Genomic DNA, 60,948 nt, shown 5'->3' on the forward strand with positions numbered 1-60,948 from the left:
TTTTACTTACAACATCACTAATGTGAAAACATATTTAATAGGAATGTAAATGTATAGTCTATATCAGATTGTGTGCCATCTTGGGGAGGGTGGTGGGGAGGAAGGGGGAGAAAAATTCTAAACTCAAAAGCATATGGAAGTGATTATTGGTAAATCAAAATAAATTAATAAAAAAAGAAAAAATGCATCATTGATGGGAGTGTAGACCTGCACAAACATTTTGGACAGCAGTAGAGCAAAAACACTAAGGACTTCACAAAACGAACAGGTCATACTTTTGGGCCCAGCGATTCCATTGCTACTAATAATTAAAAAGGGAAAAGATGAATAATCTATGTAAAAAATTTATATCTGTCCCATACATAATGGCAAAAAAATTGCAAATAACTTGTATGTCCACCAATCAGAGCATGGCTAACCAAATGAAAGAGGGATGCTGAAGTCTTTCATATATTTCTATTTGTAGATGGCATTGTCTTGATTGCATCAAACCCCAGAATGTTTCAGAGCCAATCCATAATCATTCAAAAGAATTTGACCTAAACATCCACACAGGAAAAACCAAATGGATGAAGAATGCTTGGTCCAGACTATGAAATACTGCTGGATGGATAACCAGATGAGCTGGTCTATTAGTGCATATTATTTTGAACTAACACTGCAAATGAATAGTGAGTTGGGCCCAGAATTGAACAGAAAAGGAAAGCAGGGTGGATTGCTTTTGGGAAATTGCATGATGTTTTTTAAGATCCCAGGCTTCTTCCTGAAATGAAAGCCTATCTTTTAAACAATGTTATTTGGTGGATGCTATGATTCGTGGAATTCCACAAACTCCAAAATATAAAAATTTCAGCTCACCTATAGTGCAATGGTGGAAGTGAGCATATTGCAACACCGTTCCAGTGATAAATTAGAGAAGAAAAGTGGTATGTTCTCAGAGAGATGTGTATATTATATAATTACAAAAGATGGTGGCTCATGTAGGGAAAGTGGGAGATAAGCAATGGACAAGATGTGTACTCTGTATTCAAGCAATGGAAAGAGATTTAGAGGCATCCCCCTGCATGTTGGGGAGTTTATGTGAGGATAGAGACAAGAAGATCCCAGGAAGAGCAAGGGTGGATGGGTTATGAACTGTTCTGGTGGGGGTGGGGTGAGGTGTCAATATAAGTGAGAGTACAGACCCATCAAAATGGAGGAGTAGTGTGATCAAACATAATGGGGTAACACCAACAAAGAGGTAAATATGAAGGAAATTTGGAAAGATTTTTGAGAAGTAATACAAAGTGAGACCAATAGAACTAGAATTGCAAATACTTTGACTGCTACTACATAAATAGTTTTAAAATAAAACAGATCATGGGACTTCAGACAGAGCCAGAAAGGGACACAGGATTCCAGAGGGGAGGTAATAAGAAGAACAATAACTAGCATTCATATAGCACCTACTATATGCCAAGCACTGTGCTAAGAGCTTTCTATCTAATAATAATAATAATAATAATAATAATAATAATAATAATAATTTAAATAAAACTTACTATGTGCCAGGCACTGTGCTAAGCAGTTTACAATTATTATCTCCTTTGATTCTCACAACAACCTTGGGAAAAAGGTGCTATTATTATCCCCATTTTACAGATAAAGAAATTGAGACAAATAGAGGTTAAGTGCCTTGCCCAAGGTCACACAGCTACAACGTGTCTGAGGCTGTATTTGAACTCAGGATTTCCTGACTCTAGTCCCTATGCTCTATCCACTGCATCACCTAGCTGCCCAAATGTTTTTAATGAGCTGAGTGTGTGAAAAAGGGAGCCCCCTCTCTTTAGAGGCCAGACTCCCAGAATTAAATCAAACTTCTTGCCTGGGTACAGAACAGGGAATGGGGCAATGTCACAGGTCCTACAGACCCAGCCAAATGATTCCTCAAGAAGATTAATATAAGTACTCCCTCCACCATTACAGATAGCAGCATGTCTGTAATATTGTATAGGTATGTCCTAGGTTCATTGAGTTTAAGTGGCTTACCCGAGGTCTCATTGCTAATAAGCAACAGGATTTGTACCCACGTTTTCCTGATTCCAAGCTCACTGATCTATCTACTATGTACTTTTTTGTGTCCATTTCTTAAGTTAAATCAAGGTAACATGCATTTATTCAGCATTACAATCCTTGACCTCAGAGAATTCACAGTCTAATGGGAAAGACAACATGGAAACGACTATGTACCAACAAGAGATATACATAAATTAGTCTGTCCATATATGTGGATACACATGTTATGTATGTATGTATGTATGTATGTCAGAAGCCATCAAGGCCAGATGAGGAAAGACGATGATGTGAGAGGATGCATTTCCACAAAGGATGAAGGGTGACCAGAGCCAGCCCAGGCTAGAGGACGTGGCGGGAGTCCAAACCTGCACTGCTCAGCTCTCATCACAACAGACCTCAGGGAGCCTGGGTACCAGATGCCCTGCCCCTGCCCAGCCTCCACTTACTTGACCAGGCCAGCTGTCTTGCCCTGAGACACAGCTTTGTCATACTGCTTTTTGGCGACTTCTTTTTCCTTCACGTTTCCAGGATAAGTGACGCCATCGATTGTCCTGTTGGGAAGAAGATGTAGCAGTCAAGTCACTCTTGCCTTCTAGTGTACAGATCCTCAAGCCTCTGATGCTTTCTGCCATCACTTATTCTTCTTAGAAGAGAATACTATCATTCTTTTGTTACAGCGACAGAAGGACAGGGGAGACGACATATATGGGACTAATCAACACATTTTCACCTCTTTTGATGGTTCACAAAAGTGTCCATCAATCGTCAACTCTGCTTTATTTTTTTGAACTTGATTGGCTTCATCTCTCCTACCCTGAAGAAACCCTGGGCCATCATTTAGTTGTACTGAAGAAAAAAAGTCTTTCCATGGTCTGTCGTGCCCCCTGAAAAGCTAGGAAGGATCAATGAGATGATTGATGTGAGGAGGGTTCAGAATAGTTTTGTGCTATCCAAATGGCTGGTAGTATTTCTCTCTTTCTTTTCTTCCTTGTTTTGGGAGGCAATCAGTGTTATGTGACTTGCCCAGAGTCACAAGTGACAGAATTTCTACAGTTTCCCAATTTCCCACCTTGGGGGTGTGCTTCTTTAGGAAGAATCTAAGAAGGACCAAAGTCAAGTACCCAAAGGCCTTGGCTAGATGCTCAGAGTTAACTACAAAATGGGTCCCCATGTGGATGTGCGTCAGCATCCAAATATACCAATAGTCCCACAAAACAATAGAAGTTCAAGGAGAATTATTCTGCTGCATTTAGTGTCTTTATCCATTCTTTCCTCCTTCCTTCCAGGCTCAAAGTGTGGGTGTCCCCAGGCTTCTGTCCAAAAGATTCCATTTCCCTGAGGGCCCCAATTTTAGTCTTTATTACTCTTTGTTGCAACCACCTCTATGTGTGTATGCACCATGCATTAGGTATCTACTGAGCTCACTGCTATAGATTGGGGATAAGGAGAGTGAGGAGAGTCAAGGAAACAGAAACTGACTCATCCCGCCCCAAGGAACCCCCAAACTGAGGTGGAGACATGGGGTATGGCCTCTTGGTCTAAGGAAGAAGCCATGATCTTGTCTTAAAGGTTCTTTCTTACTTCTGGAGGTCCCTTATCTCCTGTCTAAGGGCTAGGCACATAAGATATGCTGAATAAGGACCGTTTAATTTGACATGCAAGCAAATGGGAAAGACAGTAAAAAAAAAAACAAAACAGCCTTTAGAAATGATGTAAACTGATGTAAGTGTCCTAAGCTCCAGTGATACTGAGGGGTTCAGAACCAGGACAGGTATGGCAGGGCCAGGTGGGGTTAGTCTGATCAGTCAAAGAGAGCATGGAGAAAGCTCCTGTAACAGGAAGCAGTAATCAACAGATACCCACATGGTGAAGTTGGTGATGAAAGCTGTCTTGGGCAGCTCCACATCGAAGAAAACTTCCTTGGCTGTGTCTGCACGGTTGACAGCCCTCGTTGTGACCACATTGTGGGCAAAGCGGGAGGTCACTTTGCAGTTGATCTTGGTGCTATATATTTCAATGCCATTCACAACCTGCCCAGGGAGAGATGAAGAAAGTGTAGCAGGACTGAGCCATTGCATCACATAGGAAGTGCCCGTTCAGGAGCCAGGATGGGAGCTGGGATTCAGTAACACTTAACAAATCCTGATTAAGAACCTACTGTGTGCAGATGTCTGCATTAAGTAACCAACTACTACTTAATAATACAGAAGTACAACAGTGCCATATTGGGCCCAAAGGGGAAAGTTATAACTGGCCAGAGAATCAGGGAAAGCTTCCTGGAGGAGGTGGCATTTGAACTGGACTTTAAAGGATGGGCAGTAATTCAACAGGTGAAGAAGGGGAGGGTAGGCATTCCAGGAATAAGGAACATCATGAGCTCATGATAGCATGGAGGCAGGTGACCTTAGGGTGTGTTTGGAGGGCAGAGAGCTGTCTAGTTTGGTTGAAGCCTAGAGTATATGAGGAAGAGGGGGAATACTATGAGATGAGGCTAGAAGAGAGGGCCCTGAAGGCCAAGCTAAGAAATCTGAACTTCACTTAGGAAACAGAGCAGGGAGTTATTAAAGAGTTTGTTCCTTTGGGCAGACCTGAATTGAAGCTCTTTTAGGGGCGCTAGAGAACAACCAGGAAGGGTATAGTGCCATCTTTCAGGATGGCAGCCTCCAAGGGTTGGCACCAAGCCCTACATATCTCGTTTCTCTCTACCCAGTATGGGTCTGACATCCAGCAATCTGCCCATACTCTTCTTGGACCCTTTCATGGTTTCACCTAGACTTCCCTCCCACAGACCCAGCCCCCAGGAGATGAAGTCCAGTTGAGAACTTAAGGGCCCAATAAAAACAATACTTCCTCCCTAAATCATTCTAAGAATCCCATTCTTCAGAGCCCAATTCCCTTTCTCTAGAAAGTCTTAACAGAATGCCCCAAGCAAGTATAGCTTATATCCCTCCTCTGATGCTGGGATAATAATGATGATGATGATGATGATGGTGATGATGATAATGACAATAATGCTTTAGGGTTTACAAAATATTTCATAAATATTATCTCATTTTATCTCATATCCTACTTTGTGCCTTGAGTTAACCCTTCCTGGGTAAGATTTATCTTTCCAAGTAGACTAGGAGTTCCCTGAGCTTAGGGATTTTGTCTTATTATAATTTGTATCCTCAGGACACTTACTAGATAAAGAATGAATGAATGGATGGATGGATGGGTGGATGGATGGATGAATGAATGATGAGAATCAGTCATAGCCTAATAGAATTTAAAGCTGAAAGGGGTCTTAGAGATCAACTAATCCAAGCCCTTCATTTTACAGATGAAGGGGAGTCCTAGCAAGGGAAGGGACTTTCTAAAAGTCCTGTTTGGAGACAGTAGCTAGTTATTGGATATTGTACGGGGCAAGGCCTGGCTGTGTTTGTATAGTACATACGATCCAGGCGAGAATCCTATGTAGGGCCCTACTATGCAATGTGTGGCCCTGATGTTTCACACGTGCTACCCTAGGGTAGTATTCTGAATACTATACCTTGGGCGATTGAGCAACGTTCCTGAACGTGATGAAAGTACTTACCATATCTGGGAGGCTCCGCTTCTGTGAAAACAGAAAATGGCAAAAATTTGGTTAAGGAGAGACCAAAGGTGACTTTCCTCAGACCCATCGCAGAGCTGGGACCCTGGGGGTGGCTTGAGAAGCAAGCACTGTCCTTAGCCCAGACCCAGAGCCTCTCATAAAGTCGTAAATAGCCATTTGGGGCCTTAGGCAGGATGGGGAGGCTCACCTTGGGTTCAGCTTCATGCAGGAGGAGGAAGCATGCCTTGGGACAACTCAAAGTCTCTCTGCTACTAGCACAGAAAGACTGGCAGCTGCTGAGGAGGGCGGGGGAGGGGGCCTGGGGATGTGACCACCAGAGGAAGAAAAGGATCTTAGGGCAAAATCACTGATCCCTGGGTGGGGAGTGGGAGTAAGGGAGGCAGAGGGTTAGATGGGGGAAAAGCTGAATGTGAAGAATCCCCGCAGGACCACACTGCCTGGGCCTTCTACATTGCCAAGATGCAGGGGAAAGGAGGTATGCTCAAGCTGCCTTTGAGAACGGGAATGAATGAGGAGCAAAGGTTTGGGACAGCAAAGGGAGTAGAAAATGGAGGAGATAAGGCACCCTTGGGGTTCTGCCCTTAGAGGCCAGAGCTCTAACTAGGGCAGGGCTGTCAGTACCCTCTAAAGCTCCCACCCTGGCCTTTTGGCCCCAGCTTAGATATAACTCTGGCCTTCAAGGACAGATCCCCAAGGCTGCTCTTTCCTGATTTTCTCACTCCTGCTTCTATTCTCCCCAGTAGCCCCATCATTCTCTAGTGCTCCTAAGACTTTCTCCTCTATGAGAGAGCATCTGGAAAGAGATGACTCAGGTGTCACAATTGATCCCAATTTATGACCTTGTCAAACCTAGAGGCTTCCCCCCAACCCGATCTTCCCAACACCCCCTAATCTCTTACGCTTGTGGAGTTCCTTCTTTCAAAATTTCACTTTCAGGAGGCAGCTAGGTGGCGCAGTGGATAGAGTACCAGCCCTGAATTCAGGAGGACCTGAGTTCAAATCCAGCCTCAGACACATAACACTCACTAGCTGTGTGACTCTAGGCAAGTCACTTAACCCCCATTGCCCAACCAAAAAAAACCAAAACAAGAACAAAAAAATAACAACAACAAAATTTCACTTTTATTTCAAAGGGCTCCTCTTTGTGAGGATGCCAGGTGTTATTCTTCCCATCTTGCAGATGGGGAAACCAAGGGCCAGGGAAAAGAAGTTATCTTGCTCCAAGCTCAGTAGGAAGGTCAGTAGTGGAGTCAAGACTCAAATCCAGGCCTGTTGCTTTCTAGTTCACTAGAGCCTGCTAACTATCTCAGAGGCCTGAAAACCCAGAATGAAAGTCTGACCCAGAGACACCCTTCATGCCTGGATCAAGGAAAGTTAGTAAGATTTATTCCCTTGGGAGTTTGGTTTGTGGAAGCAGCAATTACAGTCTGGGGAGCATGGAATAAATACCTTAGGGATTTCCCACCTGCCTGCCTGCCTAGCCAAAAGCCTACCAGCACTGGGATGCACACTTATTTGTTACCAAAACCCTAAGTATGACCCAGATCTCAGAAAGCAGAGGGTCTAGACTCACCCTGATGTTCCTGAGAGGGTTTATCAAAAAGTGAGAGGTCCCCAGGCTAGCGAGCAGGACCAGAGAGATGTACAGTCTGACTGTGACAGCCATGATGAAGGATTGAGCTGCCCCCCGGGGCAGTCACCTCCTGATATGGGAATCTGCTATTTGCCCATGGTCAATCAGTAACATGTTAGGCGACCAGACCAGTGAACCCTCTGCAGGGCAGGAAATGGAAAAAGTGGCCACCCCCACATCCTGGGAATGGAGCTTTTGGGATGTGATATGGGCTACTGCCAGGTAGGAAGTATTGCAACTTGACTTTGTAGTAAAATATTCGTCCCCCCAAAAAAGTGGATTATGAGTCAATAATGGAGCTGTAATTAGGAGGAAGAATTTAGAGGACACTAAAAGTATTTGCAGCCCACAGTGTAAAAAACAGTGCTCAGCATCCAGTAAGACAGAATTAGTTAAAATTAGGAAGCTGCCAGACTGCACTTCCAAGCTCCACTTATCACAGCATCCCAATGGATGGTCCCACCCTCCCTGGCCCCACCCATTTTCTCCTCATCCCCTTTTTGAGGTCTTATCCTGATGATGTGTGCTAGAAGCTCTGGCTTGAGTCTTTGGGTTGCGCAGTTTGTCCCAAGTACACTTTGTACAACCCCAGGTACAAAAATAGCTAGTTTACATCTCTACTGAAAAATGATATGTAGGGCATATAGGCAACTAGCAGACATATAGAAGACCAAAAGCCATCCTCCAGTAGATAAATGATCAAAGGATATGACCAAATAGTTCTCAAAAGAAGAATTGTGAACTATTAATAACTATAGGAAAAAATGTTCTAAACCTTTTACAATATGAGAAATGCACATCAGAATAACCCTGAGGTTTTACCTCACAACCTGAAAATGGACAAAGATAATGAAAGATGGGAATAGTCGGTGTTGAAGGGATTGTGGAAAGAGGATCACACTCATGCATTGTTGGTGGAACTGTGAATCAGCACCACCATTTTGGAAAGCAATTTGGAATTATGCAAATAAGGGGACTAAAATGTCCACACCTTCTGACCAGAGATTCCATTACTAGGCTCATCCTCCAAGGAGGCCATTGATAAGAAGAATGTCCTCATAGAAACCAAAATATTTATAGCAGCCCTTTTTATGATAGTGAAGAATTGGAAACACAATAGATATCTATTGATTGAGGAATGGCTAAACAGATTGTGGTACATGAATGTAATCAAATATTACTGTGTTGTAAGAAATGATGAATTTGATGAATAAAGAAATGCATGGAAAGATCTGAGCTGCTAGAGAGTAGAGAAAGAAGAACCAAGAAAACTATACATACAATGACTAAGCAATGTAAATAGAAAGAACTGCCACACACAAAAAATCAGAAGTGAATGTTGCAAAATTAAGAAGAACAAACATGACCTGAAAGAAGAGCTATGAGAAAACACTCCAGCCCACCCTTTTGCAAAGGTAAAAGGTCCCTAACTGTGGCACACTGTATAGAATCTCAAACTTTTTCAATGTATCAATCACATACGATGACTTTTTTTTCCTCTTTTTTTGCCTTTAAAAATATCTGTTATAGGGGATGGCTCTCTGGGAAGAGGAGGAAGAAGGATAGAAGGGAAAATATGGTGATACAATCAATAAAAACTCATTTTGTCATGAATAGTAAGAGAGATTCAAACGAAAACTCTGAGGTTTCACTTAACACCAAGCATATTAACAAAGATGACAAGATTGTAACAGTCAATGCTGTAGGGGTTGTGGAAAGAGGACCACATTAATGCATTGTGAGTGGAGGCATGAATTGGAAAGTAATTTGAAATTATGCAAATAAAGAAACTAAAACATGCATAGCCTTTAACCCAAAGATTTTACTGTTGGGTATATACCTCCAAGGAGGTAAATAACAAAAAGAAAGATCCTATACACACTAACATATTCATAGCAGCCCTTTTTGTGACAGCAAAAGAACTGGAAACAAAGTAGATGCTTATTAATTAGGGAAAGGCTAAATAACTTGAAGTAAATAAATGTAATGGGATATTTCTGTGCTATAAGAAACATCGAGTGTGATGAATTCAGACAATCAAGGGGAGATTTATATGAACCAAAGCAGAATGAAATCAATCAAAATTAGGAAAACTATATACAAAACACAATGACCACAATGACACAAATGGAAACAACAACCACAAAACAATCAAAACAGAATGCTGCAAAATTATAATGATCAATTATGGCCTCAAGAAAGAGTGGGGTGGGGCAGCTAGTTGGTGCAGCAGATAGAGCACTAGCCCTGGAGTCAGGAGGACCTGGGTTCAAATTTGATCTCAGACTTGACACTAGCTGTGTGGCCCTAGGCAAGTCACTTAACCCCAATTGCCTCCAAAAAAGAAAGAAAGAAAAAGTAGGAAAAGGCATTTTCCCTCCTCTACTTCTGTGCAAAGGTTGGAGGGGTGGGTATATGTGAGAAACATTGCAAATAACATCAGACTTTTTCTTAGTCTGGCTGAACTGTTTTTCTTTTCCTCTCTTTTGTTCTTTGTTACAAGAGATTGTTGAGGAGGGAGAGTAATTGGAAACTCTATTTTTTTTTAAATGACCCTATACAAAGGTTATATCAATTAAAATGGAAATGGAACATGGCATCTGAAATGTTGGGAAAATAAGGAAGAACAACAGGACTTCTATAGGAAAGACGGTGAGATTTTTAATATGCAAATATGTTTTGTGAATTCCTGAATTAGGGATATGGTCACAGTAACAAGGTTAATTAATAATGTTTATTGTTACTATTACTATCATGGCTGACATCTAGTACATTGAAGTTTGCAAAATGCTTTATCAACTCATGTGTGCCTCACAACAATCTAATGAGGTAGATAATACAGATACTATTATTTCCATTTTCTAGATGAGGAAAAAAAGGCACAGGTAGAATAAGTGACTTGTCTGAGGTAGCGCAGCTAATAAGGATCAGCAAAGTGTTCCCCCACTCCCAACAAGCCTGAGAGGCAGGTAATATAAATATCATTACTGAGAAAACTGAATCTCAGAGCAGGGGTGTGACTTGGTGACACCTCAGTGACTTGCCCAAGGTCACACGTATTTAGTATAAGAGCTCAGGTTGAACTCCAAGTGTCCTGACTATAGGGTCAATGTATACTGTGCTGGATCCCCACTACACAGTATAGGTAGAACTCATGGAATGATTTTTCCAGGGAGCTGAAATGGGTTGAGTTGAGGCCTTTTTTAGAAAAAGTCAAACAAAAAGATCAAAATTCAGAATCGGATGGCACCAAACGGAAGCACTTGGGGGGAAAGGCTGAGAATAGGTCAATGGAGAGAATATAAGGTTGCCAGAAGAGACCTTAGTTTTGACCAGAAACCAAGGAGGGTGGACCCAGAGCCCAAAGAGGAATGGACGCCCAAATCAAAAGGAGACTTAAGGCATGGTGCAGGAGAAAGATTTGGGGGCTGGGAGCTAGAAGAGCTGGATCTGAATTAAGTCTTTGCTACTAATTGTATAACCCTGGGCAAGTCCCTTGCCCAACCTGGGCTTCAGTTCCCCCCCCTGTAAAATGAGGGAGGTAAACTAGGTAATCTTTAAGGTACTCTTAGCTCTGTCATTCTATGATTCTAAGGCCAGAAAACAGGATGCTCCCCGTTGGGCATCTTTGCTCCAGGTTTTTTTTGGGAAGACAGGAAACAGGGTGGAACAGGGATGCCAGGAGCTGTGTTGTTGCTCAGGAAGGAAGGGCAGTTGTTTTCCTGGAGTACGAGGGAGCAAAAGGCCAAATCTAATTTCTGGATAGGATTCAAGGCCACTTTCCTGTTTTCAGTGTAGCACAGAAGCATAGCTATGCCAAAGCAACGTCAAAGAGGACAAGGATAGCCCTCAGCAAATCTGGGAGGTTGGAGGTCAGTGTATCCAGGCTCCCAGTTCTAAGTTCTTTTCTCTCCTAATGGGGCCCCAAGCTCCTAAGTCTCTAACACTTACTAGCTATATGCCCCTGGGAAAGTCATAACTTCTTTGAGGTTCAGTTTTCTCACCTGTAAAATGGGAATGATAACTCCAGTACTGTCTACCTCACAAGATTATCGTGAAGAAAGCGCTCTGGACTCCAGTGATAACGACAAAAATGATGAGTCAGAAAGGGCACATCCTGCTCTGAGTCCCCCGGCACTGGCATGTTTTGTGTCACTATACTTGGGGGCCTTTGCAAACGTATCTTGTCTTTGGTTGATATAGAGGCATTTGTCTGAGAAGGGGTTGAAGAGCTTTTCTGCACTAGAATAGTATTCCATTCTGTCAGATCTTTGTCTCAGGCTATATAAATGAAGCCGCTTCGTATTTAACCTTGGTGACATTCAGATGTATTGGGAATCAAAGTCAAAATCATGTTGCCCTGGGACCCACGTGGCAAGATTGGTCCTAAGAAGCACCTGCCCAATCACATGCGCATCATAGAGCCCAAGGATGAGATTCTTCCTACCACCTCCATCTCAGAGAAGAAGAGTGGGAAGGTAGAGTAACCAGATACGACCCAGCCAGTGCCCACTGCATAACAGGACTCTACGACACCTGGAATGGTATGCCCAAAGCTCTTCTGTAAAGATCTTTAATAAAATCTTTTTTAAAACAAAAAAAGTGCTTTGGAAACTTTTAAATGTTATAGAAATATAAGTTATCATCAACGTCATCGTCACCATCATCATCACAGGACCTCCAATGTTGGTCCTCTCTCCACCATCACAAAAAATAGAAAGGAAGTCATGCTACTAATCACTTTCCTGGCCCTTACAAAGGATCTGAAACTCTTTCAGGAATGGGAGTGAATGGCAGGACTTTAAAATTCATATTTATTCTTGAAGCAATATGGAACCATTATAGCTTATTGAGTAGTGAGGGACATGGTCAGAAAATCACTTTGGCAACTATATGAAGAATGAGTTGGTGATGAGAGAGACCTGGGGCAGAAACTTCTTTGTGTACCCCAAAAGGAATTACAGTCATAAGATCTTGGGCCACGTCTGGTCCAATCTCCCACCACATGTAGAAATCCCCTTCACAGATCACCAAATATGGGGCTGTTCATTCTCTGCTTGAACACTTCTAGCAATAGGGAGCTTATTCCCCAGCTAATCCGTTCGGTTGCTAGATAGCTCCAATGAGTAGATAGTTTTTTCCCCATACTGAACTGAAATCTTCCTCTCTGTAACTTCTTACTTCTCATAGTATTGCTCTGTGGAAGCACACAAAACAATTTTGCTCCCATTTCCCCATGATGGCTCGGCAGCCATTTTAAGGAAATGCAATCATGTCTTTTCTAAGAGCTCTTCCGATGGTAAACATCTCTAATTCCTTAAGTTGGTCTTCCTAAGAGATAGTTTCTAGACTTCTCCCAATTCTGAAAGGAAGAAAGAAAGTAGAATTAAGAGGAAAAAAATTGCCAGCGACCATTGCTGGTGAGGCAGTATCAAGGGTGAGAAAGTCCTGTCTTCAGTCACTATCCACTGGAGTATTGAGATGTGACCCCACAGTGTCCTGATTACCAACCTGTCAATAATGTGGGTCTACCACTTCTTGGCTTCCTGCTTCTGCTTTTTGGGTCACTATGTCCTATGTATGTGTCTGTACATATCAACCTCCTCCCCTCTACCATCTAACCTTCCCCTCTTGCTGGTTCATTCTGTGCTATCTTCAAACTTGCTCAATCCTCCTACAGCTTTAAAATAATTTTTTTTACCAGATCCTGCCATCCCCTTAAGCTTTCATCCTATATGTCTTCTCCCTTTCTTAGCCCATCTCTGGGGAGCAGGAGAACTATACTTGCCTCCACTTTCTTCTCATTCTCTTCTAAACTCTTTACACTATAACCTTTTCATTCAATGGAAAATGTTCTCTCCAAAGCTACTCGAGCCATCTTAATTACCAAATTTGATGGGTTTTTCTTAGTCTTCCATCTTCTCTCTGAAGCTTTTGAGCAGTGGTTGACCATGCTCTCTTCTTGGATACTCTTTATTCTCTGGGTTTTCTTGACCCTGACCTCTCCTAGTTTTCCTCTTGCCCATCTGCTCCTTTTCAATCTTTTCTAATCATTGTCAATATGTAAGAAAGGGGATCCCTGCCCACCTCAGCTGACATATTCACTGGATGTGGTCACACGTGATGAGATTTTATTGTGTAAACAAGATGTAAACAAGATGCCTTGATCCTTTTATGAGATAGGAATGCTTCTTTCTTTGTGCAGTAATCTCCAGGCTTCCCCTTTAAAACTATATGACTATTGGCAGTAAGGAGAAAAATTACCTCTTCTCTCTGCCCACATCTTTGCAAGCGTCTCCTCTCCAGGCAGCTATTCCACTCTCAGGCTCAACCACTCATGACGTGTTAAAACCTCAACATGTGTGACAGTGTTTTATAAATATGTTAACTGCAAACTTTCCTTTATGCATGTCATGTCTGTAGGTGTAGGTGTGCCCATAAAACTCTGTCCTGGGCCTTCTTTTCTTCTTTGTCTACACACTCTAATTTGGTGGCCTCATTAGTTCCCATGGGTTTAAGTATTATATCTATCTATATATATATATGACCTACAGATTTTATATATGTATACAACCCATTACTCTCCTGATCTGCAGTCCCGTATGAGTTAGTCAATCAATTAATCAATAAGCATTTATTAAGAACTTACTATGAATAAGGTACTAAGCTAAAACACTGAGGATACAAAGAAAGGGAAAATTGGTCCCTGTTCTCAAAGGAGCTCACATTCTGTTGGAGAGACAACATGTAAATAACTGGGTACATGCAAGATATGCACACACACACACATACACACACATGTGTATGTGTGTGTGTGTGTATATCTTGCATGTACCCAGTGTGTGTGTGTGTAATGGGTGGTAGGTAATCTTAGAAGGGAAGGCACTAGCAACTGGGAGCTTTACCCAAAGTAAATGGGTTTCAGTTGAGTCTTAAAGGAAGTCTTGAAGGACAAGGCAGGCGTGAGGAGGGAGAACATTCCAGGCATAGAGAGAGTCAATGCAAAGTCCTTGAGACAGGAATGAAATGTCTTAGGCAATGAAAATCAAAAAGGCCAATGTAGTTGAATCATAGAGAAAGTGGAGAGTAAAATGTAAGAAATGCCTATGGGACATTTCAAGCTAGATGTCCAATGAACGTCTCAAACTCGATGTGTCTAAAGCAAAATCCATTACCTTTTCCCTCAAACCAATCCCTCTTTTGAACTTCTCTATTTCTATCAAGGGCACCATCATTCTTCCAGTCTCTCAGGTTTGTAACCTTGGAGTTATTCTTGACTCCTCCCTCTCCCTCACTCCACATATCCAATCAGTGGCCAAATCTTGCTGTTTCTACCTCCACAACATTTTTCATATCTAGCCCCTTCTCGCTAGTCACATAGTCAACACATTAGTTCCAGGCCTCATCATCTCTCGCCTAGACTATTACAATAGCCTCCTAATTAGTCTTTGTGCCTCATGTCTGAAACAACTCTAGTTCATCCTCTATGCAGTTGCCAAAGTGATTTTCCTAAAGCATAGGTCTAAACAAGTCATTCCTATACTCAACAAACTCCAGTGACTCCTACCTATTGACTCTAGAATCAAATCTAGACTCTATTTGGTTTGTAAAAGCCTGGTCCCATTTCGCTTTCCAACCTAATTATTCATTACTCCACTTCCCACACTCTATCATCCAGACAAACAGAGCTTCTTTCTGGAACGTACACACGACACTCCATCTCGTGTTTCTGTGTCTTTTCCCTTGTTGTCCCCCATACTTGGAATCTGCTGCCACTTCATTCTCTCTTTTCCTTCAAGATGAAGCTCAAGCATCATGTCCTACAAACAGCCTTTCTTGATTCCCTGCAATTGTTAGTGCCTTCTCTAATTATCTTAGCACATAGTAAGTGCTTAGTCAATGCTTGTTGGTTGATTAGATTCCTAAGCTTATAGATGTGAAAAGAACCTTAAAGATCATGTAGTATGACTTCCTTATTTTACAGGTGGTAAAACTGAGGCCCAAAGATAGGAAAGGACTTTCCCCCAAGGACACAGAAAGTTAGTTGAGAATCTAGAACTAAAGCCCACTTCTTCTGATTCTCTTTCCACTATCTTTTTTGCCATACCACACTGATCCTTTGAGGCCAGCTTCCTTCCAGCCCTAGTCAGATGGTCAGGAAAGATATTATGATGTGTGGAAGAACACATGCATTTACCAGCTCAGAAATAGATGTCTGCCTTAAATGACTTTAAGTGACCTCTTTCTTAGAGGTCCATTTACAGGGCTATTATCTTTATATTGTAAAACATGATCTTTTGAAATATCTTTGAAAGTGTTCTGTTTTGTAAACTCAAAGTATCTTTAATCATCAACTTTCTTGGCAAGTTCTAGTATTTGCTTCTGCTGGCTAGTGCATGTGTGAGAAGATAGAAAAGATTTTTGTTGACCTAAATACAGTATAAAGGGATTAGCCAGGGGAGTCTCTGATTTGACGCATCTTGGTCTGCAGTTGGAAAAGCACCTTCCCATGAAGAATGCAGGCAAGCCTTATTGAGAAGTCAGGTGATGACTTTGATTGGTTTATATCGATTGGACCTGCCCCCAAAATGGAACTTAGGGCAGACTCTTACTGGAGTAGCTAGCTCTATAAAAATAAGAGAACAGCAGACTGTTTTCCAGCCTCTTCCCTTTTGTCTTTTGATTGTTATACCAGATTGAAATTGATTGATTGAAATACCAGAATCTAATCTTCTATCCAGAGATTTCCTGAGCAGCACCAGTGTTGGTAAGTGCCTTGTGGTTACTAACCCCAAGTTAACTTCAAGAGTTCAGTGGTCTAGCCTTCTAAAGTGAGAAGAGGATTTCTTAATCAGGAAAAGGATCAACCACATGACTCCTGTAACTGAAAAGCAAAGCCACAATATGGGAATGGGAGAGAACAGGGTAAAAGATATGAACCTAGCCACCTCTAGAGAGTACACACACACACACACACATACACACACACACTATTTAAGTGAGTTATTTGAATAGTATGAGTTCAGTAGAAAGGGTTTTTGCTCCTTCAGCAGTCCCAAAGCAGCTTTTAGGTGGAGTGAAATATTTTTGGCGGGTGTGGGGTGTGGTTCATCAGGACCTTCCTAGCATCTCTGAATTGAGAGTGACAAGACATGAGTACTGTGTAGGTCTTGGTGGGGGGGTTTGTCAGAATGTCAAAAGGATGTCCCAATGGAGTTCCTTCTAAAGAGAGCCACTTAGTGCTTTATTGGATTCTCCCTATCTGCCTACATTATTCTTTAGGTCCTTTGAGTGCCTTCTATATTTTCTGTATCTGTTTCATTGAATCATAGATTTAGAGCTAGAAGGAACCTCCAAAGCCACTGAATCCAATCTCCTTATTTTGCAGATAAGGAAATGGAGACACAGAGAGATTAAGTGACTAGCCTGTGGTCACTTGGTGTCAGAAGCCGGATTTTAACCCAGTTCTTTCTTATTCCAAGTCCAACATTTTATCTAATAACCCACACTGTCTCACCATGAACCCTCTGTTTTCTCCATTTTCTATGGAGTGAACTAAAAGTTGTCTTCTATTCATATGCCTTTGCTACCTTGAATCATTGTACAAGATGTGGGGGCCCTTTTATCTGTATTTGTGGAAGCTAGATATGACCTGTATTGGAGATTTTCCAGGAGCAAATGCTAGGTGGGGACATAATGGACAAAAAAGAGGAAGTTTCTTTTTTTCTTCTTCTTCTTTTTTTCTCATTTTTGGATCATCTTCCCAGATCATAAACACTCTGTAGACTTTAAGCCATGGGTTCAAATAACACCAAAGCCAAGATTATTTTACCACTCTCAGTTATAAACAATAAATGCGGGCATAGAAGATGGAAGACAATGACCTTGCCTCTTTTACTTAGTGATGTTTCTAACTCAAATTCGTTTGGCGAGGATATTGGAAGTGAAATAAACTTTACAAACCAACTTCTTCACAGGTATAATAGGGTTTTTTTTTTTAAGAACACATTGAAATTATTTTTTTCTTTCCCTAGAGACCCACTTTTGAGAGGGATTTTTTGGAATTCCATATCCATTCATTTTCCCTTGGGGCAGGGAGAATGCAATTATAGAAGAAACTGTTTTAAGGGGAAAAAAACAGAGAATTCAGAAATAATAGGAAAAGAGGTGAGTTGCTGGACAAGTCTGATTTTTTAAAATGCTCACCAGTCCCCAGATAATCACCTTTGATGACTCTAAGAAGATGAGGATGCTGATCCTTTGGGAGGGTAGGTCCCAGGTACTTTGCCTTTCTGACTTCCGGTAGCCCTTCCATTCTTTTTCCTGTCCCATTCTTCTCTTCCTTTTAGTTTTGCTATTTCTAAAGCAATACCTTCAAAGTTCCATTTATGGGTTGTCTTGGGCCCTTCAGATGTCAATCTCCCCAGTAACCACTACCCAATTTCTTCAATATACACAACAGTGAAGCAGGATAAAGCTACTGTTTAATGAGGCATACAATATGTCAACCATAATTACATAACAGAATTTGAAAGAGCTCAGGGAGAAATCTAATTTACAAAGTAGAATGGAGTGAGGTCAGAAGATATGTTGAACTGCTGACCATTGCTCCATCCATCTCCATCCCATAGGCTGAAGATGCTTTTCCTCTTATTTAAGCTCAAGTACAAATGCTAAGAGGTGGCTCTCATGTGATCAGAACCACAAACTCAATAAGGAGAACAAAAGATTTTTCCAAATGTCGGACTTAGAATATGCTGGGGATGATGTAATCAGTGTGGATGCCATCAATCAGCCCATCACCGTTGTTATGCACAAACCAGCAGGAGACATCACTGCCCAGCCAGGGGTCCTTTCTATAGTCTTTCTGTGAGCCCCTAGAAGGAGAAACATATTAATTGTAAACCACCCAAGAAAGGTAGATCCCCAGTCATGCATGAGTGTAGTAGCTTTCTCTTCACCCTCCCAAGTCTATGGGTTAGTAGAAGTAGGTAGTGGAGGCTCCAGGTCCCTAGAATACTTGCCTGTCTCCTTCCTCATTTTAATACATACTCATTATTTTCTTTCAGACCCCACATAAAACCCACAGAAAGTCTTACTTGTTTCATGCTGCACAATAGTGCAACTAGGTAGCACAGTGGATAGAGTATAAGACCTGGAGTCGGGAAGACTCATCTTCCTGAGTTCAAATCTGGCCTCACACACTTACTAGCTGTGTGACCCTGGACAGGTCACTTCACCCTGTTTGCCTCAGTTTCCTCATCTGTAAAATGAGCTGGAGAAGGAAATGACAAACTACTCCAATATCTTTGCCAAAAAAAAAACAGCAACAAAAAACAAACTCAAATGAGGTCATGAAGAGTCAGACACAACTGAAAAACTACTGAACAACAAACTGCAATGGTTTCCACATTCCATGTCCCTCACTGTAGTTAATACAATTTTTATAACTTCTTGTACCTGTTGTTATTTTGACTGATAATTGTAATTACTCTCTAGTTATTTTATATGTGTTGATCTTATCTCCCTAGCTAGATGGTTAGCTTTTCAAGAGTAAGGATTATGTTCTTCTTCTCTTATTTCCCTTCAAAGATTTTTTTTTGCATTAACTAAGAGAACAAGGAATAGTTCACCTATCAGATCTATGGAGAACAGAAGAATTCATGACCAAACAGGAGATAAAGAACATTACAAAAAGCAAAATGGATAACTTTGATTACATTAAGTTGAAAAGTTTTTGCACAAACAAAGCCAATGTAACCAAGATTAGAAGGAAGGTAGAAAATTGGGAAAGAATTTCTACAACCAGTCTCTCTGATAAGGACCTCATTTCTAAAATACATAGAGAATTAAGTCAAATTTATAAAAATACAAGTCATTCCCCAATTGATAAATGGTCAAAGGATATGAACAGACAGTTCTCAGATGAAGAAATTAAAGCCATCTATAGTCATATGAAAAAATGCTCTAAATCACTATTGATTAGAGAAATGCGAATCAAAACAACTCTGAGTTACCACATCACACCTATCAGATTGGCCAACATGACAAAACAGGAAAATGATAAATATTGGAGAAGATGTGGGAAAATGGGAACACTAATGCATTGTTGGTAGAATTGCGAAATGATCCAACCATTTTGGAGAGCAATTTGGAACTATGCCCAAAGGGCTATAAAAATGTGCATACCCTTTGACCCAGCAATAACACTCCTAGGGCTATATCCCAGAGAGATAATACAAATGGGAAAAGGACCGACATGTACCAAAATATTTATAGCAGCTCTTTTTGTGGTGGCAAAGAATTGGAAATTGAGAGGATGCCCATCAATTGGGGAATGGCTGAACAAGTTGTGGTATATGTATATAATGGAATACTATTGTGCTATGAGAAATGATGAACAGGCTGACTTCAGAAAAACCTGGAAAGACTTGTATGGTCTGATGCTGAGTGAAATGAGCAGAACCAGGAGAACATTATACACAATAACAGACATGCTGTGCCATGACTAATATTGATAGACTTAACCCTTCTCAGCAATACAAGCATCTAAGACATCTCCAAAGGCCTCATGATGGAATATGCTATCCCCATCCAAAAAAAGAATTATGGAGTTTGAATGTAGATTGAAGCATACTGTTTGCTATTTTTTTTCTTCTGTTGTGTTTTGTATCCTTTTTCTGGTGGTTCCTCCTATTGGTTCTAATTCTTACCTACAATCTCACTAATGTGAAAATATGTTTAATAGGAATATATATGTATAGCCTATATCAGATTGCATGCTGTCTTGGGGAGGGAGGTGGGGAGGGAGGGGGAGAAAAATTTAAAACTCAAAAGCTTGTGGAAGTGATTGTTGATAATTCAAAATAAATTAATTAAAAATTAAAAAAGAAAAAAATATGTTTGCATTAATATAATCTTAACAAAACATTAAAAAGATAAGTATTTAAATGCAAAAATAAGAATGAAAAAGATTGTACATGATACTATTAACTTTTGTCAAAGTTTGTTTTAAGAGTTATATTAACAAGATAGTAACAAAAATGTCCTATTTGTGTCTTTTTCAGAACTTTTTTCCTTCTGTGTATTTTTTCATATTTTGTTTCTGTTATTTTGATATTATTTACACAGTTGTAGTTACTATATATGTTGTGGTTTTGGTTCTGCTTTCTTTACTTTACATCATACATCTTCCTGTATTTCTTAGTACTCTTGATATTTTTAATTTCTCATGATATCATATTAATTCTATTTTTAAACAATTTGTTTAGTCATGCCCCAAGGGAAGAGTTCATTCTGTGATATAAAAACAAAGGGCATCAATACAATATTTTAAATATATCTAATTTTGATGCTCAAAATGTATTTTTATAAACTTAGTTGTTATGCCATTAGGTGCACAGATGTGTAATGCTGCTATTCTCTCAGGTCAATGGCAGATTAAGCATACTATAACTGCCTTATTTCAATGTGAAATCTTCACGCCCAATAGTAGAGGCCACAATTTATTTTTGCGTTCATATTCTGTGGAATTCTGTCATGGAAGAAAGGTTAAATGAAAGAGGAATTTCATTTAGAAGACAGTATCTTTTCACTGCTTCTGTTTCTAGATGACATGATGCTGACTGCATTGAAGCTTAAATACTACATTCTTTTTGTTAAAGAGAGAAATTGAGAGCAAATAAAAATACTTATAAAACTTTCACAAGAGGAATGTGATTCTTTGTTGCTATATAAATTGTTAGAGATATTTGTATTTGTGGTAATACTACCCAAAACATATGGTTATGCTATAGAAACATGCATTTTCTATTTTCAACAATCACAACTAATAAAAATTATCTTAAGACTGATTTATATTATGTCTATGTATGTTCAGGAATATCCATTCAATTTCATCTAGCGCAAGCAGAACTTACTGTTTAACTGTCCATGTGGAGCTAGTATTAAATAATTTTATAGAATCTTAATAGGCTACTCTGTAACCAATCATTCTTTTTGCCTGAAAATAATGGCTGCAACTACAGTAACAACTCAATTTGGGTCTTATTAATGACCACAGATTTTATTTTGTAAAACAAATTTAAAATCTATCTTTGCTATGTACTAATTAGTGCAGTATCAATGTAAATTACTTAGCATGCTTAAATATTAAGAATTCAATTTCTACTGTTCTATGTGAATTTATGGTTTTTTCCACAGAAAAACCCAACTGGCATTAAAATTATTTTTTCTCAACATTTCAGTTGGTCATTATCAGTTTTGATTTGATGACATTAACTTTAAACTCAGCCTAGGATTATAAGTATTTGACCTCCTCCTGAGGAAGGGAATAACTTAATTAGTTTTGGAATTTTTAAAAAAATATTCCCAAAACTTTTAAATTTACATTTCCAAAATGTAAGTAGAAATCATTCATTACTAAAAATTACTAAATATATTTCACATTTTCAAAGTCAACTAATCTGATACAACATTAATGTCATTAACAAAAGAACAAATTCAAGTAGAAATCCCAGACTACTGCAAGAGTTTCAAAGAACTTTTGAATGATTTTTCAAACATCCTAGATTTCTTTAGGAGCTAATAATCGTCCCCAAAGTGAACATATACATTACTACCTATCAGGCAGAAAATGATGTTTTCAGAAAGAAAAATAACTCTCTCCTCAACAAATTCATTAAATAATACACATGTTTCCTGTTTTTGTTAAGGTTTTAAAATCTATCAACTGAATGTCCAATTGGATAAATTATCCTGTCTTGGGAGGGGAAGTACAAGGAGAAAAAAATGGCTTTCTTTATATATCATTAAGAATACCTAGATTTAGCCATATTGAGTACAGTTTTGAGGATTATGGGAAATTCTCAGACTAATAAAAATGGATTGTGTTGCTATATGAAACAATGTCCTAAAATACTACCTAAAATGTTTTAGCTTTAAGATGAAAAAAGTAGAAATAGTTGTTTTAGGGTGTGTGTTGTTGAAACATCAACAAGTAAGAAGTGATATTTTTTTCATGGAATTTTTTTCTAAACATTCCACCTTAATGTGTAATGATTTCAGTTGTCTAGTACTAAAACCTGGGCTTTTAAAGCTGATTGTATAATACCTAGCATTACCAGTGTATGTAATAGAGTTTAGTCAGTAGTGGCTTCGGTTTCAACTGGACCCCTAATTAGTCTTCTCATTCCTCTTTTTCCTGCAGGTCCTTTAGTTTAGCAAAATTATCCTAATGGACATGTTGCTTTGGAGGCACTTCACAAAGGAAGTCTGCTGTTAATTCATTTCTATTATCTAATTCAATCTTTCTAATTATGTCCATCTGTGGTTTTCTTGCTATAACTTGTAGCAGAGGACTCTCAGGGCAAGAACAAAGTATTCTTTCTCTTGCACTGCATGTGTACCCAGGCAATGAGTGAATAAAACCCACAGAATTCAAATTATCTCCTTATGGGAATGTTTACATGTGGGGGAAAAAAAAGGATAACATGCTCAATCTTTTAGAATCCTTTTTGGCAAGTCTCTTAGTACTGTATTTGTCATTTTGGCTAAATTATATTTTAATTTTTTATATTTATTTCCAATTGCACATAGTTGAGCTGACTACTATTTAATTTTTCCAAAACCCAAAGAGTTTCTCCAGCAATGGGGAATGTTACTCCTTGCAGTGTTGAATACTTAGCAGTCATACCAACATCAGTTCAGACCTCATTAATCTTACTTTACTATAATTCTTCCTCAGCTTCAGTCAAAGGGTCAAGGGAAGAATTGAGAGCTCAAATATTTTCTATATGCACTCAGTGAAATGCTTTTCTTCATTGTCCCAAATAATTTGTCTTTAATATGACCTTTTCCAAAGTCCTTTTCATGGTTGATCTTGTTTCTACATGTATTTTTGAAGAGTATGAGAAGATTCTGGAGACTGTGTAGTGAAAATCCATTGATATCGTTATATGTTCTGAAATTTTAACCTGTATGATATGTGGCAGAGCTGCTCGCCTTTTAGCAGTGGTAAAATGTAAGAATTATAATCTTTATCCTAAGACTTGTCAGGCTGACCAGAAGATCCAGCCACAGATAGCTCATAGATAGCTTTGGAAGACTATTTTCCCCATGTGTCTAAGTTCTTTGCTTGCTTGAACATTGCTCTTGTGGGATGTGGTGGTGAGGGCAGCCTTTGGATCTCAGGCTTTGGAACAGAGTGAGCTTCAGCTGTCAGCTCCAGGAAGTCAACAGGAATTTTTCAATGAGATCTATGGCCTTAAAAGAGCATCACCTAAGGGGCAGCTAGATGGTGCAGTGGATAGGGCACCAGCCCCAGAGTCAGGAGGACCTGAGTTCAAATCCAGTCTCAGACACTTGACGCTTACTAACTCTGTGACCCTGGGCAAGTCACTTAACCCCAATTGCCTCAAAAAAAAAAAAGTGTCGCCTTACAATTCAAACAGAAATAACCAAATAGATCAGAATATCTGTTGGTCAGACTATGACATGCAATTGGACAGGCAACCTTTTGAGCTATTTCTCTTAATGCTGTCTATTTTAAATTCATGTTTTTCTGAAGTCATCACTGTAATTCCAGAGTTTCTGGCATTAGCTAAAGCATTATAAATTTTAGCTTATCTTCCCAACTTAAATCTATAAGGGATTGCAATGTTAGAGTTCAAATGTAATATCTCCACAGTCTTTGAAGATGAAAAGGTATTTGTTTTTTAAAATCTTGAAAGATTTCCCCCCCTTTTTTCTTACGTTTATTGTCCTCTTTCCAGTTTCATTCTTAAATACCCTAAGGATTATTTTCTTAGCTGGATATCTCACCAAGCTTCCTTTTAACTTGTTTTCTTTTCACTACTTCTTGCTGTCTTATGAAAGGATACTGTTCATAATCTTCCATCTTCCTCCCCTGCAAGATCTTACAATTCAATACAACAAATATCTGTTGAGCACCTACTCTATGAAAAGCATCACACTAGACTCTGGGGAGACAAAACCAAATATGAATGACTTTACACTCTAAATTGATATTGTTCTTGGGTTCCATATTTCTCTCCTCGGAATGAAATCAAGTGTTTTCTTGATAAGGAGGTTTTTAGGATTTTTGGTATCATTGTGATTGTTGGTTTACATTAGTTAAACTTCCTTAAGATATGTGAATAGTCCACGTAGATGTAAACATGTTCAAGTAAACAGTCCACATTGTTTTATCCATTTGCCATTTTTCAGTATCAACAAATTGTTTAAATACATCAAGTTGGAGTTGCTATAATTGATTGATATATCTTTGTCTCATTTTTATTCTTTCTTCTGTTTGATAGTGATTTTTATCATTCCTCTAATGAGCTACTGATTTGATTATATATAGATAGATAATTCAGAAATGACTACCACATTAGTAATCAGTCATTATAGCCCATGAAAATGTAATCATTTCCTTTTTATGCTGTTACTCGGCATTCATCATGTGCAGTGTCTCCCAATTCTCTTCTTGGAATATGCAATGCTTCTGTATAGTCTATAAGCTATTAGCTCTCTCATTTACTACTATTGAATCATGTTTTCCAATATATTTTTTCACTGTCTTCTCCTGTCCTCAGCTTTGCATTGACGTTATCAAGAATTAGAGTATATGTCGAATTTGGAATTATGGGGGAAAAGTTGCCAAAATATTCATATCCTTTTATACAACAATCCCAAGGAAGTAAAAAACAGAAACAAAGACTCCATACATATAAAAAATATTCATAGCAGCACATTTTGCGGTGCCAAAAAACTGTAAACAAAGTAGGTGTTTCTTGATTCTAAACTGTCTGAACAAATTGTGGTAGACAGATGCTGTGAAATGCTGTTGCACAATAAGAAATCATAAATATGAGGAACTCAGAAAAATTTGGGGAAATTTACAGAAAATTAAGCAAAATAGAGTAGAAAGAACCAGGATAACAATTTACCCAGTAGTTTTCCAAAACATGGTCTACAGATTCTTGGAGATCTCCAAGACTCAGGAAGTCTATGAGAACAAAACCATCTAAACTGTCATTTGCCTATTGAAACATTCTTCCCTTTTCTGATCACCTATCTGTGTAAGGCCAGATTTTCTTCATATTTTTTCAAACAAAACAGCATGTTGCAGCAGATTGAATGCAGAAGCAAATATAAGTATCTAGCTGTCTTCTGTTAAGCCAAACATTAAAGTGATTTGCAAAAAATAGTAAAACAATGCCACTGTCCTTACTAAATTGTTTTTGTTTTGGAAATTATGGTTATTTTTATTAAATATGTTATTTATGATAATATGTAATAGTTCGTTATTTTAAGTGAATTATTTCAAAATTTAGTTTAATTCTAATACTGTAAGTCTAGATAGATATAATCCACATAAATTAAAGCTCTTTCCGATCCTCAATAATTTATAAGAGTGTAAAACAGTCCTGAAGCCAAAAAGTTTGAGAACTGATGATTTGCACAGACTACAGTAATGAAAAAGAAAAAAGAATACTAAAATAATAATAGCAAACATTTATATGGAGTTTTTAGTTTTGCAAAGCATATAACAAATAGTATCTCATCTGATCCTCACAAAAACCTTGGAGGGTAGGTACTATTATTATCCTCATTTTACAGATGAGGAAACTGAGATAGACAGAGGTTTTAAGTGACTTGCCCAGAGTTACACAGATGATAGGTGCCTGAAGAAGGATCTAGCATTTAGCACTTTAGGATGTGCAAAGAGCTTTACATATGATATCTCACTTGGTCTTCACAACAACCCTGTAAGGTAGGTGCCATTATTATCCCCATTTTACAGATGAGGAAACTGGGGCCGAGTGAGATTAATTCCCTAGCCTAATGTCTGAGATAAAATTCGAACTCAGGTCTTCCTAATTCCAAGTCCAGTGTTCCATCCACTAACCCCCCTGGCTGCTTCTTGATTGATTTTGCTTAACTGTGTTTCTTTATTACAATGGAGGGCTCAATGTCAGAGGGTGGGGATGATATATTGGGCAGTGACTGTGGCATAAAAAAACAAAACTTTAGAAAATAAAGCATATTTAGACTTAATTTGGATGTTATTAATCATGTTCGTCATAGACCTCTACTTGCCAAATGTAGTTCTCCACTGGCATAACCTGAGAGAACCCTGGGCTACCTCTATACCATTATGTGGCTTTGAAGTAGGACTTTGTTCTATCAAATTGAAGGTTATAATTGTTCAATTTGACTTATCTTCTATCTTACTCTATTGAATTACTCATTTTTGAGAAAACAGAACATGATCTTTCTTATTTCACAAAAACCAATGCTTCCCAACCTTAATACATACATTCACAACACAAAAAAAGTTCCTATATTTTGTACAATTATAAGTTGCAAAACTATGTTTTGCAAAAACTATTTCTTCATTATTCCCCCATACCTTGTTTGTTACAGGACTGTCATTCTGGCATTGCTTTCTATCCCTTTTCCCTTATTAACCTGCTCTTTTTTCTCTATCATTTGAAAATTCAGTCATACCCAAAACCATCTTATTCCTCTGCTCCTTTTTCCCCTATTTTTCCCCTCTCAAACCCATTTGTCACTTGGTTGTTAACCAAAATAATACTACTGTGGTTTTTCATTTCCACATGGTAACAGAGGGAAATGTTAACATTATCAATATTGACATAGCAATTAGTTGTAACTAGTGTAATCACATTTGTAAATTACCCATTAAGTTTTTGTGATTCATTTCTAATTCTGTAGTTTTGTTGGTTTTTAATGTCAAAAGCTGATCTAAGTTTGTGCAATCTCCATCATAAATTCATAAAATTCATGTAGACTTAAAATGACCATCTTTTGTCTCTTCCAAGAATCCTTAGCTTTTCAGGGAAATTTATTTGGGGATGAAGTCCTATTTTGGAATATGATATTCAAGATTCTTTTGTATTTGTATTTCTTGTTTTTCTTGACTTGATAACTTTGAGGAAAATATTTTGCAATATGAATTGGTGATTTCAGATACATAATGTCTCTTTTTCTTGACCATTTATAATATTGTCTCCTTGTCATTATAAGCTTGAAGCTTGGATTTTCGGGTTCACCCTTGTTGGCATGTTGTAAATTCTTTTGACTTGAAATTTGTACTTTTTAAATATTTATGGGAAACTTTCTTATATGATTTCCTGAAATATAGTGACAAGTCAGTCTCTTCTTCACAGTTTTGGGGAAGACCAATAGTTCTTAAATATTCTCCTTTTTCACTCTATTCTACAGATGTCACTTTTGTCTGCATTGTTTCCAAATCCTTTTCCATCATTTTCTGAGCTCTTTTATTTTGTTTCATCTGCTATTTCATTCATTCTGACCTCGAATTAAATAATTGTATTTTTCATTGAGCCTGTTGCTTTGCTTACATTTGCAAACTGAACTTTTTCATTATGTTGTCTCAAGATTCTTTGGTACACTGGAAAAGAGGTTGTATTTAGTTGATTCAACATCCAGTCCTGATTCAAATTCCCAGACTGCCCCTTTGCTACTTGTGTGAGCTTGGGCGAGTCACTTAACCTCTCTTGGCCTTGGTTTCCCTCTGGGCCTTAGTTTCCTTGCATGTAAAATGAGGGGTTTGGGCTAGATGGAAGCAAAGGTCTTAATTTTAGAGCTAAAAGTATAGATCTAAATTTATGCTCTGATAGTTCTTTTTATCCAATTTTGTTATATTTTTGCTAATTTCATTTATACATTAACTCCTTCACTGTCTACCAGGGATGGGGAACCTGTGGCCTCGAGGCCACATGTGTCCCTAAAGGTCCTCAAGTGCGACCGTTTGACTGAAGGATTCAAAAGGGCCACACTTAAGGACCTAGCTAGTAAAGGCATTCTGGAAGGTGAGCAGAGACCAACTGGTAGTAAGACATCATTGGGAAGTGGGGACCACGAGGTAAGTGTATATTGTTTGGAATGACTTCTAATCAAAATAGGAAAGATGCCAGGAGGCTGTGATGGCCAGGCTTCCCCATGGGGAGAAAGGAGATAATGTTGATTAGGAAGAGTAAACCTGACAAGTCAATATGTTAGTCACATAGTAATTTAAATAGTTAATTAGTTCATTAGTTCATTTACATAGTCATAACTTTTCAGCACTATGATTTCTTGTATTCTGTTTTTTGGCATGTTCTGAAGTTCACTCTTCCCTTGCAAATCAAGCCTTCCTCATTTTATTCCCAGTGGCGTTGGGGGGATGGTTGGGGGGATGGAGAGGGGAGAGAAGGAAAAGGAGATCTCCGCTAGAACTAGAAACAAAGTACAGGAAACGGTTGAGTGCAAGGTGGAGCTTTTAGCCAAGACTGGTTAAATTATTTGGCCTATAGAGTGAAGGACTAAGAGTCCCCCAAGTTCGACTGTGCATGGTGACTTGGGGACCTAAGGAAGCTGTGGTTATATTCTACATGGAGCTGGCTATCGCTAGGGTCCTTCCACAGTCCATTGAGATGTTTGGGGTAACTGTTCTTGTTAAGGGATGTGACAGATTGGTGCCTAGCAATCTGGGAAGGAGTGGGGATAGAGTGGGGGGAGTCTACCTTTCAAGCTCTTTTGTCCTTAGTGGAATGAAGTAGTCTGGACCCTCACTTCTGGACACTCATCCTGAGAAGAGGCCCAATCACCTCAAAGGAGCTTGTATGACCTTGTCCTAACAATATTGAGACCCTGAAAGGCACAAAGGGATTACTCAAGGCAATGTTTGCAAATTTATTTACCTGGTAACTGCCAGCCTATGGTTTTTCACCAACATTGTAGCATCGGGCTTCTTGGGGTCAGAGCCTGGCCGGACATCAAAAACTTCAAAGTCAAAAGAATAGAAGAACTGCCCTGCAAAGTTCCATCACAGGTTATGGTTAACATTTGTGATTTCTGAAAGATGAGAGACTGAGGCATCCAGCAAAGAGCTTTGGCATAGAATGGGTGCTTAATAAATGTTTGCTGAAGGAAGAAAGGGAAGAATAAGGAAAACTTACCTTCTGGATGTAAGTCCATAGACCATCAAATTTAGTCTAGACCAGAGGGTCTCTGGTTTTTCACAGGAAGACCTACTCCAGGAGAACCCTAGACCCCGTGGGGCCTCTTACTCCTACACTTCAAATCATCATGGCAAAGGGTGAGCCCTAGTGCTGAGTGGGTAAAATAAGGTTGCTTTGGGTGACACATGACACATGAGCAGAAGAAAATTGTTCATTGAATGGAATGGGGTTTTGCTATCAATTTAACTGCTTGGTAATTTGTGCCTATCCCATAATAACTTTTCCAAGCTATCTGATTTTGATGAATTTTGGAACATAAAATAGCATCAAAATACATCTTATCATTAATTTGTAGTTCAGTCCACCATCTTGAAATAAAATCACAGCCAACGAGACTCCTGAAATAATCATATCTTATTTTTAATGGGCTCTAGTGACCCTTGGCCTATGGAAAAAAGTTATGGAGACATAAGGTTGTATTGACCAAAGTTTTTAGGCCACAGAATCTTTACATAATTTATGCCAGAAAAAAATTTTTAGCCAGCATTGTGCTATATACATTAACATTCCTGGAGAAACCATATGGACCATTAACTGTCATGCTTTGGAAGTGACTGGCCCATACAGTCTCACACTGCTGACACCTCCCCTAACTGTTATCTGTCCTTCACTTTAGGTCTAGCTGGGCTATAGGTTTTGCCCAGAATTAGAAGTTCAGTAAATAAGGTGCTGTTTTTCAATGTTGAGCATAAAGTTCAGAGGGCTTCAAAGGTCCTCTGTATGATGATATTAATAATTTGTTATGGGGTCAGCCACGTCCCAGGAAACACAGGAATTTTCTGCAGGTAATAAGAGTGAGAGGTTCAGGCCCTATAGTTTTTGGAATTCCAGTGGCTGCTATACGATTTGCCCTCAGAGAAGCCCCTTCTCATCCACATCCCAAGAAAGACAAAACCAGAGTGGCCTGGAATCCTACCCAGCAACCCATGTGTCCGTGGTGACATCTTGTGGCTGTCCACTGTATATAGCCCAAGGAAATCTTGGTGGACGGGATGCTTTTTCCACACGTGGTGCAAGACGACAACTATGGTGGCTGCATCGTCCATGGAAACCATCAGTTTTCGAGTCGGGATGATTGTCACTGTCACCCTACGGTGGAAAGAGCCTTACATTTGAAGCCAGAAAATCTGGATTGAAATCCCAACTCTACCACTTGGTGCCTATATGACCTTGGACAAACTATTGAACCTCTTTAGTGCCTGGTTCCCACATCCCATGCGGGACTTGGACCAGTTCACGTCTCTCATCTTGTGATTCCTGCTGGGGTCATGGATGGATCTGTGGGTCACAAAACCTCCAAAATGTTCTTGAGACTATTATGTGTATAAACTTGTGCACACATCATTCCTAGCTCTCCAATTAGACTGAAAACCCCTTGAAGGCAGGGACTGAGCCCTCTATTTGTGTTGCCTCCCTTGTGCCTAATGCTAAGGTCAGTAGAGTGAACACTTGGCTTTTGTATTCTGGGGAAGAAGGATGCAGACAGTGTGTCCAATGCCTGGAGACAATCTTATGCCCTGTTCTTTAAATGAACTAGGGCTACCTTACCCTTCCTGCCTCAGTGTGACTTGGTCCAGCCAAGAAAATACAGGTCCCTTCATGCCAGAATGAAGGGTGATGTTCTGAGGTGTCACCTCCAATGTAAATCCCGTCTTCTGGTTCATAATCCCGAGCCTTCCAAAATAAGTGTTTTTGTTCTTCCCATTGCCATGATTTTTATCACCAATGAGCTGCCCATTCACTGTGATCCCTGGGGAAAAAAGAGTATAGAGTTTCCAATGAGCTGCAAGGTCTCCTTACTACTTGCCTCCCACACATTTCCCTTCCCCAAGTACCACAAAGTTATGCGACCCCACCCTCAGCCCCAGGCCCACATCAGCCCCAACCTGTGTCTGGATCTTGGATGAGTCTCATCACCACACCAGGCTCCTCATTGATATTGAAACAGACAGCATCATCTTTCTCAGGCACCTGGATGATGAAGTGTGGGTCTCCATCCACTGTAGGCAGAGATATAACTAGGAATTCTGGTATCTAAAGCAAATTTTTTGGAGGGTGGGCAAGGGAAAGAGGACAGTCTGGCCTGTTTGGGCACCATTTTGCTAGAAGAGGAAGTCATTTAGAGTGCAGCTCTATTCCCAATCTCTTCTGCATGGTTTCTAGCCCCACCCCTATAAGAAGAGTCAGACAGGGAGCTAGCAGGCAGAAGCACAATGACAGAATATGCCTGGGAACGATGTGAAGGAATGCCCCACGTAAAACAAGTTGGATACGAAAACAGTCACAAATCTGGAATTCTCTGAGATGGACACGAACTCTGAATCCTTTGTTCTCACTCCCTTCAGCATCTCTGGGCTGCTATTCCACCCACAGCTTTCTGTCCAGCAGCACCCAGAAATAAGGTACTTGGAAGGTACTTGGTACTTGTGGAGAAGGCTGACCATGAGAGCAAGAGCTGAAAGAAGGTGAGCCAGTGTGCAAGGAGGGGAGCCAAGGCAAGCCAAGACCAATCCTGTATACGGGGCCCACAGTAGATAGCTAAGACTTCTTATAATGGCAGAATTTTACCCTTTTCCCTTTTGTTTGAAATTCCCATTTTTCTCTGTGGCCACCAGCCGCAAAAGGCCTTAGAAAACTTAAAGAGCCATCTATTTTTATGACTTGAGCAAGGAATTATGCACCTCTTTCTGAATAATAGCTAGTATTTATATAGCTCTTTGAGGTGTGTATATGTGTGTGTATGTGTGTATGTATGTTTTGTGTATATATGGTATATGTAAATTCACTTACACAATTATTATCTCCTTTGATCTTTACAACAACCCTGTGAAGAGAATGCTATCTATTATCATTCCTATTTTACAGATGAGGAAATTGAGGCTAGGAAAGGTTAAGTGACTTTGCCAGTTACTAAGCATCTGTGGTAGTACCTGAATTCAGATCTTCCTGATTTCAAGTCCAAGATTCTATTGACTATCCCACATAGCTGACTCTCAGGAGAAAGCAACTGTTAAGGGAAAGCTAGATAAGAAGTACCCTTGAAGAAAGAGGCAGCCCAGAGAGGGTAACCCACCGTGTTCTGGGCATCAGGAGCCCTGGTTCTGGTCCCAGCTCTGTCACTTTCTGACTAGTTGCCCTTGTCTGAGTCTCTGTCTTAGTGTTTGTTTCCATGGATTTCACACAAGCACAATACTTTTTGTGGCACTCATAGGGGCCTAAAGAAAAGGCCACAAAAGCCTGAGAGAGCCATGAAATGACCTGGAAAGGAGGGTCTGGGCCTTGTGTCAGTGGGCTTGCCACAGGTAACTGAGCCCACCGACCCGGAGGGGCTTCAGAAGTGCTACGTCTTGAGGATGGGAAAGATGAGTAGCTAGAGCCTGGGAAGCCTGGGATGCCAGGTGGAAGGTGTCCAAGCCTCCCTGGGACCCTTCTTTGAACTTGTTCCCTATCTGAGCAATTTTCCTCAGAACTTGTCACAGAGTACGAATGGCCTTACCACCGGTCACATGAGCTGGAGGACCCTGAGGACCAGCAGGAACCCGAGACGCAGGAGGTTGCTGTTGAGCTGGAAGCACCATTGCTGTCCAGGAAAAATCAATCAACCAATCAATCAATACATATTTATTATGTACTTACTGTGTGTCAGTCACTGTGCTAAGTGTCGGGGGATAAAAACATGTTTTGAAAACTGGTGGTCATGCACTGTTGGTGGAATTATGTCCTGGTACAGCCATTCTGGAAAGCAACTTGGAATGATGCCCCAGAAGTGACTACACCGTGTATAACATTTTACCCAGCAATACCAGGCTTATACTCCGTCAAAGAAATCAAAGAAAGAAGGTAAGAACCCATATGTACAAAAATATTTACATATTATATCTTTTTATCAATATATATCTTTTTTGTAACAACAAAAGACTAGATGGGAAGAGAGTGTCCTTTAGTTGAGGAGTGGCTGAATAAAATATGGCGTATGTGTAATTACCATGAATCTAATGGAATATCATTGTGCCATAAGAAATGATTAAACGGATGGCGTCAGACCAACCCAGAAGGCTTATATGAACTAATGCAGAGCAAAGTGAGCAGAACAAGGAGAACAATTTATACAATAACAACACTGTAGGAAATAAGCCACCTTTAAAGTCATAATTCAGCATAATTCAATGACCTACCATGATTCCAGAGGACCCATCTCCTGACAGAGAGGTGGCAGATATAGGGTGCAGAAGAAAACATATATTTGATGAATGTGGCCAATGGGGCAATTAGTTTTGCCTGACTACGCACATTTATTACAATGTATAGATTGCCTAACCCAGCCAGCCCTTGAGAGGGAGGACTTCCTCCCACACAAATATCAGGGCACAATGACTTTTTTGGAAGAAACCCTATGTTTTGACAACCCTAGAGAAATGTTCTTCTCTTTTTCCACTATCAGGGACCTTCTTGGGGGCATGTTTAGGAAAAGAGTGTCCCTACAATGCCCCTGGGGAAGTGATACTTAGAGGTGCCCACTACTTGACTGACTCTGATGACCCCTGAAACAATGTCTGTCTTTGATGTCTGGGAACCAAAAACCCAAACTAGGGAAAAGGCAGCACCCTGACTACTTCTATGGCATTAATGGCATCTGCGCTGGATCCCCCTGTAGGTTGCAGAAGGAGCTAGGGAGAAGGCATAGGGAGACTCTGTATAGATGGCAGAGGTTATTCCATGGAGAGATCAGTACTTACTCCTTCTCGGCTTTTTCTGCACTGTGGATAAAACAAAACAGAATGCACATGTCACCAAAGTCTTCCAGGGGGAAAGAGCATGCTCCTGTCCCCTGCCATGTGTGACCAATGAGGCAAAGGGCCTTCAAAAATCTGAGCCAGGTGTAACACAAAACCTCATTGGGGGAAGAGGCCCAGCTGGTCCTTGGGATCTGTGGAAGTGGGCAGTGCTATGTGTGAAGATCTGAGAGGCCATGGCTAGGAAGCCAAGTCTTCACTGCCAATACTGCACCTCTCCAGAACCCACCGTCACAACAAAAGAGGCATTTCTGAATTACTGAGGCATCAGAGTGTGGTGATAAGAGCCTGAGTTGTGAATCAGAGCACCTGTGTTCTAGTCCTGATCTTCTCACTAAGTCTGTATATAACCTTGGGCAAATAAATGATGTCATCCCTCTGGGCCTCAGTTTCCTTACCTGTAAAATAAGGATGTTCAGTCATTTCAGTCATGTTTGACTCTTTGTGACTCCATTTGGGATTTTCTTGGCAAAGATACTGGAGTAGTTTGCCATTTCCTTCTCCAATTCATTTTACAGATGAGGAACTGAGGCAAACAGGGTTAAATGACTTGCTCAGGGTCACACAGCTTGTGTCTGAGGCCACATGTGAACTCAGGTTTTCCCAACTCCAAACCCAGCACTCTATCCACTACGCCACCTACCTGCCCCCCAAATAATAATAATAATAATAATAATGCCTAATTAACTTACCTCACAAGGGTATGGTGAGGGCAAAATCATATAATGGATGTGAACATGCTTGGAGAGGCATGAAATAGTGCATATATGCAAGGAATTAATATGATTTTCATCGTAATTATTAACAAGGGATCCCAGAGCCTAGGTGAATGAGAAAGGATGGAGCTTGCAGAAGTATGGGAAGATCCTGATGATGAACTAGGAAACACACAAGATCCGGGCTTGAAAAGAAGAAAAGAAACCATGGAAGTGCATGGAAATATTCCTACTGATAACTTGTGAAGGCTCAGCACTGAGACAAATCATCCCCCAAACTCCGATTCATATCCCATGCACAGTTGTGAGGGGAAGAAAGATAATCTTGTGCAAAGAGAGTTTGTGTGTCAGTTTATTTGGAAGCCAAGAGCTTAGTGGCACAGCACTCCCCTAGAAAGCAGGCACCCATCAATTGTTTCTCAAGCTGGAGAAGCTATACATGGTTTATTCCCATAAAAAACACCCCCAAAAGAATCATGCCATTGGGAACTTACATTCAGCCATCTCTGGGGAGAGAAAAGCAAGCATTTAAGACAATGAGTAAAGTTTAAGTAAATTTGCTTCTCTGCAAGCTAGCAAGCAGAGAAGAGGTGTCTCCTGAGAGACACCTCATATGGGTCAAGCTGCGTTTGGACCAGCAGCAGGGCCAACTTGCTGAGCGCCCTTTGAGAGCTGCCTCAACCCATAGACTGAAGAAACCTCCATACCTTCTTCTCCCGGCTTATCAGCAATGGCAAGCTGGTCATCAGGGTCTCCTGGCTTGGTGATGACCATGGAGGTCAGAGGGGTCACAAATTTGTATTTCAGAGACAACTCCAGGGCTTTGGCAGACAGGTCATTCACCTCCTTCTCACTGTTTGCTTTTGTCCTGAGAGATAACACCAGGTCTGAGCTCTGTGTCAGGGGTCCCAGGACTTCCTGACCCAGGGGGGTAGAGAGGTATGGATTTCTCATTGAGAAAACTATAACTAGCATGCTGTCTGGCACTGGGGAGGTGGGGAAGCAAAAGGAATAAGTATTTATATGCTGAGCACTTTACAATTATCATCTCATTCGATTCTGACAACCCTGCAAGATAGGTGCTATCACTATCTTCATGTTACAGCTGAGGAAACTGAGGCAAATAGAGGTTAAGTGACTTGCCCAGGGTCACACAGGTAGTAAATGTCTGAAGCTGGATTTGAACTCAGATCTTCCTGACTGCAAACCCAGTGCTCTGTCCACTGAACCACCTAGCTGCCTCGTTAATAAGATGCTTAATAAGTAACTGTTGAACAAATAAATGAATGCTGTAAACTTGGGATAGTAGTTCTTGATTCCAAGACAAATACTAGTAAATCTCATGGAGTGCTTTTTTTTTTAAATCATCATTCAGTTACTTCCGTAGTGTATTATTCCCCTTACAGAAGAATTTATGACAATTTAAAATCTCAGACTATCACCTAAAATATTCTGAACTATCTTCCCCCAGTTCTCTCTGATGGGATGCTCAGGAGACAAAAGCTAATTTTAACATTTTTTTAAACAATGATAGGTACTCAATGATTATAGTTGATTAATGGATTAATATTAACTTATTGAACAAAACACCATGGTGAAAGTTAAGTCTCTTAAAAAGAAGTAAAAAGAAAACATGGCAGATATCCTGGATCCCAATGGAAAAGATATTTGGGTTATCTGTGTTATTGCTCTACTCTGTGGAGAATCAGGAGTGGACTGTAGCTGTTACCGTTTTTCTAGCAACTGTTGGATGGTGAGGTAAGCCCAGAGCCTTTCAATGTGTTGCTCAAACATGTGACCCCGCTCACGGAGAATTTTCTCCATCTCTTCTTCATCGACTGAGCACGTTGTTACCAGATCCTGGCCTGCCTATGGATTGTGGGGATGAAAAAAATGCACCGGATGAGGTCTGGGGACAATGTGGTCATAGCCTGGCCTAGCCCTTGAACTCAAGTCAAATCTTTTTTTTTTTTTACACAAAGTATTTTTAATGTTTACTTACTTTTCTCTTTCACATTATTTTATGTGGCTCATTACTAACAACCCAGCACATCTCACAATTCAGTAGTTACAGAGTAACACAATATTCATAAGTAATGTCTTAATACTACCATAATGTTTTTGCAAAAGCTTACAAATTATTATTATTATTATTTGTTATTATTATTTTGCTTACCAAATCTTGAAGATAGCTAGTGAGCCCCTTTCAATCTATTTTACTAAAAAGGCCAAGTGAAAAGTTTAGTAAAATGAAAAATATTGGCTTCCAACAGCAAACATGATAGGCTTCCAATAAAAATCATTTCTCTATTTTCCTTAGGGTTTCCAATAGGGAGAGGGAGAAAAAATTGTTATCTGATAGTTTATTGTACCTATATATACACATCAATAGAAGAGCTTACACTACTTGGAAAAATCTATAAAATTGCATAACAGCACCTTGTCATTGTCTGTTAAATATGCATTTCTAGCTAAGACCATTGTAGTCCATTAAATCAGTTTAAATTAAAGAACCTGGCAAAGTGCCAAAAAGGTGAGACGCAAGAAGAAAGCTCCTTTCCTATCAAGTGATTTATAATGACAGAGACACAAACAGTATTTTCACTGACAAGGCAAATTTGCTATGAGCTCTCTCCAGAAAGCCAGGCCAAAACAAACCTCTTATTCAACCTCGTTTGCTGTTTTTAGCTCCAGGCCTTCCAACTCAGCAATGGATGGAGAACTTGGAAGACCCAGATTCTAACCCTTTCAAGTCAAGTCTTTTTGCAAAACCAAATTCCTTTCCCCAGCACATAAGGCTCTCTACAATAAGAAGAGCTAGCACCTCACAGCTTACACCACAACAGCCCTACGAGGGAGACAGCACAAGTATCATCATCTCCATTTTAAAGATGAAGAAGCTGAGACTCAGCTTGGTTCAGTGACTCGCTGGCAGTCACACAAGTGGCAGAGGTGAGATTCAAAGGGCTCTCTCCATTACACCACGTGGCAGCTGGCTTTGCTCTACCTTTCCAAACCTATCTCCCTATGCTCCAGAGGGAAAACCATAACCTCCACTCCAGCAAAACCAAATTCTTCACTGATCGCCAAATGGGATATGGGTTACTGCTTCCATGTCTTGTTGGTACTATTCGCTTTTTCTGGGATGCCTTATCAAAGCCTGTCTAAATCCTACCAAGAAGGTCCAATTCCATGTCTATGCCTTCTGTACAGCCTTTCTTGACCACCCCCGTTTGTAAAGACCTCTCCCTCCTCTGAATGCACGGCATAGTACTCACCATAGGCAGCACTTACCTGCCCATTAGCCATCTAAATACTTTTGGGTAGCCCTTGCACTGTTATTTAACTTTCTGTGTACGTACATCTTGAATCTCCAATAAGAGGATAAGCTCCTTGAAGGCAGGAACCGCATCCTATCCCTCTTCACATCCACCACCACCAAGTCAGTAAGCATTTGTTAAGCACTTATTTGGTGCCAGGCACTAACACCTTCTAAGTGCTCAGGGCTCAGCGAATGAAGGAATGAAGTTAGATGAATGAAGCTCACTTTTTTCCCACAACGTTAAAAGTGAACCAGGGAAAAGATTCGGGTCCTCTCCTTTCCCTTCCAGGTACAATACTGTATTTGGGAGACGTAGGGAAGCTGTTATTCTTTTCCACAGCAGATGTGCTTATGTTAGTTTTTTCTCTTACTACTAGTCAGCCAGCGTTTAGAGGGCGCTAGGGTCTCTGAAGGCCCTTCTATCTCTAAACATATTATCCCATGACTTGGGCTTTTCTCTGGGGCCTGAAATTTATAGGGCACTTAGAGCATCAGCAGGAGAGAGACAGCTGAGCTTGACACAAGTAGCAAGAGTAATTAGTTAAATTGGGAGGCTAGCAGATGGTCCCTTTCCAGGGATTTTCTCCCTAGCGCAACCTGACCTGCTCTGCCTCTCCCAGCATCAGTCTCACACTGCCCCAGGGGTTCTCTCTCTACAGAATGAAGGTGACTTAAAAAGTTAATTTGAGGGGATTTTTTTTGTGCTGCTTGGCCCAGACACAAAAAGTGCTAGCTTTGCTATGTGGAGTGCTTACTCCAGCCAGAGCATGGCTGGGGGTGGATTCTGAGTGCCTGGGATCCTTGGGAAGAGAAATGTGGCTCAGCTACCTTCCAGGGAGAGGGTTGGGGAAGGAGTAGCCCCTGTGTGGGTTTCATACTTTGCAGGCTGAATCACTCCTGAAGCTGAGGAAAAGAGAGGATGCACAGAGGAAGCACTGGGTCCAGAGTCGGTAAAACCTGGTTTCCAATCCTGTCTCAGACACTTATTAGCCCTGTGACCCTGAGCAAGTCTCTTCACTGCTGTCTGCCTCAGTTTCCTCATCTGCAAAACAAAGGAGTTGGACTTGGTGTCTCTAAGGTCCTTTCCATCTCTAAATCTGTTCTTTGGCTACTCACGCCACGGCCGGTCACGTCGGATTTAAAGCCTTTCTTTCCACCATCAGTGAGCTGTCCAGCTACCACAATTTCAGAGCCATCATAGAATTGCTTGACCCGATTCTCTGTCAGGGCTTGGATGGAAGCCTTGGGATACTGGAATTCCACATCTTTGAGCAGGGGGTTGGCAACTTCCTCATAAAAGCCCTGTAGGAGACACAAGAAGCTGCTCTGGAGAAAAGGCCTCATGCAATTGAGCTCATCTCTCCCTACTCCTCAGACCTTTTTCAAGTTTCTGAATGGAGGGAAAAATGGTGTTCTGAACCACAAGAAAATCTAGGCATTTGTCTGTGTTCCTGCAAGGCTGGAGGATCGACATTCAGAGGATTTTTTGCAGGAGGAATGTTTCTAGGCTCACCACAGTGATTTGTAATGGAGTTCAGGGACACAGAATGTTAGAACTGAAAGTGACCAACCTTTCATTTTTACTAAGAAGGAAACTGAGGGTCAGAGATGAAGTCGCTTTCCCAGGATCACAGAGTGAATTAGTGACAGATCCAGCCCTACACAGACATAGGAGAGAATGCACGAACCATCTGCCTGTTTTCCCTCTTGCTTGATCCGACCTAGTTGTTTCTATGAAGGGGGCTACTTCTCACAGCAATGAAACATCTTGTTTCAGTTGTGTCACTGTCTCAATATATGACCTCACTCAAGTCCGTTCTCTTCAGCCTCAGTTTCCTTCTCTGTAATATGAGATGATTGGACCAGATGATCTCTAAGGTCCCTGCCTCATTCTCACATTCTGTGATGCTTTGTTTCTCTGTTTTTCCTGGCACAAGGACAACACACATTGCCTGTGACCAGGAGTACCCAGCTTTGGAAGACCCAGAGATCACATACCTGTAACTGCTCGGTCGCATCATTATCTCTGTAAATTCTGCGGGCTGCCCCATCATTCTCCAGAGACATTGCCTCCAAGAAATTAAAGTCAACATTTTCTCCAAAGCCCAGATTGTAGAGTGGAAACTTCCCTTGCACGGCATTCTTGACATTCATTCGGATTTGGGTAAGATTAGTCTCCCCTTTATTTAAACATAAAAATTGGCAAAGTCATAACACTCCCCTCAAGTGGGGGCTCTCTACTCCTATCTCCTCCTCTTAACTCCTAGGTTTTACCCTGCTGGTCTGCCTCAGTTTCCTTATCTGTAAAATGGGCATAGCATCCACCTCCCAGGGTTGTTGTGAAGATGAGAAAATATTTGTAAAGCACTTTGCAAACCTTAAAATGCTATATAAATGCTGGTTATTATTATCATTATCATCCTCATCATCATCATCAGTCACTAAACAGCAAGCTCCTATGGGTACAGACCAGGGTTCACTTATCTGTCTCCCCAACCCAATAGCAAGGTCCCTAGCCTTGCACCCAGAAGCTGCTCAGCGTTTGTTAAGTGGATTTCCCAAATTGCCTTGCCTGATTTATGAGGCCTTTGGGGACTTACCCACAGTAGGTTCACCATCTGTCAACATGATGACGATGGGAGCGTTATTTCTGAGCCTGGGGTCAACTTCATGAGCCTTATTCAGGATATTAATTCCTTCTAGCAAGCCACCATTCAGATTTGTTGCTGCATTGGAGGTAAACAGGCATAGTTTGGAAAAGAGGCCAAGTTGGTTGTTTTGTTTCAAGGAGAAAAGGATGAAAATAACTGAGTTTCATGTGGTACAGGGAGCAAAGCAAGACAAAGCCCCACCAGCATTTACCGCCTGCAAGATTGAAGGTTTGCACAAAGACTCTGGCTTCCTGCAAATTGGCAGCTGTGGCCTGGATGAGGGAACTTTTCCATGCTCTTACTTGGCCCCCGAAAAGGATGAAATTGAAGTAATCATCTGGCTTGATGTCATCCAGGATCTTAAGGAGAGCCTGCTTCGTCTGGAAGAAAGAACCGAGTTTATCAGAAGACAGGACGACACTTGAGAGGACAGCAAAGGCTGGTGGAGGGATCTTGGTGAGTGGAGTGCCAGAGTGACCTTGAGGAAGCACCACTGAGCAGCAGCACCTCCCTTCAGTCCCAGACAATGGAAGTCATGCCCATCACCCCCAGCCGGGGGCAGATGAACAGGGAGGTTGGATGGACCGGGTCACTGAATGATGAGGATGGAATGGAAGATGGGTTGAATGAAGGAAAGAGAGCTGAGAAGCTCCTAAGGGAGCAAAAGTCTGCTGGGTGGAGTTAAGGGGGATAGTGAGAAAAATCATAAAAAGCCATGTTTAGAAGAATGAAGAGGTCTTGCTGCCCAATATGAATGGGAGCCCTGGGGCAGGTTAGGGTTTAAGTATAAGACATACATTGACCTCTGTTTCCCCAGACATAGATGAAAATGTCACAGAGTGGCAATATGGCATAGGAGAGGCTGGCCTTAGAACCTGGGTTCAGCTCCTGCCTTTAAAACTAGCTATGTTCTCAATGCAACTCCAAGACCGTACAGTTGCATCCATAGAGGGAAATTCCATACGGCCAGTTCCCAATCTGTCCAGACTTCCCCAAAATGATAATTTTACCCTAACCCTCCCACCTGGAAGTTCTCTCTCTATCTGATGCAATAATAATTATAGGGGGCATTTATTTAGCACTTTAGGATTTATAAAGTGCTGTACAGATATTATCTCATTTGACCCGCCCAATGATACTGAGAGGGTGGTGCTATGATTATACTCATTTTATAGATGAGGAAACTGAGAGAGGTTAAGTAATAAAGGGTCACATGGCTAAAGTCAGTGTCTGAAGCAGAATTTGAACTCAGGTCTTCCTAATTTCGCGTCCAACATTCTCTCCACTGTGCCACCTATGATCTCAGCCATCTACCTCAATGATCTCAGCATTTTGCATCCCCCTTACGGAGTTATCATATTCTAACTTGTATAAAATTTATCTGTATGTTTATCTTATTTGTCCCTACTCAATAGCAGATTCTGTTAAGGGAGGTATGATGTCTTATTGGTCTTTCTGTTGCCTTGTACCTGTCTAACATATGTCAGATTCTAAGAGTGCTTGCTATCTCTACTACCATGGCATCCCTGTGAGGTAAGTGGGGCAGTCATTATTATTACTATTTTCAGATGAAGAAACAGAGGCACAGAGGTGTTGTAAAAGTTCCCTAAGTCATGCAGCTGGTTAGTGGATGAAAACCCATCTCTTGACCATCAGATTCATGTCTTTTCCAATATACCACTCTGGTTTTGAATAGGGATGTAAACTCAACAGGGTTGGAGAACCCTGCCTTTCAAGAAAAACCCAGAGTAGATAGATTAAAAAGTTGGTCTGGTTACTTAGAATTTCTGGTGTGTGGGTCAAGGTTAATTGATGAAACTTTTCAATTTTGCAAAGCCTGTCACTTACCTGCTTTATTTTCTGACCAGCCATAGATCCACTAATGTCTATCACAAAAACTACATTCTTGACCATGTTCTTCAGGTTTTTTGGTGCAAAGAATTGTGCAAAATATTTATTGACCACCTGAATCAAGAGAGAGAGAAGCTAAGGAATTCATTTCACACACCCATCTGTTTGTTAGCTCATATCCTAAATGGGAACCTACCTGCAGGTCACAGACTGAGTCTCTTTTCACGTCGTATTTTATTGTAAAATCTCCATCCAGCAAGGATTTGGTGCAAGTGGGGCAGGTCTGTTGTTGATCAATTGTAGGATTAAAATATACACGACCCTGAAATCATTCAATTCAAAAATCCTTTATTTAACCATTATTATCAGCTAGAATTTTTGCTATGCCCCTAAAGGAAACAAGAGGTTATCTCCTTCTTTGAAGGGATGCCCATGTGTCTACTAGTGATGCAAGGTTCCCCCCTATGCTTTCACGTGGATATGAAAAGGAAATAGAAATGTTAGCTTAGGAGGACTGAGTAGATGAAAATGTTTGTCTACACCTTCAATGAGACCATTGGATTCTTTCCTCATCTGGAAGAGAAAAAGGAAAGGGTAAACATGGGTGGGGTTCTAGGTGTTGCAAGGGCAATAATGCTTCCTGCAAATGGTGCCCCTTGGATGCTCAGAGGCATCTACAAACTGCTCTGGTTCTGCCCACAGAGCCCCACTTAAAACAAGATTTTGATAAACTTCTGGCAAGATGATGGAATGAAAGGTTGTCCAAGAGCTACACAATAACCCCTGCTTTAGTAAAGATAGCAATGCCACCCCAAATAAACAACAAGCGGGTGGAAAGAAAAGAGGGGCAAATAAAGAACCTCTAAAGAGGCTTTCAAATAAAGAAAAAATAAAGGAAAAACATGTACATCGTCGGGAGTGGAGCGGGGAATTCCAACACAAATAAAAAATACTATGGTTTAAAATATACCAAAGAGAATTCACTAAGAGTAGAAGAAAAAAATCAACTTCAACAATGACTCCAGAAATTAATCAAGAAACACATGACCAATGGACAGAATTCTAGACTTGAAATCAGACAGGACCAAATCATACCTTGGACACTCACTAGCTGTATTAAGTTACTTAACCACTCTGAGCCTCAGTTTCCTTATCTTTTAAACTACTAATAACTGTAGCACCTACCATAGAGAGCTATTATGAAACTCAGATGAAATAATATATTATGCAAAGCACTTTGTGAACCTTAAAACATAATATAAATGTCACCTACTATTAATAAAAATAGAACAAGACAAATTGATTATAAAAATTAACAACATACAGAAAATCAATGGAAAATGTGAACAACAGAATGAAATTCATGAGAAATAAAATTCTCAAATTGAAAGGTATACTGTCAGAAGCAATAGAAAACATAGCAAAATGTTCCCGAATCAAAAAAGGATAAGTCACAGAAAGAAAACTGTAGAACAATATCATCAATGAGTATGGATGCAAGAATTTTAAATAAAATGCTGAAAAATGGAAGACTGATATATTTTTAAAATTCATCATGATCAAGTGGAATTTATATCAGAAGTGCAAAAATCATTCAAAATTAGTAAAAGTCGCAAGCAAAGTCTTTTTTCAGTCTCTGACTGGCCACATCTGTATATGAAGGGGCTAGAAATATATTTAAGCAGGTGACAGAGACAATGACTTTGCTTCAGGTTTGGCATTATATCTGTACTGTTTACTACACTTTTATCTACATGAGGGACCGGAAGAGATTTAGAATTTTAAAATAGAGGAACCCTGAACTTTTTGGTACTTACTGAGTGAATAATCATTTAAAGAGCTTGCCTGCCTGGGTCTGAGAATCTTCTGCTGGGGAGATGAGAGGTCTCAGGAGAAAGGATCTTGAGGAAACAAGAAAGAAAAGCCAGAGCAGAAGTTTTTGCTGGTCTTAAGCCAGAATTTCTGCCTTTTCTAAAAGAGTTTTTAAAAAAAACCATGGCAGAGTCTTTTGGATAAGATGGTGACATCTGAAATGTGATCCCAGAAAGAGCAATAATAAAGAAAATTGACAAGAATGAGAAATAAGCTCCTCCACTCAGTCTATACCTGTCCCAAAAGACAATCAGAAACTGGAAAAGACAGGTGGAAGGGTCTTCCCAAGGAAACCAGTCCACGTGTGAACAAACACAGAAGCCAATAGAAGCAGGAAGTGAGATCAAACCAGAGAAGGGAATATGAACTTGAATAAACCAGCTGGAAGCTATAGAGAAGAGAGACTCCAGAGAAGCCAATATAAGCGTAGGTAAATGGCCAGGCTGGTGGCAGTAGGGAAAGAAACCAGGGCAGGGAAGCCAACATGAGCTCCAAAAAACCAACCTGAAACCAGCCAACCAGTACTTTGTGCAGGTAAGGTCATAAGCTCTAATAATCAGGGACCTAAAGCTAGATCCTGAATGTGTCCTATCAGAACAGAAGTAGGGACAGAACTGGACCCCATAGGTCATTTTGCAGGGAAAAAGGGCCCAGCTGAACACTCCTCAGGATACTGGCAGCCACAGTAGGAAATAAGAACACTTCAGAACATTAACTCCAATGCCAGGAGGGCTGTCCAGGAGGTCTAAGATTCGTCTGACTACCACCATCCCACTGGAGCCTGTCAGGGGTACTTCTAATTAGGGATTTTGTAAGAAGATAGAGATTTGCAGGGTCAAAAGAGAGAATAGAATAAGTGGGGGGTAGGAAAGGATGAAGGGAAATATACTTAGTTTTTCACAACAGGACTACTATGGAAGTGTTTTGCATGACTACACATCTATAACCTGTATCAAGATGCTTGCCTTTTCAATGAGGGTGGGTGGGGAGGGAGGAAGGGAGAAAATTTGTAACCCAAAGTTTTGAAAACACATATTAAAAATAAAAAATGAAAAAAAGAAAGTGACTTGAAACAATCTTCTCATCTCCCTACCAGCTACACTGCTTTTAGACGTGTTAGGACTCCCCCATCACTCCCCCCAATAAGTATTCCTCCCACCCCTTTTTAGCTTCCTTTTGTACCTTGTCTTCACCCATTATATTGTAAGTTCCTTGAGGGCAGTGACTATTTTTTTTAAACTAGTATTTATATCCTCAGACCTTAGCACAGTGCCTGGCATATAGTAGACATTTAATAAATATTTATTGATTAACTGAAAAAAATTAAAAATTAAAAATTTTAAAAATTAAAAAAAGAAGATAGAGTCTTGGTAGTAAATTCATTGAAATACAGAATGCAGCAAACAGAACTCAATTACTCAATATGGTACCTAGAAATAGTAAAGTCAAAAGATTGAGAAATAGAAGAAAGTATAAAGTATCTGCTATAAAAAATTGACATTGAAAGAAGATTGAGGAGAGATAATTTAAGAATTATAGTGCTACCTAAAAACCATTACCAAACAGAAAACCTGGATGCCATATTTTAAGAAATTATAAAAGAGAATTGCCCAGATCTATTAGAACCAGAGACCAAAGTGAAAACAGAAAGAATCAGTTGGTCACCTCCCGAAACATCAACAAACTGAAGTTGCCTAGGATTGTTATAGCCAAAATACAGAAGTTTCCAAGTAAAGAAAAAATGCTGTAAGGGAGTGTAAAGAAGCAGTTCAAGTACCAGAGAACTACAGTCAGGATCCCACAAGACCTGGAAAGCAATTACTATAAAGAAGAAAAAAATCTTAGAGTCTGATCCTCCACAAGGCAAAAGGTAAAGACTTAAAGGTAAAAGGTAAAGAATAACTTATCCTGCAAAACTGTAGATCTTTCTACAGGAGGAAAATGGACCTTTGACAGAAGAAATTTTGAAAAATCAAAGATATATAAACAAAGCTGAAAATAAAAAACAAATCATTTAAAAATGAAAGTAGGAGCTGCTTTTTCAGAATAGTTAATAAAATAAATAAACCATTAGCTAATCTGATACAAAAGGAAGGAACACCAAATTGCAAATATCAAAAATGAAGACAAAGAATTTATCCAAAAGAAAAGGACATAAGGGAAACTATTAGAAACCATTTTGCCCAATTAAGCAATAAAACAGAAAAGAAATTCAATAGAATATTTGCAAAGATATAAAATACTGTTAAAGGAGGAAGACAAGATGGAGGAGTAGAGGCAGCAACCCAACTGAACTCCCCCATATTCCCCTTCAAACAACTTTAAAATAATATCTCTATTCAAATTTTGGAGTGGCAGAGCCAACAAAAGGTCAGAGTAAAACATTTTTATAGTTGAAGACAACTTAGGAGGTTGTTGGAGAGGTCTATAACAACAGAGTGGGGGCTGACCTGGAGTGCGTGTGGAGGCAGCACTACACATAGGCCTTGAAGGCAGCTGTAACAGATGAAGCAACAAACAACTTCATGACTCTTAGCCCAGAGATTGTAAAGGGGTTAGACAACTGGTCAGAAAGAGATTATAGGGGACACCTTTGTGGGTACTGGGTGCAGTTGACACTGATTGGCGACTCTATTGCCTATAGGCAATTTTAGGTCATAATTCCAAGGCAGAGAGAAGCAGTAGCACTTATGGCTTCGAGGAAGCAGGGGGCCCTCCCGGGGGATCAGATCACAGACCAGGAGAGAAATAACCACACCTCTCCCCAGATGACAACACCTTGGAAGCACTAAAAATTTTCAGACCCCCCCAGAACTAACTCTGGAAACAGCAACAAGAAAAGCTTAAAGCTTGGGACAGTGCCTCCTCACCCCTAGGTGAGCAGAGCCCAACTTTAATGCAGTTCAGTCAAGAAATAGACTGGAAAAACAAGCAAACAACAACAACAACAACAAAAAGAACTTGACCACAAAAAGCTACTGGTATCAAGGAAAACCAAGATACAAACCCAGTAGAAGACAGCAGTGTGAAAACAGCTAAAAGCAAGGCCTTAAAGAAAAACACTAATTGAACACAAGCCCAACAAGAATTACTGGAACAGTTAAAGAAAGAGATAAGAGTGGTAGAGGAAAAAGTGGGGAAAAAAATAATAGTGATGAATGAAAATTATAAAAAAAGAATTAACAGCTTGGAAAAATAGCACAAAAAATACTGAAGAAAATAACACCTTAAAAATAAGATTTGACAGGGGCGGCTAGGTGGCAAAGTAGATAAAGCACCGGCCCTGGATCCAGGAGGACCTGAGTTCACATCCGCCCTCAGACACATAGCACTTACTAGCTGTGTGACCCTGGGCAAGTCACTTAACCCCCATTGCCCAACCAAAAAAAAAAAAATACAAGATTTGACATAATGGCAAAAGAAGCACAAAAATTCACTGAAGAGGGGGCAGAACCAAGATGATGTAGTAAAGGCAGGAACTGACACAACGTCTCTGAAGTTCCCCTCCATATAACTTTAAAATAATACCTCAAAATGAATTCTGTAATGGCAAAAATAACAAAAGGATGAAGTAAAACAATATTTCAGCCTAAGACAACTTAGAAGGTCAGCAGGTCTGTCTCACTGGGACAAGAGGGGAACACGGTTGGTGCACATCATGTGTGGCAAGCTAGCAGTGAAGACTCATGCTTGGCGTAAGTGAGCAGCAAGGCCCCTCTGCACAAGACAACCAGCAATAGGCCATGCTAGGTACATGCCAGCAGCGGGCCTTCAGGGCAACTGAATCTGTAGCAGCAACTTCTGGAGCTCTCAGCCCACAGAGAGCAAAGGGTTTGAACAACTGGTCAGAAGGAGGCTACAGGTGACCCTTAGCTGGCATTGGGTGCAGGACTTTGTTGCACTGCCCATATGGGAATCTGGATCGCAGTCCCAGGGCAAGGAGGAGCATTAGAATACCAGAGCTTGAGGCCACAGCGGGGTGGGGCCTCTGGTCACAGTTCCAGGGCAGAAACACTGCTTATAATCTTACAGTCCAGAATTCAGGCCCGGAGAGCATACCACCTTAAATCATACCACTTCAGAAGAATGAAAACTTACTGACCCCCAGAACTAGCTCTGAAAATAGCAGAACAAAAACTCTGAAGCTTCAGACAGTGCCCCCTTCACCCCAGGAGCAGAGATCAACTTTAACATAATTAAAAACCAAAAAATAGACTGGAAAAATGAGTAAGCAACAACAACAACAAAAAAAAAAAGAACCCAACCACAAAAAGTTTTTATGGTGATAGGGAAGAGCAAAACACAAACTCAGAAGAGAAAAACAATGTCAAAACAGCTACATGTAAAGCCTCAAAGAATTATGTGAATTGGTCTCAGGCCCAAAAAGAACCATGGAAAAGCTCAAAAAATGATTTTAAAACTCAAATGAGAGACATAGAGGGAAAATTTGGAAAAGAAATTATGGTGACACAAAAAATCATGAAAAAAGAGTCAAAAGCTTAATAAAGGAAGCAGAAAAAAAAACTAAAGAAAATAATCCCCTTAAAAAACAGAATAGGCCAACTGGTAAAAGAGGCATAAAAATACACTTAAGAGAAGAACTCTTTAGAAAGCAGAATTGGCCAAAAGGAAAAAAGATATACAAAAATTACAAAAATTCACTGAGGAAAACAACTTCTTAAAAAGTAGAGTTGGCCAAATGGAAAAGGAGATACAAAAGCTCACTGAAGAAAATAATTCCTTAAAAATTAAAACTGGACAAGTGGAAGCTAATAACTACATGAGACATCAAGAAATAATAAAACAAAGTCAAACAAATGAAAAAAAACAGAGGAAAATGTAAACTATCTCATTGGAAAAACAACTAACCTGGAAAATAGATTGAGGAAATATGATTTAAGATTTATGGGACTACCTTAAAGCCATGATCAAAAAAAGAGCCTAGATACCATATTTCAAGAATTTTTCAAGGAGAGCTTCCCTGAAATCTTAGGTCCAGAGAGTAAAATAGAAATTTAAAGAATTCACCAATTACCTCCTGCAAGAGATCACAAAATGAAAACTCTCAGGAATATTGTAGCCAAATTCCAGGGCTCCCAGGTCAAGAAAATACTGCAAGCAGTCAGAAAAAAAGAAATTCAAATATCACAGAGTCATGGTCAGGATTGCACAAGATTTAGCACCTTCCACATTAAAGAAGCAGAGAGCTTGGAACATGATATTTTGGAGGGCAAAGGAGCTAGGATTACAACCAAGAATACCCTACCTAGAAAAACTAACTATAATCTTTCAGGGGGAGGTGGGGGGGAGATGTATATTTAATGAAATAGAGAACTTTCAAGTATTCCTGATGAAAAGACCAGAGCTGAATAGAAAATTTGATTTTCAAATGCAAAACTCAAGGGAAGCATAAAAAGGTAAACAGGAAAGGATAATGGTAAGAGATTCAGTAAGATTAAACTGTTTACATTCCTATATAGGAAAATGATATGTGTTACTCCTAAAAACTTTGTCATTATTAGGGTAGTTAGAAAGAATATACATAGACAGAGGGCAGAGGTGTGAGTTGACTATGATATCCAAAAAACAAACAAAATTAAGAAGTGAGAAAAATTGATGCATAGGGAAAGGGGGGAAGGGAGACGTGGAATGAGGTAAATTATCTCACATAGGTGCAAAAGAGCCTTTACAATGGAGGAAAAGATAGGAAGTGGCAGGTCACACTTGAACCTTACCCTCATTGGAATTAGCTGAAAGACGGAATAAAATATACACTCAGTTGGGCATAGAAACCTATCTTACCCTACAGGAAAGTAGGAGGGAAGGGGGATTAGTGAAGGTAGAGGCTAGTAGAAATCAGGGCAGATTGGGGAAGGTGGTGGTCAGAAGCAAAATACCTTTAAGGAGAGACAGGATAAAAGGAGAGAGAGGGAGAAGGATAAATAGGTGGAAAATAGGATAGAGGGAAATACACAGTTGTAATCATAACTGCAAATGTGAATGTGGTGAAGTCACCCATAAAACAAAAGTGGACAGTAGAGTGGATGGAAAACCAGAATCCTACAGTATGTTGTTTATAAGAACACATTTGAAGTAGAGAGACACACATAGAGTAAAGGTAAAGGACTGGAGCAGAATCTATTATGCTTCAGCTGAAGTAAAAAAAAAAAAGCAGGATAGCAATTGTAATCTCAGACAAAGAAAAGCAAAAATAGATCTAATTAAAAGACTTAAGCAAGGAAACTACATCTTTCTAAAAGATACCATAGACAATGAAGTAATATCAATATTAAATATCTAAGCACCAAATGGTATAGCATCTATATTCTTAAAGGAAAGGTTAAATGAGTTACAGGAGGAAATAGACAATAAAACTATACTAGTGGGGAACCTCAAATTTTCACTCTCAAAACTACATAAATCTAGTCAAAAAATAAACAAGAAATAAATTAGCAGGATGAATAGAATTTTAGAAAAGTTAGATATGATGGACCTCTGGAGAAAACTGAATGGGAATAGAAGAAATATACCTTTTTCTCAGTGGTACATGGCACCTATACAAAAACTTACCATGTATTAGGGCATACAAACCTCACAACCAGATGCAGAAAAATTAAATGTGTCCTTTTCATATCATAATGCAATAAAAATAATATTGAACAAAGGGCCATGGAAACATAGATTGAAAATTAATTGGAGATTAAATAATCCAATCCTAAATAATGAGTGGGTTGAAAAACAGATTATAGAAACAATAATTTCATTGAAGAGAATGACAATGAAACAATATACCAAAATTTATGAGTCAAAGCAATACTTAAAGGAAATTTTATATCTCTGAATGCTTACATCAATAAAATATGGAAAGAATAGATCAATGAATTGGGCATGCAACTAAAAAAAAAAACTAGAAAGAGAACACATTAAAAAAAACAACCAATTAGATACCAAATTGGAAATCCTGAAAATCAGAGGAGAGATTAATAAAACTGAAAATATGAAAGCCATTAAACTAATAAATAAAACTAGAAATTGGTTTTATGGGAAAAAATAAAATAGACCATTGGTTAATTTTATTTTTTTAAAAAAAACCAAATTACTAACATCAAAAATGAAAAGGGTGAATTCACCACCAATGAAGAGGAAATTAAAGCAATTATTAGGAGGTATTTTATCCAGTTATATGCCAAAAAAATCTGACAATCCAAGTGAAATGAACGAATATTTACAAAAATGTAAGATGCCCAGATTAACAGAAGAGGAAGTAGACAAGCCATCAATGAACCCCCTAAGAAAAAATTCTCAGGACCAGTTGGATTCACAAGTGAATTCTACCAAATATTTAAAGAACAATTAGTTCCAGTGCTATATAAGCTATTTGGGAAAATAAACAAAAAAGGAATCCTACCCAATTCCTTTTATGACACAAATGTGGTGCTTATACTAAACCAGGAAGAGCTAAAATAGAGAAAGAAAGCTACAGACCAATTTCCCTAATAAATAATAGCTTCAAAAATTTTAAATAAAATACTAGCAAGGAGGTTACATCAATATATCACAAAGATCATACGCTGTGACCAGGTGGGATTTATAGGAATGTAGGACTAATTTAATATTAGGAAAACTATTAGCATAATTGACCATATCAACAAGAAAACCAACAAAAGTTATATGATTATGTCAATAGATACAGAAAAGGCTCTTGACAAAATACAACACTCCTTCCTACTAAAAACTCTAAAAAGCATAGAAATAAATGGAGCTTTCCTTAAAATGAAAAGTAGTATTTATCTAAAACTAATAGCAAGTATTATTTATAATGAGGATATGCTAAAAGCCTTCCCAGTAAGATCAGGGCAAAGCAAGGATTGCCCATCATCACTATTATTATTCAATACTGTACTAGAAATACTAGCTATAACAATAAGAGAAGAAAAAGAAATTGAAATAATTACAATAGGTAATAAGGAAACAAAATTATCACTCTTTGCAGATGATATGATGGTATTCTTGATTAATATCAGAGAATACCAACTAAAAAAACTAGTTGAAATAATTACCAATTTTAGCAGAGTCACAGTATGTAAAATAAACCCATATAAATCATCAGCATTCCATATATTACCAACAAAGTCCAGAAGGAAGAGACAGAAAGAGAAATTCCATTTAAAATAACTGTAGACAATACAAAATACTTAGGAATCTACCTGCCCAGACAAACAGAGAAACTATACAAACACAATTACAAAACACTTTTCATACAAAAAAAGTCAGATCTAACCAATTGGAAAAATATTAATTGCTCAATGGCTGAGCCAGTATAACAAAAATGACAATTCTACCTAAATTAATTTACTTATTCAGTGCCGTACCAAACTACCAAAAATTATTTTATGGAGCTAGAAAAAAATAACATAATTCATTTAGAAGAACAAAAGGTCAAGAATATCAAGGGAATTAATGAGGGAAAAAAATGAAGGAAGGTGGCCTAGCAGTACCAAATCTCAAACTGTATTGCAAGTGGTAATCATCAAAACAATCTGGTACTGGCTAAGAAATAGAGTAGTGCATTAGTTGAAAAGATTAGGTACACAATACATTAGGAAAAGACCATCATAATCTTGTGTTTGATAAACACAAAGTGCCAAACTTTTGGGACAAGAACTGCTGAGAAAACTGGAAAACAGTTTGTCAGAAACTAGGTATAGACCAGGACAGCTAAGTGATGGAATTGATAGAACGCTGAGCCTGGAGTCAGGAAGACTCATCTCCCTCAGTTCAAATCTGGCCTCCGACACTTACTAGCTATGTGACCCTAAGCAAGTCACTTAACCCTGTTTGCCTCATTCCCTCATCTATAAAATGAGCTAGAGAAGGATATATCAAACCCTTCCAGTATCTTTGCCAAGAAAATCCCAAACGGGTTTATGAAGAGTCAGACATTACTGAAAAACAACTGAACAACAGCTATAGATCAACACCTCACACCATATACCAAGATGAGTATATACCAAGTCAAAATGAGTACATGATTTAGATATAAAGGGTAATGCTATAAGCAAATTTGGGGAGTGTGGAATAGTTTACCTGTCAATTCTATAGATAAGGGAGGAATTTATTACCAAACAAGAGACAGAGAGTATTACAGGATGTAAAATGGATGATTTTGATTATAATTAAATTAAAAAGTTTTTGCACAACACAGCCAAGATTAGAAAGAAAGCAGAAAACTGGGAAAAAAATTTCATAGCAAGTGTCTCTCATAAAGGCATCATTTCTCAAACATATAGAGAACTGAGTCAAATTTATAAGCATATAAGTCATTCCCCAATTGATAAATGGTCAAAGGATATGAACAGGCAATTTTCATAAGAAGAAAAAAAGTTCTCTATAGTCATGTGAAAAATATTTAAATCATTATTGATTAGAGAAATGCAAATTAAAACATCTCTGAGGTACCACTTTACATCTTTCAGAAATTACAAATACTGGAGGGGATGTGGAAAAATAGGTACATTCATGTACTGTTGTTGGAGTTGTGAACTAATATAACCACTTTGGAAAACAATTTGGAGCTATGCTCAAAGGGCATGCCCTCTGACTCAGCAATACCACTACTAGGTCTGTATCTCAAAGAGATCATAAAAAAGGGAAAATGACCTACATGTACAAAAATATTTATAGCAGCTCTTTTTGTGGTGGCAAAGAATTGGAAACTGAGAGGATGGCCATCAACTAGGGAATGGTTGAGCAAGTTGTGGTATATGATTGAGACAGAATACTATTGTGCTATAAGAAATGACAAGAAGGATGGGTTCAAAAAAACCTGGGAAGACTTAACATGAACTGAGGCAAGGTGAAATGAGCAGAACCAGGAGAACATTGTATACAGTAACAGCAATAGTGTACAATGATCAGCTGTGAATGACTTAGCTATTCTCAGCAATATAATGATCCAAGAAAATTCCAAAGGACTTACAATGAAAAATGCTATCCACCTCCAGAGAAAGAACTGATGGAATCTGAATATAAATTAAAGCATACTTTTAAAACTTTATTTTTCTTGTGGTTTTTTTTTTTTTTGGTTTGTGTTTTCTTTTGCAACATGGCTAATGTGGAAATATGTTTTGCATGACTGCACGTATATAAGCCATATCAGACTGCTTACCTTCTCAAGGAGGGGGAGGAGAGGGAAGGAGAGAATTCAGGACTCAAAGTTTTTTAAAAGAATGTTTAAAATTGTTATTATATAAAATTGAGAAAAAATAAAATATAAAAATTCAAAAATGAGCATATCCTTTGGCTCAGTTTTCCTACGTCTGAGACTATACCTTAAGGAGGTTAGTGGCAGGATTTTTTTAAAGACTTAATGAAGAAGTCCCCAGGGTTGAAAATATAAGCCTGTATTTTTGAATCACTCAACATACCTTTTTTCCAGAGAAGGATTTTTCAATAAATTGGGTCATGTCCCCGGAAAGGAAAGATGCTTGAGCATCCAACATGCTGATCTCTTGTGGTTCAAAGATGTCTGCTTCAATCTTCAAAGTTTAAAAAAAAACATTATAGTATGACCCCCCCCTCCACCCTATCCACCTCTGTCCCAAACATAACAGTACCCAGGAAAACATAGAAGTACAACCTGAAACAAGTTAAAAGAATGGCAGAGGTGTCAACTCTCTTTGCCCTAACATGTTCAAAGAAAAAGTTCACTTAGCACCATACACAGAGGTGGTAGAAAGTTTGCTGGATTGGAAAGTGGGGGGACCTGTGTTATAGGCTCACCTCTCCCACTAACTCTCTGAATGATTCTCAGAGGTAGATCTGGAGGACAAGTCACTCAGCCTCTCTAGGCCTCTCTACTCTATACAATGAACATGTTGACCCAGGAGATCTCTAAGGTTCCTTCAAACTGTAATGTTTTGCAGTTCTAAGATTCTGGGATGGACAGGGCAGAGACTCACCTGAACCTAATCATACCTTTCAAAATTAACTGATATTCCACTAGTGTCATCAAAAAGCAACTGCTGAAGACCTGAAGAGGGCATTAGTCCCAGCTCCTGTGTCTCATTATCATGACTAGAGATGGGCTTACAAAGGATAACTCCTATTGCTGGTACATGAATAACAAGGACCATTCCATGGAGCATGCTTAGAATTGCCCTTCCTGTTCTGCTTGACCACATGCACATTCTGCAGACTGCTTCCAGTCACGTGTGACTCAGTACTGAAGAACTTGTGCTTTGAGGTGACAGGACGAAGTCCCCTTACTGGCTGGTAAGCAGGAGGAGCTGGTGATATTTAAGAGAGGATGACCCCAGCCTCAAATCTTTCTTCTCTTCCAACCGTCAGAACTGTTTCATGCTGCTTTATATGAAGAGCGGGAAAGGGGTAATTTGCCCTGTTCTCCATCTTGAGTTTATGCCGTGCTAAGGAAAACCCGAACTTGGGTTTGGGGCTACCTCTTTTGTGTTTTTTCTTTATTGTTCTCATCTTGAGTGAACAAGCATCCTGAAATGGATGTGCCCAGGCTTAAATGCAACCTTATGAATCCCAGAGGTCAGGAAGTACTGTGTCCAGTCAGATCAGAGATGACTAGAGACAGGGAGAGGAATTTCCCACCCCTGCTTCAGGACTCTTGGAAAGGATGACCTCCAACAAGAGAATTGGACCAAGCCTGGTTCATTTAACCTGAAGACATAGGTCAGGAGTTGTTTGCACAGTGCAGAGCTGAGGTGAGATCTGAAACACCTAATCAGAAGTCCTGCAAACTGCTTTATGTTCTGATGTGGTTTAAGTATCATTTTCCTAAGAAAGTATAACAGCAGTTATAAGTTACTGAATCCTTTTTAAGTTGTTCTGTCAACACATACTGTGAATCTCTTGTGTCTGTTAGCTTTTCTTTTGTGTGTAGGAAATAGATGCCTGATTTATATTATAATTTGGGAATCTTTCTGCTTCTCTTTGAGGAAACTAGATAAGAACCAAAACCTAAGCTATAAGTCAACCTTCCCCAAGGTTCTGGAGGTAGGGAGATACCAAACCGAGGAGTGTGAGTAAGGAAGTCTAACACCTCTCATTAGAGGCTAGTCTCCCTCCAGGATTGAAACTGGTCCAGACCACATGGGTTTAGAGCAAAGGGGACCCTTAGGAAGGAGTGAGTGCATTGCTCTAGTCCCTTAGGCCTAGCAGTAGGTTGTTTTTTAGTGTTAGATGTGATACTTTCCTTAAGTGATTTAACTTTCTAATCTTTTTCTCCCTGTCATGGTTTAACTGTGCTGAACATCAAAAGGAACTGGTTCTCAGGCACTAAACTTCACCCTACTCTGAGGATCCTTTGAGCCACAAAATAACCAGGGTGACATCTTGCTTGCCTTTCCACCACACCAAGGATCATGGAGCCCCCCATCAAAAAGCCAGTCCTAAAGTCTAGTGTCCATGATTCAATCCCCATTGCTCATCCTCCAGGAGGAAAGTTTCTGAGGAGTCCCTCTTGAGCAACTAATAGGATCTGAGACTGAAAGATACCTCAGAAGTGTTCGATCCAAGGCCACCCCCCCATTTTACATATGAAGAAACTGAGACCTAGGGAGGTTAAATGACTTGCCCAAAGTTGTAAAACTAGTTAGCAAGTAGCAAGGCCCAGATTCGTACCCAAGTCCTCTGACTCTAAACTTAACCAACATTCTTTCCTTTATACCACAATGGTTCAGAGATATACTTTATAACTATATCTATCTTTACATGAAGGACCTCCATTGAGGATGTAGTAAGATTTTGACAATATCAGAGTTGAAAGGGCCCTTAGGGGCCTTAGGGAATATCTATTCCAATCCATTCATTTTAGAAATATGAAAACTGGAGCTTAGAGAGGATAAGGGACCTGCCCAAAGCTGCAGAATGAGGAGGTAACAAAACTAATACTAGCACCCTGGTCCCTACTTGCCTATTTAGGAATCCTCCTTCCAAACTACCCTGTAAGAGGTACAACAAGAGACAGGCCATGGGTCCACTCTCTAAATGCTGAGAGTCAATCCCAGGGAGATTTACCTCAAACTGTTTGACCAGCTGCCTTGGTTTAACTTTAATGACAATTTCATATTTTCCAAAGTGTCGCTTCAATAGCTCCTCATATGTCAACTCAAAGCTGACTTTGCTGCCAGTGCCGATGTTGACTGCAATGTTGAATTTTTCCATTTTCCTCCCAGAGGCCCTAGGGAAAAGGAGAAGAAAACTAATCTCTATACTTTCATGACTCTGAAAGCATCACCCTTAAACAAACATTGCCTTTCACTCAGAGGCCTTGCTTTGTGAATCCAACATGATTAGGTCAATTTTTTTCTCCTAGTCAAGCTCTGATGTTCTCAGTCCTTATAGATTCCTTTCCTTAGCAAGGACTAAATGAGTAAAGCAAATTTCAATACTCAGGGTTCTGGGGGAGCTCTCTAATCTCATTGACATACACATGCATTTCCGCAGGCCAGTTATATCCCTCCAAGCATACATGAGCACACACACACACACACACACACACACACACAATCACCTCATACAGGAAGTCAAGGCAAGAGCTTACCTTACCAGACCTGCAGTCTCTCCTCGAACAACAGCTTTCCGGTATTGCTTCCAGGCAATCACCTTGTCTTTAATATTTCCTGGATATGGGACTCCATCCACCGTACTGTTAAGAAATAAAAGACACAGTAGTAAAATGCATGTCCCTGAAGGGATGCCTGCAGATAACTTCCCAGAAGAACCCTGCCCATTCCGATCAGAGTGCACGCAGCCTTCCTTGGCCTGAACATATCCTGGTCTAGAGAATGCTGGAGTTTCTCACAGTAGACTTTAAGCAAAAAGTCACTCTAGTCCACAGATCAGGTAAATGTTTGAAGGGTAGGGGGTATGTGATCAAATCCTCCCTTACTTTCTGCTGTTATTATTCAGGCATGTCTGATGCTCCATGACCCTGCGGACCATACCATCCGTGGAGTTTTCTTGGCAAGGATATTAGAGTGGTTTGCCGTTTCCTTTTCCAGTGGATTAAGGCAAACAGAGGTTAAGTGATTTGCCCAGGGTCACACAGCTAGTAAGTGTCTAAGGTCAGATTTGAATTAAAGTCTTCCAGGGGACAGCTAGGTGGTACAGTGAATAGAGCTCTGCCCTTGGAGTCAGGAGGACCTGAGTTCAAATCCAGCCTCAGACACTTAACACTTATTAGCTGTGTGACCCTGGGCAAGTCACTTAACCCCAATCGCCTCACCAAAAAGCCAAAAAAAAAAAAATTAAAGTCTTCCTACAGTTTACTTTCTGCAGTGAGATTAAAATAGTTTTCATGTGACTTTTAGTAACCAGCAAGCAATTTGATCACGTGAAGGCCAAGGCCAGAGCTAAGCCAGGAAAGTTGGCCCCTTTTTCCTTCTTCCTCAAATACTAGTTCTATAATGAATAGTTTTCTTTTGGTCAGAGGAACCCAAGAGCAGAAACCTTCCCTGCCTATTCTTGTCCCAAAGAGCCCCGTAGTTTCATCATCACTTTCGGGAAGATTTTGGACAAGGTTCCCTGATTCTTTCCCTAAAGCTAGTAGTATCTATAGAAAAGAAAACTATCGAGCAAAAAAAAAAGGATGGAGTAAATCAAATTATTATCTTTGGCTTTAGGAACTGCAGACTCAGGTACTAGGTATATGGGTCCCCTGAGATTCTCAAGACCTAGGGATGGTCCCTAGTTAGACACCAAGTAGATTTATTTGCACATTCTGATTCACAGAACAAGTTGGGGAAGGGATTACCCACAGGAGGAAATTGCTAATGTAGGCTGTCTTGGGGATCTCAACATCAAAGACAATTTCCTTGGCGGAGCTGCCATGGTTGATGGCTTGGCTGGTGATCACATAATTAGCAAATCGGGAGGTGACTCTGCAGTTAACTTTCATACTCTGAATTTCTATTCCATTGACGATCTATAGATGAAAAATGATTATGCTTTGTTATTGAGGTCTCGGAATGATTGACAAAACTCTTTTCTCAACTTCCTTTTTATCTAGTTCCATGGGTGATAATATCCTCTGTTCCGATTGAAAAAGACCGAAGATCTTTGAAATCACTGAGTGGTTCAGACTTTTAAAGATAATCATCATTGAAGGGGGAGACTAAATCAGAAGCCAAACCCTTGCAAACCAATTATTTAGCACCCAGGAAGAAGACCCAAAATCTCATCTGCATGAGAGGAGTGGCTGGATTAAACATTTCAGAATTTGCATGCTATTAGTGAAGCCTGGGGAAAAAACCCACAATAGCCTATCACCATTCTCCCAAGAATGAAAAGTTTACTTACTGTGCCCTGAGTCTGTCTCTTCTGCAAAATAAAAGCAAGTTCAAGGACTAGGAAAGAGAGCTAAACCAGTAACAATCATCTGATTATAAAACGTGACAATAGAAACTTCTGGTCATTTTTTGTCCCTTTTTATCTCCTCCTTGGAGTCGAGTCCTACCTAGAAAATTCATATTTGTACAAAGGAGGGGTAAAAAGGACAATTTCCTGAGTAATTGTGACAGTGTTAGGGGAAGGGGAAGGATTTCAGGGAAAATAAGCAGTTGTGGTCAGTGCACTTAACAGCTTGTAATGAGTGTGTCCTTTTATTCCTCCCCTCAACTAATGTTTTTTACTTTCCCTGGAAGGATTCAACATGAGCATCTGGACTATTTCAGATTGGCTCATATCCCCAATACCAGCAGAATAAGGCTACACATCAGGGGGACCCATTGTTTTGGGCACCATGGATTTGAACCCCTTTTTTATTCCCAAGTGCATCCCATCCACTACTCTCCACATAATGGGAGGAGTGGCTAATTCATACAATATGGTTACATACCCCAGTGCTCCTAGGCTGGCCTATTAAGCCTGATGCTATGAGACCAGGGAGGGATAACAGGTAGAAGCACAACAGCATCTGACGCTCCATATTGTAAGTCAGCCTCAGTTTGAGGGACTCACATTGATGTTGTACTCTTCCCAAAGTGCTGATCAATACAGTGATGTGGAAACACAGATTAAACATTAGACAGACAAAGGCAAATATTCCAAACTTTAAAAAATCAGAATTCAACAGTTACGTATTTTTTTTTTCCCTTCTGGAGAGGTTGCCCAAACTCTGACTTCTATTAACCTCCAGTAAAAATCAGAACGTATAATTTTCTGTAAAACTGCCATTAATGACAAGGTTTTTTACTGAGACCATCTCTTGAGATTCCATGAGACCTGGTTCGCTCTCATGCATGCAGTGAGTTCTCAATAAGTGGTGATGGCTTAATAAAAAATTAAAACAAAAACTTTTAAAATTCTGTAAAAGTCAACTTTTTAACCCAGATGCTATGCCCATTCTACTTCCACCACCAAGTCAAACATT

The 60,948-nt window shown here is 39.8% G+C and overlaps 2 protein-coding genes and 1 pseudogene across 3 annotated transcripts in view; all 3 read right to left on the reverse strand.

Moving 5' to 3' along the window:
- ITIH3 (inter-alpha-trypsin inhibitor heavy chain 3) overlaps positions 1-7,346 on the reverse strand; it is a 32,222-nt gene extending 24,876 nt beyond the window's left edge. The window contains exons 1-4 of the mRNA XM_027837245.1: positions 7,227-7,346; positions 5,633-5,653; positions 3,919-4,085; positions 2,502-2,606 (exon numbers count right to left, since the gene is read on the reverse strand). Coding sequence (XP_027693046.1) covers positions 2,502-2,606; positions 3,919-4,085; positions 5,633-5,653; positions 7,227-7,319 — 386 coding nt within the window. The 5' untranslated portion in view covers positions 7,320-7,346. The remainder of the gene's footprint in view (positions 1-2,501; positions 2,607-3,918; positions 4,086-5,632; positions 5,654-7,226) is intronic.
- Positions 7,347-17,748: 10,402 nt separating this feature from the next.
- ITIH1 (inter-alpha-trypsin inhibitor heavy chain 1) lies at positions 17,749-60,542 on the reverse strand. Of its 2 annotated transcripts, XM_027837235.1 has the most exons (22): positions 60,415-60,542; positions 59,877-59,897; positions 59,336-59,502; positions 58,120-58,224; positions 57,594-57,756; positions 54,974-55,084; positions 42,871-42,996; positions 42,672-42,788; positions 41,035-41,203; positions 40,773-40,898; positions 40,171-40,352; positions 39,289-39,474; positions 36,580-36,719; positions 35,558-35,718; positions 35,345-35,356; positions 34,078-34,098; positions 32,838-32,921; positions 31,228-31,341; positions 30,890-31,091; positions 30,258-30,430; positions 29,021-29,132; positions 17,749-18,163 (listed from the first exon to the last, which is right to left on the reverse strand). In XM_027837235.1, exons 1-22 carry the CDS (start codon positions 60,502-60,504, stop codon positions 18,034-18,036), a joined length of 2,712 nt encoding a protein of 903 aa, XP_027693036.1. In that variant the 5' UTR covers positions 60,505-60,542; the 3' UTR covers positions 17,749-18,033. The 2 variants fall into 2 exon arrangements, with proteins under 2 accessions (XP_027693036.1, XP_027693038.1); XM_027837237.1 differs by lacking the exons at positions 59,336-59,502; positions 60,415-60,542.
- Positions 22,427-24,743, reverse strand: LOC114024240 (annotated as a pseudogene).
- Positions 60,543-60,948: the final 406 nt, after the last annotated feature.

Source organism: Vombatus ursinus, unplaced genomic scaffold (assembly GCF_900497805.2).
Source record: "Vombatus ursinus unplaced genomic scaffold, bare-nosed wombat genome assembly UNPS02014820.1, whole genome shotgun sequence".
In the NCBI taxonomy this organism is placed as follows: Eukaryota; Metazoa; Chordata; class Mammalia; order Diprotodontia; family Vombatidae; genus Vombatus; species Vombatus ursinus.

What these genes read in the sequence shown, in the direction of transcription:
- ITIH1 (XM_027837235.1), bottom strand. Translation starts at nt 60,504, where the DNA reads ATGGAGCGTCAGATGCTGTTGTGCTTCTACCTGTTATCCCTCCCTGGT. An exon ending in AATCCTTCTCTGGAAAAAAG is followed by an intron (nt 42,997 to 54,973) that starts GTATGTTGAGTG and finishes GAATGATTTCAG; the next exon opens with GGTCGTGTATATTTTAATCC. An exon ending in ACTCAGTCTGTGACCTGCAG is followed by an intron (nt 42,789 to 42,870) that starts GTAGGTTCCCAT and finishes CTCTTGATTCAG; the next exon opens with GTGGTCAATAAATATTTTGC.